The sequence below is a fragment of the Phytophthora ramorum genome, assembly GCF_020800215.1.
Source record: "Phytophthora ramorum isolate Pr-102 chromosome Unknown Phyram_PR-102_s0015, whole genome shotgun sequence".
Classification (NCBI taxonomy): Eukaryota; Oomycota; class Peronosporomycetes; order Peronosporales; family Peronosporaceae; genus Phytophthora; species Phytophthora ramorum.
Genome location: NW_027150661.1, coordinates 1,378,391 through 1,449,567, shown reverse-complemented (window position 1 = coordinate 1,449,567; position 71,177 = coordinate 1,378,391). Strand labels below are relative to the sequence as shown.

The following is a 71,177-nucleotide window of genomic DNA, read 5'->3' as shown; positions in this document are numbered from 1 at the left end:
GCCTGCGATGTCGGGCCTTGGCGTCGGTCCACAGCACCCGGGAGACCGATCGCGGCAGCGATCGCGGCCAACGCTGGCGCGACAGCTGCGAGTTGAGCCGCCACTGCTGGGTCGATGACCGGAAGCTCTGCAGGCGCCGCCTGTGGCGCATTCGCTGGCACGTTGGTGGCAGGTGCCTGCGTCGGGAGGGGGCTCGCTGGGGCCACGGATCAAACGCTGGCCGACGCTGAGCCAGATCTGGCGTTCGATCTGGCACGGGCTCTTCTCGTGGTCACCATCTTCCTTGAGCGGAATGCGGCTGTTAACCTATAGAAATACGAAAGACCCCGATCGACTTGTTAGTTTGGATGCGAATTCCAGAGTAAGTCTCTGGACGGTCAATGTATTCATGGGCTACTGTACCGATCTAAAGCATACGCAAATCAAATCAAAGACCGGAGGATAGACCGCTGACCGGGATCAGCCATCTTAGGAATCCAGTGGCTTCCGGCGGTACTTCTGGAGCCAGCTCCTGGCGTGCTCCAGGTCGGGGGCGTGGAGCCAGCAGAGACTATGGCCATCATTGCGATGCTTGTCCTCGTCTGCCAGTTCCAACAATCCCCGCTGGTGTTGCAATCATTAAGTCTTCATCCCTCGAGGTTCGTGTTTGGGGCGGCGTGTGACCAATACCGTCATGCTTATCCTGACTCGGACACACAGACAGCCCATCGATACCAGTGGCGCTCGAGCGATCATCGCTGGTGTGCTGCTCAGTGCCTACGTCAATAACTTGAGCTGTTTCTGTAAGCTGTTGCGCGGGGCCGACATCAGTGGCGTGGTCACCTACAGGAATCGGTTCACGGCCGACATTAGTCTTTAGCGCTGACCAGAGGCGTTGCTTGTACACGGTGGCGAATGTGCATGCTGCCAACTGGATTATCGTACAGGAGCTTCAATGTGTGAACTTTGTCGAACCGATAGCTGAACCCTTGACGATACCCAAGTCTGTTTAGGGCTTCGTTATGGCTCTTTCAAAGTGTCAGCTGGGAGACGCACTTGCGGCGACGCGAAATGTCCAGTGTTTCGTACACTTTCAGTACTTTGTCAAAGTCGGGTTCGTCGTCACGATTCATCAATTCGAAGCGCCAAAACTTCTCGTACCCCTCCAACCGAAGAATGCACATCTCGAAGGGGACATTCACGTTCGGAGCGGGGCGTTCGTTGGTGATGACTGAGCGAGCGTCGTTCACTGTACGGACTGGTGGCCGAGCTTTTTCGGCCGCTTGTTCTTGGCGTTCTGCTTCCAACAATTCCAGGGTTGTTGGCATCGTGGTAAATTGGCAAATGATTAGCCTGTCGCCGGCAACCCACTTCGTACTGAGCAATCTTGCACGCATCGGGGTATCTTGTGTCACATACAATAACAAAAGGAAACACGGATAATAAATTTTGCCTCGTCACCTTCCACGGATACGACATTCCTTAGTGTTCGACATGCAAACATCCTACCTGGGTAACGCCCCTACTCAATGGAACTACATTGTCTTGGTGTCCGCGATCGACGCATGAAACATGCATATCATGGTGGGGTCACCCCATCAACTGCCCTACATCATGGACGAAGGGTGCTTTGCCAGCATACTGCTGTACAATCGAGCTCCCGCGCGCCATCGACACGAACTCTAACGAAAGCAAACACGGACAATTAGCTTTGCCTTATATTCTTCCACACGTACGACATACGTTAGCGTTCGATATGTCATCCTTTTACGTCAGTAACACCCCGACCTGACGGATCTGCTCTTGGCGTGGTGTCCGCGGTGAATTCACCAAGCACCACTATCTGCATACCCTAGATGTAGACCATCCGTACGTAGGAAGAAGTCCTGCAACATGGCCGCAGGTTGTTGCTGCCAGATTACGCTCATTCACCCGGGCATTCTGTTATCGTCGACCATTAAGAATGCAAACATGAAGCCGTAGTTAACACCGTCAGCTTCCATAGATACGACATCCCTTAGCGCTCGTCACGTCATCCTCCTATCTTGGAAATGCCGAGTCCTCATGGAATCAAACGCACGCACATACCGATGTGTTCGGTCAATACACTATGCACCACGCCTCGCGAGTGGACTTTGAGCAACTTTGCCGTTAAGGTTAGTTTCTTATTTACCCAGCGTTGTTGACCCCACACCGGCAGCAAGCCATTCCTATCGAGAGGTCATGCACGACACGGTTGGTCATGACCATGATACCATTATAATCGCGCGTACGGCTAGCGCAGCTCCGACAACGACTGCAACCACAAGGGCACAACATGAGTGGCTACCGCGCCGTCACAGCTATTACTACCATGAAAACATATCTTCAGCGGCGCCGCTTGCAGAAACCATCTCCGTTGTTGGTGGGGACTACGACTTCGTCGAGACGCAAGAGTGGCCACGCGACATCATCCACATAGCCAATAATGTGTTCAATGTATCACAGCCGTATCCTGTTTCGAAGCGATACTCGAGCTACCACGATGACTGCGAATGCGAAGGAGAGCGCTGCATGCCCGACAACGGAACGCGGCACAACAGTTCGTGCATCAATGTCAACCAGGACATCGCCAGTGGTGATTCAATCTGCTTTGTTGGGTCCACGTGCGGAAATCGTCTCAAATAACGCTACGCCATTGTCTTGATATCTACACGTGTCGAACTCGGCGTCATCTGCAGGGCCACAATTCCATTTTTTTGGTTCATTGTCGAGTACGTGGGCGAAGTGCTGTTCGAACCTGATGCCATCCAGCGCGCCGATAAGCGCTACCAGGTCGAGATGAAGACGAAAGGTAGCTGGGAAGGACCAACAGATGTGTTTATCGATACTGCGAGGTGCGCTAATGAGAGTCGCTTCATTAACCATTCATACAGTCCCAACTGCGGCCTCTTCGAGCTCGAGTGAACGAACACGTCGCGCTTGGGCACCTTTGCCAAAGACGACATTCCTCCGCTACGGGAACTGACACTTCGGTATCGCGCGTCCAACACTGTTCACGTGTCAGTGCGGATGTACAAACTGCATCTCACACCATACGTAGTGTCTTAGCTGAGTGTGTCATGACTTGATACTAGACGTGTTACCATTGAATTCCAGGACTTCCGTTGCGTTTGTGTAATCATTGATTCCATAGTTCGTTCCGAATTCACCACCACCGCGAGTTCAAATTCAATATAGTATCATACACCATGCACGGGGTGTACTTTCCGCTGCTACACCACAGGTTTTTATTTGCACAATGGCTGCACTAAATGCCGACTCCACAGTGACTATCCACGAGCTGTAACTTCACGACTGTCGCTATCGTGACATACCTCGGCAGCGCGCAACCTGGTGTCACAACGTCCAGCACCACGGCAGCGTCGACGCCAACATAGCACGCACGTTGTTGGTGCGGTCGTGCGATTTTCCTCGTGGCAGCAACATTGGCGGGCACTAACTCTCCAATATACGTACAACAAACAGTGCTACCATGAGCAGCCTCATCTAGAAGTCATTCCGCGACTGGATGGCGGTCGTCACTGGACCCTTCCAACGAATAAGGCCCAGTAAACAGCCTTGCCGGTCATCTCGACCCGTACGTAGCCTCGTGGTCATCACCCTCCACCCTGTAGAACTCCCAGCACGCATGGATCGCACAAAGTCAGCTTCTGTGATGACAACTCGCTGTCTGGCTTTGTCATATGCGGCTGTGGCGTTATGTAGCCCTCCGAGATCACAACAGCTCCACCGGATGATGCGTAGCGCCATGGCGCGCGTACGAGGGCGCCCTGTGTGTCGCAAGGGCGCTCTCGTTAAAGCCTTCCGTCTGGCTTCCTTGTAGCAGTGAAAACAAGCAATGTGGTGGGTGCATGGCGTTAGAAAAGAAATTGTGTAGACAATGTTAGCAATGTACCAGTTGAAGGTGGTGATGTGTGGTGTGTGTGGGGGGGGGGGGGGGGGGGGGGATACTGAAAGCAAGTGGGGTACCAGAACCATATTTAGTGTTTTGCTGTCATTGGCTGAAAATAGGGGCCTCCGTCAACTATAACAGGTGGGTACATGGATACCTAAGCGAGTGTTGGCGATCCATGTGTAATCGTCACGGTTCACTTAAGTTAATTTCTATGCTGAACATCCGTACACAACACGTGTAGCCACCGCCGGTTTCGCAAAATGGCTTTAAATCACCCAGAAAGTCTACAAGTTGAATTACGGTGCTTTAGAAACGGCCGGACCACCGGTAGCCTTCAGCTTCTAGCTGAAAGAATTGTGGCGTTGGGTTTTGGTGCCGAACTGTCACGGTTTGGCCGACGTTGCACCTTTCAGTGAACGGCGACAGAGTGTCTTGATTGGCGGGTCTCATTTCCCGCGCTATAGTGACCTAGGAACAATAGTGACCGAGGTCTCGGCTGGGTCTAATAAAACCCCGGCCGGGGTTAAAAACCTCGTTTGTACCCATTTCGTGTCGTACCCTCGGCTGTGTAGAGCCGGTTATACGATTCCCACAGAGATCTGTTTACACTTGATATTTGTATAGATATATAGGACTAGCCAAATGATGACCTACAGAGGCTCCCAGAGCTGTAGGGTAAGAAAAATAAATCAGCAGTCTTCCCCACAAGCCACCAAGGGTCAAGTCCGTCTTCGGTAAGTCTAACTAGCTTGTCTTAGGGTCTGGATACGCTCGGCTGCGTGGGATGCCTGTCAGCGAGCTTGAGGTACATTGAACCGAGAGTTTGTTGCTGGTCAGTCCAAGAGATAGGAGTGGCCGAGAGTTAGGGGCGACAAGGAGTGTCGGTCCCTATATATTGGTGGAACCCGAGTGTTCCCAAGTGTATTTCACTACCCGCCGAGGTTACCCTCGGCAAACCCGTATTAGGCGTGACTGCCGGTACCCTAACTTCTGAGGGACTGCGGGGGTTCGCGCGAAAGCGCAATATTGCATTCTAGCCCTCGCTCGTGGCTAGTAGTGCAGGTTTTTAGGTTGACCGAACTCAACCTTGGTATACAGAGGTGCTTGCAACCAACCCGGTGTAAGGGATCGTTCCTGGTCTTCAGGTGTTGATCCAACGTTCGCTGACCTTTCGCGAGGGAAGCGTGTGTTGTTGGTGGGACTCATACCGTTCGGTAGTGAGATTTTCTGCGTGTTCCTACACGACATTCCACAGTTTGATAGAAAATAATCCCATCCTGTAAAGAGTATTTAGGCAATTCATCCCCCTGCTTGAGCTTCTTGATGATCCACTGTAGATCCTTATTCCATGAATACATCGACTTCGCCATTTGGGCCACTGTCACCTTGTTTGGTACAATCGTTGCCACAATTTCACGATTCTTGGCTGCTTCCAGTAGCTCTTGTAAGCTTACTTGAGCAGCTTTCTGTTCAAACTCTGGATTTCGTGACAATGCATCAGCCACGGTATTCGTTTCTCCGGGAATCCACTTGAACAAAGGCTGGAATTCAGCAAGCTCATTGAACCATCGTGCAACGTGTCGGTTTGTAGTCTTCTGAGTCAGAATCATCTCAATACTTTTGTGATCCGTTTCGACCGAAACGGTCTGTCAAGAAGATACACACGCCATACTCGAAGAGCATGCATGATCGCGAGCAACTCCTGTTCTCGAACAGGGTAGTTTAGTTCCGCTGGCTTCATCTTCCGACTAGTATACGCGATTGGATGCTCTAGCTCTTCCTCCTTTTGAAACAAGACTCCCCCGATTGCACAATTCGAGGCGTCCATGCGAATACCAAAAGGTTTTGCAAAGTCAGGAAGGTCGAGAACTAGTGGTGAAGCTAACTGGCGTTTAAGCTCTTCGAAGCACTTGAGTTGATCGTCCGAGAGTTCAATAGTCTCTCGTGGACGCTTTCCCTTGATGCTGTCGTGAAGTGGTCCTGCAAATTGTGCAAAGTCCTTACAGAACCTGGACACATAGACTGTAGTTCTAAAGAAGCTCTCCATTTGCTTCTTGGTCTTGGGAACAGGTCATTCTGCGATGATGCGAACCTTGTCTGGATCCATTCGGACTCCTTTTCGTCCGACGAAATCTCCTAGGCATGGAATATCGTCCACACAGAACTGACACTTGGGTAATTTGATGTAAAGTTGCTGTTCTTCACATCGCTTGAGCACACGATCTAAAGCTTCAAGGTGCTCTGCGACATCTTCACTCGGGGTGAATACGTAGATGTCGTCAAAATAGATCCTCGTCACGTCTCTTAAGTCCCTAAATACTTTCTGTAAAAGACGGTTAAATGTCCCGGGACTACCACTGAGTCCCATTGGAGTAACGAGGTATTCAAATAGACCATCAGGGGTCGAAAAAACATGTAGCTTAACTTGGTAGTAACCCCACAGTAGATCCATGCACGAAAACCAATGTCTGCCCGAGATGGCATCAAAGGTATCCTCCTAGCGCGGCATCGGTATAGCCGGCAAAATTGTTGCTAGATTTAGCTGACGATAGTCGTGCACAATGCGCCATCCAACAGGCTTCTTGACACAGAACGTCGGCGCGGAAAATGTAGACGTGCTTGGTCGAATAATGACCGCTTGAACCATCTCTTTGGTCCAATCTTGTATTGTGATGCGCTGATCAGGGCTCTGGCGCCATTGTTTCACCGAAATAGGTGTAGTACCAGGCTGAAGAAGGATTTCGTGTTCGATTCCTTCTCGTACAGGAGGCGTCTCGTTTGGAAGTTCCGTGCGAAAAACAATATCCTCATACTTGCGTAGTGTTGCATACGCTGGCTTATCCTTAAGTGCCTCCCATCCTTGACTCTTAAAGCGTTCTGCCTTCTCAGAGTCATGCAGATTGATGACAAAGACTGCTTCAATGTCCTTGTCATGACGCAACATTCGTAGAAATTGTTGAGCTGAAATAAGTCGTGTCTTGCCATATTGGCCTTGGTGGCCATGCTGCCGATAGTGGTTGAAAATCTCGCGACTTTGGTCGTTACGAGATCTGCGTTGCCCAGCGACTCTTCTAGCTGGGCGTTGCTTAGGCAGTCTTAGTTGAGCATCTTGGTCATCCTCCATCTTGATGCGTGGTGTAACCTGTCCTGTACTCCAGTCGATATCCATATTTTGCTCTCGCAGCCACATCATGCCCAGAATAACATCTTTGTTTTCTGGAACGGGCATGACTTGGAAGTTTCCCGACGTCAATGGGAAACCTGGTAGCTGCATATTCATCTCTACGGTTCGACGCGGACGGTGTACCACTTGGTCATAACCAAGGTCGACCTGCATCAACTCGCCTTCGGTTACCTCCAATCCAAGCGTATTCACCAATTCCTCAGATACGCCATTTAAGCTGCATCCATTATCAATGAAAAAGGTGACGGGTCTCTCTTGACCCGTTTCTTTGTACGCATGAGCCTCGGCTTCCAAGATAGGATACAGTGCGCCGCTGATATACTTATTTGCTTCCTTACGTTTCGGAGCGGTACATTGCGGGAAAATGTGACCAACTTTGCCACAGTTATTGTATGTAGCTGTTTTCGTCCAATCATCACTCTTATTCTTGTTCTTCTCGAATCGCTTTGGTTTCTGCGATGTCGGCTTGGTTGAACGTTTACCGGATTCGGCCGGTGCCTGCGATGACTTGGTTCCGACACCGAAGCGTCTATGGTACAACGACCAAGACGCGGGGTGTAGCTTGCTGCTCTACCTGAAATGCTCTTGGTGATGCGCAGGTTGCTAATGGCAGCCATCGTATCACTACGACGAAGCACGATGGTTAGTGCTTTGGTCAACGAATGACCAGAGCGCGTGTACGGCGCCGATGCTCCACGCGCTCAGCCATGACTAGCATGACCCATGCGGGTCCGCTATCATGGCAGGAGGTGAGCTGAGAGCTCCCTCCACTCTTGGGCTATGTGATGCCCGGGATGGTGTCGACCCACACGGGAGACACAAGACACACGAAGTGTCAGGGAGGGCCGACGGTTCCTCCCAAGTGAACTGCCGGTGGTCAAGGAGAACCACCGGAAGTTTGGATGCAGTAGCATCCCGTGCCGAAGCACTGTGCGCTTGCTAGCACCGCAACGCGAGTTGCTAAGGACGGCGGCTTCGCGGCCGACATCGTCCTTTGTGCAAAGAAGCACCTCGCAGTGTCCGCCACGGACACAAGTCACTGCGTGACTGTCGAGAGGGCACGCCAGCCGTGCTGTGGCTGCGCCCGGGAATTTCCAATTTGGGAGTTCCAATTCTCTCCCTTCTGATTGGAGAATAAGGTGTGATTCTCAGATAAGTGGGGGGGGGGATGTAACGGGGTACACCGACGTGTACCCATGTTACATAAAGAGTGACGGGATGCCCCTCTTTAGTGCCCATGGTCCGTGGTACCAGTTGGCGGTGAGCCAACCAATGGGCACTTGTTTAGCTTTTACTATAGTTGACTTAGAGTTTGTAAGGATCAAGCTTGGCTCACCTATAAAATATATTCAGTCTTTAAACCTGCCGTCTAAGTCGTAGTCGGTTCCCTTAGACCGGGAACCGTGAACTTGTTGTTCACCGAGAGCTTACGCTCTCTAGCACTTCCTCTGTACAACGTGCTATGTACCCCGTCACAGTCATTGTTTACAAACTCCAAATGAAGAGAAAGCGCCTGCTGGCCTGCACATGCGTGCACTTCGAATTGGTACAACAGAAATTAATAGGGACAATAGGTACTGCCCTCGAAGGGATTGTGGCTGTCATTTCCGAATTTGCGCTGGAGGAGACAACCCCATGCCCAGAAAGCGCGCTGGTGAAGAGAGTGTCCGCTGTGGCAGTGATGGCTCTAGTAATGGCGAAAACTCCACCGCTGTGGCTATGGTGACGGTTGGCAAGAGAGCTTGAAGTGCGCCCGACGATGACGATCTGTTGCGACATCTTCACGACGCTTTCGAACTGTAGAATTCTAACTATGGTGGCGATACTTGCGGGTTTGGTGATTTGCGTCGTACGTGTCTCGTCGGTTCTCGCAGTGGTGGTGGAGGCGAATGTGGTGTACTGTTTGTGGGCCAACTCCGGTCATGATTTTCGTGGCGCTGGAGGCGTTCGTGGCTTTGCTGGTTCTGTCGAAGGTGGCATATTGGGTGTGGTGAGCGGTGGTGTAGGAATTCACCGCAGTGTGGGTCCTGCCGTTGGAAGCTGACGCTGCTGTGAAGAATCCCTTGGGTAACCATATCAAACGGATAAAGGGTTTCTCCGCCTGGTGATTGGTCATGGCGAGGGATGGTGATCAGCGAGACAGACAGGAGCAGTCGCCGGGCAGAGATGCATCAACGTTGGAACAACTGGCGGAGGCGAATAGATGATTATATCCGAGCTATTGGCGGTGGTGCTTCCAACAGTACTCGTCGAAGACGACGGAATCGAATTTGGTCCAGCTGTAGCACCACTCGATGAGCTCAGAGAGTGTGGGGGCGGAAAAAGCTTCGCTCGGTGATTCTAACAGCTGCGTAGACACAGAAACCGAACTCGACGAAGGGATGGGGCTGTCGAGAGAAGTAACCTGAGCCTGAGTAACACGACTGACGAACTGGCCATTTCTGGATCAGCGGTACTCAGCGAATCTGGTGAAGACTTGCCAGGGTCAGTATTTGTCGGCGAGACAGGACTATGCGAAGTGTAAGGCTCTGCTTAGACCCACTACTTTAGCTTACACGTGTGCGCACGTGTATGAGGAAGCGTAGGAGTATTTAACTTAGATTCAGTATGCTTGCAAACGAAACGATCGGAATCGTGGTTTTGGTACCAGACCCGCAGTATGCGCACGTGGCACCGTAGTCCGGGCGTCAGGCTCTGAGGAAGCGACCAGGTTCTCGCCAGTCGTGTACGGCGAGTAGCACTCGAGCAGTGTGTACACCACAAGCACGGCGATAGCGCCCACCTTTTCAACCATCGGTACATTGTCCTAGGTTTTGATCAGGTGGAAAGCCACCGACATCAAGTAGCAGCTCGTCACCAAGCACGAAAGCCCCACAAAAGAACCGAGAAGTGGTCTCCAAAACAAAAAGGGACACCACAACCTGGATCGTAGTAATTGTGAATGCGGATGTAGCTTGGAAGTCGAGATTAGGAGTAGGAAAGAAATTCGAATGTGAGTTCCATTGAGTTAATTTTGATTGTCTTCTTCTCTTTCCTCCTAAAGCACTGCTCCAAATACCACCTACTCATCATAAGATGTAGCGGGATGGCTAAATGTTACGGGAAAGGTTCATGTAACGGGATGCAAATCCCACCTTCGACCAATCGTGTTGCAGGATTCCAAAAGCTAAGCCAACCAGATCGCAGTATTTGTGTAGCTTCAAATGCAGTCCCCATAACCCACGCGACCAGCACGCATAGGACGTGTGACTCGTGGTAGGGATCCAGTAAGCCAGTCAGACGACGAAGGGCAATCACTAAAACGGTAGCGCTGACGTGCAGCACAGTGTAGGCTAACGGTATTGGGACCACGGTACTCAGTAGCCATGTCACCGTGAAGTGATACTTGTGAGCGGCAGCAGCAGGCGTAGCATCGATGACAACACCACAAGGACTCGATGTACTGCAGTCGATGCTCAATGTCGTCTGAATTTGCCAAAACTTTTTTTCGCTGGTACAGGGCTGATACCTATCCAGGCAACATCTTTCCATTCGCAAGTCCATAGGTAACATTTCCCATCCATCAGTAGCTGTCATCACTTTTGATGCACCGGTAATGGAACGGGGTTACATGAAGAGTGCCTGTCACTCTTCCGAGTTGGGTACATCGTGTATCCAACACCACTGACACGTGGATGGTGTCCCACAACGACACATACATAATATATATAGGAGAAACTATAGTTGGCTTAGGAATTGCATTGCATTGCAATACAATTCGCAGGCCTTGGACAATACAGTTTGGTATTGTACGGAAAGACCGAGACATCAGTAGTAATTACAGCAGTATGAAGAGGAGCAATAATAATAGCAGGAGCAATATCAGTATATTGAAGTTGCATCACGTGCTTGGTTGGTATTACCTACTCGGAGTCAACAAGCAACGAGGCGTTCCACAAGTCCCGATTCGCGCGCAAGAACGCCAGCATTTCGAAGTTAGCAGGTAGCATACACGTCCGTTGAGGGGTCAAAAGTAACTTGCACTGTGAGAACAAACGTTCAACCGTGTTCGACGTCGGGGGGACCACTTTGGTCAGAGGGTCATAGCTGATTGATGTCGCACAAGCGTTGCGAGGCTGCTTTCTTCCTTGGAGGATATCGCTGGCGTAGTTGTCATCCGAACGCTCCTTCCTTTTTCCGGCGCTGGCCTCCGGCTCCACCACGAAACGCTGCACAGAACGTGCTTCGGAGGCATTCAACTTGCGACCGTTACCGATCTTGACCAAGGCAGCTTCATTAACAGGCGTGTGCACAATTTTTGCGCCCAGGCCCAAGTGGTTGACCATGACGGGGTAGTCATCGGCCACCTTGTCAAACAAAAGGCGTCAATCGGTCATGCTTGTGCTCTCGTCTTGAAGTGTCTCGCAGACACTATCCAGCTCCTTGAGGTGCTCGAGAAGGCTCATCAGTTTTTTGTGAGTTGTTCCGGTAGGGACATACTCTTCAACAGCACCAACCTGTCGAATAACATCTCTAATGCGCTTATAGCGCAGCACCATCTCAAATGTCGAGGACCAGCGAGTCATATTCCGTTTGATAGGAACCAGGTCCGTGAAGTTCGCGAGCTCCGCCGAATGGTTGCAATGTCGCAGTTGCACCATGAGGTGGTTCAGGGCAGCAAGCTCGGTCTCATACGCAGTCAGATACCGGTTTACCGCCAAGTTGTAGCGGTGACTCGCGCAACCGACCAGGGGCAGCTCCAGTAGCGTAGCAATTCTCTGGTTGGTACTACAGTTATCACCAATCAGAAAGGCGACCATCGAGATATTCTTGTTGTACAGATCCAACACACGTATGAACATATCAATATGTACTTCAGCTTCTTGACTACTCTCTTCGATGGGCGACAGCGCCAGTAGTCGCTCGCGGCGCTTGCCGTTCATGTGGTACACACAATAGATCGCCACGTAGTGCACTGAAGAGTGGGACCAACCATCCTACATGACGCCGAACATCCTGCCCATCTCCTTCTCAATCAGCGCGCCGACCTTCTTGGAGCACCGCTGCATGGCGGACTTTAACGTCTTGGTCGAGATGGGCTCCAGGCAAGACATCAACCGCGTAAGCGGGTTGTCCACTTCCGAAATCGGTTGGTTTCTCTCGACAACCCATTGAAGCCTGCTGTGTTGCCTCGGAGACGAAGCCGAAGCTGATGATGGGAACATCTGACGCCCTCGAGTCATTGTAGGTCGTGTAACGGGTCTGCTTAGACCCACTACTTAAGCTTACACGTGTGCGCACGTGTAGGAGGAAGCGTAGGAGTAATTTACTTAAGTTCAGTATACTTGTATCCACAAGTATACTTAAACCTAGATAAATGAACCAAACGGAAGCTTTGGTGGTAAATGAGAACTGTATTGATTGTAAATGGGGTTTCCTCCTAAAACTGATATTTCTAATGAGAGGTTCTGCCATTGGATGGCTGGCAGAACCCCTATCTATTGAATGACTCTCATTGGTAGAAAGGTGTTACTTTCTACCAGTCATATGCCTTTTGCTATGAATGTGGACCACCCTGTGGTGGTCACCTGAATGTATGCCTTAGTGCATGTTGCACTAAGGTAGGAGGTGAACCGACTGTGTAGCCCCGCTACACCATCCCCCCGTTAGGATTTGACGTGCCGGTCTCGACACGTCAATCCGTATTTTCTTCGGGAGAACACGTGCTCATTCCCAATGAGCACGCCAACGACGTCTTCGTCCAAGACGCCGGCCGCTTCGGCAACAGCAAGTGCTGTCGTCGCCTCCAAGGCGACGACGGCCGCTGCCTCAGCCACGACCGCTACTGGCATCGCCTCGACGGCGATGCCGACAAGCGCGGCAACAGAGAGTCGCCTCTCTGTTGCTGGATACCACTCGAGATGGCATGAGAAACATGCCATCCGAAACAAGACAGGCAAGATCATTGCTGTCGAAACCGGAGTGGGCATATACTCTCCGGGTGGAGAGGGAGTTCCCCTCGACTACGGAAGCGAAGTCGAGGAGGGGGAACTCGAAGGAGACAAGGACATCTTGTCTCCGGGCCACACTGACCCCAATGTGGGTCTGCGTCGTCCACGCGAGGACGACCCGAACGCTTCGAGCTCGAAGCGTTCGCGCAGCGGCAGTGGAACACCGCTCGCTGCCGCTGGAGCCTTGACGACTCCGCGGGATGGAGATGACTCTGCTCCATCCGCTGTTGTTGCGGCCTCGCACACTGAGCCAGTGCGCGAGCCGTGGATGCCGTCTCAGTCTGAGATCGGCAGCCGATTCGGTGCGACCGCGCCACCGAATCTGTACGCGCTGTACTCGTGCAACGCCATCGTTGACGATGACGTCGCGAAGCGAGTACACTTTGATCCGTTAACGAATCAAAGGCGCGACTACTACATCGGGCTCTTCCATGAGCTCCGATGGTTTGCGAGCAAGAAGACTTCTCGCAGAAGCAAAGTGCCCGAGTGGCAGGCACTTTGTCAAAGTTGGAGTGCCTTTGTTGAAAACTTCAACAAGAACCCCGCTGGCTATCGCGACCGGATTAGCCAGGCGCGGGAGCGCTACGAGAAGTTCTCGAAGCGTGGTAAACTTGAACGACTGCACCATGGTGCAGTCGGTATTGGACTTCCTTGCGCAGTGCCTTATGACACTGCTTGTGAGTACTGCTACCCTGGAGCAGTACGCATCACCGAGCGGGACGTCAACGGGTACACGTCCATGTGTGTACCTGACGACCTCAAGACCCTGCGCGCCAGTTTTCAGGCGCAGGCGTCTTCTAGTGCTGCGGATAATCGCAGCACTTATCCGAGTGCTGTAGGCGACTACAGCGCTCGCCCAAGTTTTACGCCCTTCGGCGGAGGTGGCGGTGGCGGCCTTCGTACGCCGTCACCATTTCCGGAATGTCCTCCATCAGGACATTCCGTGATTCCCACGTATCGTGTTGGGGAGGAAATCCTCTCCAACGAATACGAAAATGAACCGGACCTCGGGTCTGGTTCCGATGACCAACAATTCGCTGGACGATCCAGCGAGTTGCCCCGCGTGCGTCTCGCAACGGGGGTGGGGGGGGGCGGGAAGACGCCCCGGGTTTGGTCAACCAAACTTTGAGTCTCGCTTGGAGGCTGTTGAGCGTCTCCAAGCGTCGCAGTTCGCTGCTCTGCGTCAGGAGCTGAGCTTGTTAAAGGCTCAGCTCGCGGAGGTTGCGCAGACGACCTCGAACGTAAAGGTCGAGGTCGGGACGAGGCTCTCTGGCGTCTCGAAGCGCGTCGCCGCGCTCGAGAGCGCTTTGGCGAGTCACCAGACGTAGGTGACTCGTGCTGCACGTACGGCTTCAGTCGCCCAACGTAAAACGTTGGGTGCAAGCGCATGCTGGACGGTATGTCCAGTGTGTACGCGTTGCCATGTTTCGCCAACACGGTGAATGGCCCAATGAAGCGCGGAGCAAGCTTGCTTGCTCCGAAATCGGAAACTGCATGTTTAGCTAGGTTCTGCGTAGCTAACAGAACTAATGAACCAATTTTAAATTCATTTGTGTTTCCCCTGCCGGAGTTATCGGCATTCAGCTTCTGTCGATCGACAGAAGCTGCTATTGCGTCTTGGACAAACCGAATTACGGCTTGTCGGCGCTGGACAAAGTCCATTGCATCCGAGCTGAACCCCTGGTTCAGTTCGTGCTCCTTGTTCGCAGCAGGCCCGGCCTGCGCGTGTTGTTCGTTGTCGTTTGAAGTGTCTACGCCCGTCGTAGACACTGTGTTGTCGTCGCCATGACTGCGCGCAGTACGTGCGCGAGTCGTCACAGCTGATACATTACTTGCATCAGCGTGCTTATCCGGTTGTTTTGAATTAACCGGATATCCTCCCCCACTTAAGGAAGGAGCTACCGCACCGAGTACGCTCGGTACGCGTGGGTGCCTCATGGCATTCACGTAGAACGGTGTGTGTCCTGTCGAGACATGCACCGAGTTGTTGATGGCGAACTCCGCCATCGGCAAGCAGTCGCTCCATTGATGGAACGAGTGCGCGTAGCTCTTCATGGTGTCAACCAACACGCGGTTGACACGCTCTGTTTGTCCGTCGGTCTGCGGGTGATCCGCAGTCGACATGGACAACTGCGTCCCAAGAAGTGTAAACACTTCTTGCCAGAATCGCGCTGTAAAGCGCGGATCCCGATCCGACACGATGTCGAGTGGCATACCATGGTGTCTAAACACCATGTCGACAAACAGACATGCCGTCTGTTTGGCTGTCACCTCGGCTGGTACTGCAGCAAGATGCACCATCTTGCTGAAGCGGTCAACAAAGACCACAATACCAGTCCTCCGCTTGTTGTCTTGCGGAAGACCAAAAACAAAGTCCATTGAAATGGACTGCCAGCACTCCGACGGAGTCGGTAGTGATTGAAGCGGAGCCTGCGAGTTGGGCGCAGGCTTCACGCGCTGGCATACCTCGCAAGCACGAACGTACTTGCGTACCCACTTGTACTGGTGACTCCAATAGAAGTCACGCGTGAGAAGCAAATATGTCTTCTCACGGCCAGGATGTCCCGATGTCGGGGCATCGTGGTACTCATACGTGATCTTGAGCTTCAGCTCATGATCATCCGGCACGACAATGCGATCTGCGTTGTCGTCGACTGCGCTGTAAAGCAGTAGACCATTGTGTACACGATAACGGTGTACACGAGCACGAATGTGTTTGGCCAGCTTCTGACGAGACTTGTCAGAAGGTGTGGAGAAGTACTCCAACAATTGCTTCGCATCCGCATCATGTGCGTATGCGGCCTTCACGTCATCCAACAAGGACGACGAGGGTGTAGTCGTCCTGACGACGCCAACTGCGTTGGCGTCGGCCTCTTGCACCGCATAATCTGGTCGACGCGAAAGCGCGTCGGCCACGACATTCAACCTTCCAGGTTTGTACTCAACCTGGAAGTTGTATTCAGCAAAGAATGACAGCCACCGTGCCATTCTTTGTGATATGTGCGGCGACTTGATCGCCGTACGCAACGATGCGTGGTCGGTGTAGACCACGAATGGTCTACTCCCAAGTAGATACACTCGAAACTTTGCGAGTGCATACTTCATGGCAAGGAGTTCCTTGTCATGTACCGGGTAATTGCGCGCAGCTGGCTTCAGCTGACGCGATTGGTAGTAAACCACACGATCACGACCTTCGTGATCGAGTTGCATCAGTGCGCATCCGATCGCGAAATCGGATGCATCGCACACAACGTGGAATGGGCGATCGTGGTCGGCCACCGCCAAGATCGGCGCCTCAGTCAAGCCCTGCTTGACTGCTTCGAAGGCCTGCTGACAATCAGCAGTCCATTCCCATGCAGCCTCTTTCTTTAAGAGCTGCGACAGCGGGCGAATCTTGCCCGCGTAGTTGCTCACGTACTTGCACAAGTACGTGGCGAGTCCAAGGAACTGCCGCAGTTCCTTTACGTTTCAAGGCGTAGGCCATTCATTGATCACTCTGACCTTTCCTGGGTCAGGGCGTACGCCGTTCTTCCCCACGAGACACCCAAGTACGGGTATCTCGGTCGCCCCGAAGATACACTTCTTCAGGTTCGCGTAGAGCTTGTGCTTTCGCATGAGCTCAAGCAACTTGCGGAGATGCTCTGTATGCATCTCCACATCCGATTTCCCATTCACAGCCCGGCTGTGAATGAACACGTCGTCGAAATAGCTCGGTGCGAAGTCGCGCACCGAGCGCAACAAGTGCGTGACGCACCTGTTGAACGTCGCTGGGGCGTTCTTCAGCCCCTGCGGCATTACGAGCCACTCCCAGAGCATGCCGCTCGGAGTGCTTACCGCCGTGAGAGGGATATCACTCTCACGCATGAGGATCTGATAGAACCCGTCTCTCAGATCCAGAGTACTGAAGATAGTACTCGAGGTCATCGAATCGATGATCACATCGTTTCGAGGTATCGGCGTCTGCGCCGGTACCGCCGCATCGTTCAGCTTGTAATAAGCATGAACGATGCGCCACCCGCCCTGTGGTTTCTTCACACAGAACGTAGGCGCGCTGTGCGGGGACTTCGATTCCCGCACTTGTCCTGCCTTGCGACGACTTTCAAAGAAGTCGTCGATTGCCTTGACTTGCTCACGCGGCAGTGGCCACTGTCGCGTGACGCAGTACTTCGTTCCCGGCACGAGATCAATCTCGTGTTGAACACCCTTATCCTGCGGTAACTCCGCAGGAATGTCGTCCGAGAGTACATCCTTGTACTCACGCAAGACCTTGTAAAAGGGGCTCGCCTTGAGCGAGTCCCAGCCTTGCTCGTCGAAGCGTTCCTTCTTCGACTTCGCGCTGAGGGCGTCCGCGCCCTCAGAGATGAGCTGGTCCAGCTCTTCTGCTTCACACGTCACCCTCTCGACGTGCGAGTGGATGCAGATCTGCTCGATGCGTCCGTCGTGCAGGTCGCGAGCGAAACGCTTCCAGCTTGTGACTGGGAGCGACATCAACTCCGACGCTAACGTCGGAGGATTATTCAGCCTCATCTTATTGTATTGGAGACCAATACTCGTACGCGTCAAGACATTCAATGTCTCGACGGTCGTCTCCAACTCCTGTGTCTGCCCGGCAGACACTGCTTGTAGCGTCTCGGTCCCTGACCGAGACTTGCGCAGCTTTGATCGCTTGCGCCGTTCACTTCTCGTGCGGAGCTCGGCTCCGCGAGTTTCTTCTTGTCCAGGCCCGGCCGTGGACAGTTGTTCCTTGTATTCGCCGGCGGGTTTTACCCGCGGGCGCACGCGTTCAAGCCCGGCTTGATCGCGCACCGCTTCGTCGTGCAGCCCGGCTGCACGCGAGCTCGCAAGCATTTCCGGTGCGGGACGTTTGCAACCGTCCGCACTACTTGCAGCGTCGGCTCCCAGAGCCGACGCGTCTTCTTTACCTCTACGCCTAACGGCGGAGTGTCTTTCGACCAATTGTGTGTCGACATTACCTGTCGACACTACCGCGTCGCCCCGGACGCTTCGAGTCCCTCTCGAATCGGATTGAACCAGGCCCTGCTGATTCGGTTCACATCTTCTCCCAACGACTCTCGCAGTCGTTGGCGTTCGCTTGGGGTGACCGGAGACAGCCGCATTCCGCGCTGTCTCTAGTGGAGGGCCGCATGCACCACGCGGTGCATGTGCTGCGCCGACAGGGCCATCGCTCTCTGTCGCGCTGCTGCTGCTCCCGAAGCGCACGATCGTGCGCTTCGTCCAGTCGATCACCGGATCATGCCGTGCAAGCCACGGCATGCCCAACACCATATCGAACTTATCGTCCAGTTCCAGGACGATAAGCTCGTCGACGAACTCCTTCTCTTGGTAAGAGAAGCGTACGCGTACGATACGCTTCTCGGTTCTAACAACGACACCCGTTGCTAGCCTCACTTCCAATAGACTTCGAGGTGTTTTCACCTCCTCGAAGTCAAGCCTTGGAAGGCTCTGCAGTCGAACAAAGTTGTTCGACGCTCCACAGTCCACTAGAGCACGAAGAGACTTCTCTCTCTTCGAGCTTACCTTCAGGATGACAAGGTTCGGCTTGTCATCTTGCTTCTTGCAGTGAGATTGACTCTCACTGGGGGCAGCGATCTTCATTGCAGCGTGTCCGATGTCGACACGCTCGATCGCATCACCAGCAGGGCGCCCCGCGCCTGCTGGTCCCTTTAGTTTTTTTATTGCCCGTGACGATACCCAGTATCGCCACGACGGCTCCTCGCCGCGTGCACAGGTGCTGTGCACTCGCGGGCATAGTGACCGATGTTTCCGCAGCGGAAACAACGCACATTCGTTGATCCACGACGCTGCTGGGAACCAGCAGCTGTCGCACTCGAGAGGTCCATTGGTTCGGGACCTCCCGACGGCCTTGCCACCGGTCGTGGCATTAGCCGTGGGGCGTTCACATGCAGTTTAGCCTGCCGCAGGCTAAACTCTTCTTGCATTGCAAGCGCAATTGCAGCCTCGAGAGTATTTGGATACTCTCGGAAGAGATAGGTCTTCACAGGCCCATCTCTAAGGCCCTTCATGAACGTGACGACCTTTGTCGCCTCGTCAATCGGGTTGGTCACGATGTTCGAGACCAAGTACCGTGCTCTTTGGGCGTAAGCATGCACGTCATGCTTGCCCTGTTGCAGATCGAGGAACTCCGCCCTCGATCGGAACTCGTTCTGCGGGGGCTCAAACGCTTGTTTGAGCTCCTCCTTGAAATCCTCGTACGTGCTAAAGCACGTAGGGTCTGTGAGTCGGCGTCCGTACGCCCAACTCCTTGCTCGTCCGCCAAGACATGACATGGCGAACGCAACCTTCGACAACGGGTCGACGATACGTCGAGCCGTAATGGCAGTGTCGACCTCGACAAGCCAACGGAGGAGAGGCTCGCCCTCTCTTCCAACGTAGCTGCTTACGTGGAGTTTCAATGACTCCACGCGCGGTGTGGCCGATGGCGACACCGAAGTTCGAGCAGCGGTTTCACGCTGTTCCTTCACGATGAAACCCAGAGCAACACCGTGTTGCTCCGTCGGTGATAGCGTTCGCAACATCGTTGCTACCGCCGCTTCCCCAATGACTGTTGACAGTCGTTGGAGGGCCTCCCACTCTGGTTCCGACAGGTGGGGGCAGTCTGCACGCGCAACATGCGTTGCAGACGTGTTTGGGCTACCCACGGACATGTTACTGTCCGAGGGCAGGTTCTCAGCCCCGCGTTCGTATTCCATACGAACGTGTTAGTCGGTCGTTGGACGGACTACAAAGTGCTACCAGGTGTAACGGGTCTGCTTAGACCCACTACTTAAGCTTACACGTGTGCGCACGTGTAGGAGGAAGCGTAGGAGTAATTTACTTAAGTTCAGTATACTTGTATCCACAAGTATACTTAAACCTAGATAAATGAACCAAACGGAAGCTTTGGTGGTAAATGAGAACTGTATTGATTGTAAATGGGGTTTCCTCCTAAAACTGATATTTCTAATGAGAGGTTCTGCCATTGGATGGCTGGCAGAACCCCTATCTATTGAATGACTCTCATTGGTAGAAAGGTGTTACTTTCTACCAGTCATATGCCTTTTGCTATGAATGTGGACCACCCTGTGGTGGTCACCTGAATGTATGCCTTAGTGCATGTTGCACTAAGGTAGGAGGTGAACCGACTGTGTAGCCCCGCTACAGGTCGTCTCGAAGTCGGGGTGGGTGGAGATGAGATGCGACATCAAGTTGCTGTAGCCAGATCCAGATTGCTGCTTACGAGGGGCTCCACAGAGCTGGCACCGAAAGCCACCTTGCCCGTTGTCTTCAAAGAAGAATGCGCAGATCTCTCGGTTGGGGGCCATCTTGTCGAAATGGGAATTGAATGAAGTACGGACTTGGAGTGCTGCGCGGTGACGTGCTATCTGCAATTGCTGTCTCCGCCTGCCCGTCAGTCGTTGTGGTATCTAGCCCAAAATGCTACAGAACCGGTATTGTATTGGTATTATTGGGACAATATCATATTTTATTGACTTTGTGTACAGCCAATAAGCAATTATTGTAGTGGGACAATACAGTAATTACGGTTTTGATATTATTTTTTCCGAGGCCTGTATTGCAGGACGATTTTTAGGTAGCTAACTATAAATATATCAGTCTACGTTGTTCAAGTCAACCGTTCCCCAAGACCGGGAACTAGTGTATTGCCGTTCACTTGGAGTTTGTATACTCCTAGCACTTCATCAAGCGCAAGGTGCTGTGTGCCTTCTGTGACACCTAAACACGGATATATCGGTAAGGATCTGGGCATCCGTCTACCCCGACAAATAGTCATGTTTGCGCTGTGCTATCAGCACTGCGTTGCTTCCTCTCCCAGTAAAATCGATTTTTGTTTTTTAGTAAAACATAATACCCTACTGTATTACTGGCGACGCGAATAATAAGTAGTACAATCATATTTGTAGGCTTTGAATGGCGTTCTGGGTAAGGAAGTTCCCACTGAGAATGACCCTTCTACTTCATTTCGCACGGACAATCTGCGCGAAGTGGACATTGTATTTGTTAATTACGAAAATGAATGAGTTGGCATGACTGTGGGAAGAGATGGTAGCCTACACAGGAGTCTGAAATTCGATCTGGGCTCGAAGGAACCCATTTTCTGTAGTAAAAAGCCAGTATACTTATTACGGAGTTAATTTCATGTTTTACGGGAACCTTGCTTTACCAATAACCAGTAATTCCTTCAATATAATACTATAATTATTTTATTACAGGTGGTAGCGGCAATAAGGCAGTTATACCTCTGAATTCGATTATAGAGGACACCAATATAAGTGCTGAGCTTTCCCGAACGAAGTGACGTCAGCAGGGATTGATAATAGTGGAGATTTTGCCCCGTGAGTACTAAGACTAACTATGCGTGTCGCATCTTTCTGGTGGTAGTTTAGCACTACTATTATAATTGCGCGGCGATGGTTTAGTACTAAGACTACATATCGCGACTATTTGTACTAAACTCAGTGCTAACATCGACTCACCACAAACCTCGTTTGCTCGACTCCATCCGCTCAATCTCAACAAGATTATGGCGCAGCACGAGCTGCCGTTGTGCGCGCTCTAGTAAGCTCACAACGAACGACCCAGTTGAATACAACAGGTTCTTAAAATGTTGTACATGTACAAGAGCTCAACCAAACCCTCGTGATCTGCCTGGATACCGTGCGTATTCATCAAAAGAACCCGACGATCCGACTCTTTGGCGGTAGATTGGCGGTAGGATCACCGAGGGAGATGTCTGGCTAGGCATGTAACGAAGCAAGATAAATAAACAGTTTGGATTTTGTTCAGTAGCGACAAGGTCTTCGTGGAGCAGAAACACCTCGCAAGTTTCGCGATCGACAAACGTCAATGTGCTGGAAGAGTTTCTCTACGTTCCAAACGCTCTTCTTTTCTCGGTTGCGCATTGTTAACTTGGACAAGGCTTCTTTGCGTTTGAGTTCATCTGTGACCTGGAGCTTAGCGACGTCTGCCCACTCGATGCCGTAGTTCAGCCAAGTTTTGTTTTTCTTCCAACGTACCGTTTTGATAGATCTGCTTTACTGCAGATGTCATTGCTATATAGGTGATGCACCTGCCGCCCGCAAATGATAGCAGGGATACGTCTCGTATAAGTCTTCAAAGCTGAAATCGATCTTGGCGCACTTCATCGTAGTGAGGGGTAGGGATGATCTGGATTGGACATACATAAATGTATTTTGTGAGCTGATTATCCCAAGCTCCCACGAACTGACAGTACCCCACCCCCACCCCACCCCTCCTCGGGAAGCAGAGCGAACATGAGCAGCAAACGCGCTCGTTGAGTTGTCGGTTGCTCCTCAGGCTTATCGGATTGAAGAAGGGAGCTCGAGTCGTGTGCTCGTCGCTCAGCCCTATAATTGGATAAAAACTGCCACGCCTCGTACGGTAGACACGTCCGTGAACGACTCGTCCTGAAGATGGTCATGTTTGTTTTCTCAGTACATGCACGGTATAGTGGAGCTTGCAACAGGGCCTATGGATGTTTGCACCGCTTGTAATGTCGGCTCGAAAATCCAGATTATTGACCAATCCAGCGTCATCATAACGTTGAGTAGTTGCTATCGTACTTAATTGAGGGTATGTAGATATGGTGCTTGTGATATGAGGCGAGCAGCCAAATGTTACCCTCAGCTCGTGGGAAGCTTGGATTATCCCCATTGCAAGGTTCCAATGCTTACTGTATGATGATGATATGTTGCCTATCCAATAGCACATAGACAGTAACTGCATGATTACTGACGAAAGGAACCCCACAGCGAACGCAAACGATATTCGCCCAGCGTGTGTCATCGACAAGTTGGGATAGTGCCAATTGGGGACACTGCTCTGTGGGGCGGCCAACTCCAGTTGTTCATGCTGATGAGCTTATTCTCCTCCTTCTAGCATTTCAACACCTGACAACGATCTACTACCGTATTCACACAATTCAGCTCACGCGTATTCCACAACTGGATGGTGTAACTGATGGCATGGATCACCATCCGTATTGCTAAGAGTACTGGCGTGGTTATCTAATACAATGCTTCCCCTCGTTATGCACAGGACGTGATTTCAGAGGAATTAACGATTGAACGGTTTCAATGACACAGATACAAGTCCCGGCTGATCGAATATATCGGGAAATCATAATATAAAGGTGCCCATGGGAACGGGTACTACTGCTGTACTTGACCGATTAACTCGACAGTTAGACTCTCCCTGTCGAAGAGGTTTTGTATAAGACGAGTCGGGTTGTACTGGCCTAAAGACTGGGTGTCGGCTTACTGAAGGTCTGCATGCATCAATGCGCTACTGCACATAAGCTGAGTAGTACCATGAGCCGTGTCCAAGATCAATCTTGGGATTGAACACACAGAAAACGGCATTCTCCCATCCTAGGTTGACCAAAGGCTTTTCCAGCTCTTCATGGATTCTCTCATTTCGCATTTCGCCCGGTTTTCCGCCTCAAGTACGGCTACCAACACTACGATATGCGTTTCCATTTCACAGTGCTTCTTCTCGTTGGTGCGTTCTTCGCAAATGTTGGTGCTGATTCAGCGGTGATAAACGCGAAGGCAACGATTACCGACGGGGTGCCTCGTTCGCTCACTGTGAACCAGTACAAAAGACTGCTTAGAGCCGACAAAACAGTGCATGAAGACGTGGAGGAGAGAGGAATCACAAGTGCTCTGAAGTCGCTTCCTGGAGTGGACAAGGCTAAGAAATTGCTACTCAAGCAACAACTCGCTGCGTATCTGAAGAAAGAAAAGAGCACCGATGACGTTTTCACAAAGCTGAACCTCGCCAAGACAGGAGACAAACTCTTCGAGAGCCCGAAATTCCTCGCTTGGGTCAAGTACGTGGACGATTTCAACATGAAGCAGAAGGACCCGGACAAGGCGATGTCGATGATTCCGACTTTGACGAAACAGTTCGGCGATGCTAGTCTAGCAAAAATGCTTGAAGTCGCGGCACGATCTCCGAGCACCAAGCGACTCGCAGAGAGTTTGCAAGCTCAGCAGCTGAAGAGTTGGAAAGAGGCCGGACTATCTGTCGACGATGTTTTCAGGAGGTTGAACCTCAACACCGGACTAGATGACATCCTGACGAACCCGCTATTTCTCACGTTCAATAAGTATCTGGTCGATTTCAACACGTGGAACCCCGGAAAGTCGACGACTATGGTCGAGACGTTGGCCAGAAGTTATGGCGATATACCAGTGGCGAGGATGCTTGAAGCAGCCACGAAAGTTGACGACACCAAGGCTATGGCGACGCGACTGCAGGGTCAACAGAGGGACGTCTGGAAGGATATGGGCCTGAACGTCGACGACGTATACAGCCAGGTTCTGCGCCTTGACGACACGACTGGCAACCTCTTCGAGAACCCGAATTTCGCCGTGTGGACCAAGTTTGTCGATGATTTCAGCGGTGGACAGACGAGTTCATTTGAGGCGTTGTGGAAGATTCTTGGTGAGAAAGCGTTGGTGCAGAAGCTCGTTGCGTCGAGACAAACGAGAAGAAACAGCACTGTTCGAGAGTTACAGGATGATCTCATCCTGAAATGGCTGTCCTTGAAGACACCCCCAGCACAGGTTTCCAAACTTCTGGGGACTTCGTTTGAGGGAATAACTTTGGCAAGTCGTTATAAATGGAGCTTCTTGAATCAATAGATGAATGATGGCGGTCAGTACAGTACGTCTGTAGCTGATGGTGTTTCCTCGCGTGGTCGGGATCAAAGTGCATGGTAGGGGAATCTGGTTTTGAGGGCATCATCTTTTCTGCTTGTACTACATGTACAGTAGATGGCAATAAACTTCATCCAGAACAGTTTGAAATTTTCGACGTTGCACCCCTCCTGAATGGACGAACGTCGAAGTGAACAGGACTGAATACGCCACGGAGGGATTCAGGATCTTGATGTTGATGATATTGATGATATTGATGTACAGAATCCAAGTATCAAAAGCGCTTGTTTCATCCAGCTTTGGCAGCGTGAAACATCGCCATTAACACTTCGGATCCGCATCCAAGACGACCTGTTGGAAACTAGCAGCAACAATGAGCCACAGAAAGGATTGCAAAGCCTCCAGCGATACCAGGACTCTATAGTTTCTTAGCTAAACACAAATAGAGGACCTCTTAACCCCTCCCCCGAGTTAGTTGTAGCACCGTTAAGGCATATCGGGAGGCGATCCTGTCGAAGGCCAGTGCATATTTTCCGTGCTTAACCAGTTTCCGGAACCGACCCCCGAGGGTGTCCTTGAGTTCATTAAATGTGAAATTCTCACCATGTTCTTGAATACTGTTTAGAGTGCAATGGGTACATATTTTCGGCCCCTTACTGCCCGACTACTCGTTTTGCTACCTAGTAGTATAAATTTGCCCCTACATTATGGTAGAACTCACGCGATAACTACACAAACTACATGTACCGCTGCAGTTGCATTTCCAGCTTGTAGTGGCAAGCTCAAACAAAATCGTACATGTATTGGGTAAGACGCATATGACCTAGTTTACAGAACGTGTACGAGTGGCCACGTTAATGCTGTTTTCGATATGTCATGGACGTGTAGTCTGAGGCTAACCATGTTGTCATATACCAGTATATATTAACGGAGAGCTCATAGTTTTTCAAGAAGAGACAGCGAAAAATAAGCGCTTTACATTTGACTCCATCTACTGCTTGGTGGGGTCTTCCGCAACTCTGTGGGCGGCTTAGGTCGTGATCCCTCCCAGGTGGTACTTGTTGTAGTCCTGCATGTACTTCTTCCAAAGTTTCCAGTTCGCATCCGTCTTTTCGTTCACGTGTAGGAGCTTGGCAACATTGATCGGCTGCTTTTCTGCGAATATGAACTGCTTTAGCACCTCAGTCTCGAACTTGTTTGCAAAATCCTTCGTATTCGGGTTCATCTGTGCCATTTCAACCACCTTTACCAGCTCTTCGTCCTTGTACGTAGTCGCCAATACGGTCCGAGGGATATTCTTTCCAGGGAAAGACTTGTGGAAATCATCCATGAACTTCATCCAATACGCGAACATTGGGCTTTCGAAGAGCATTGAGGGTTCTACTTGATCTAGTTTGAGCGACTTGAAGGCGTCATCCGGAGACTGCATCCAGTCTTTGAACAGTACACCCTCCATACGTTTTCCAGCACTTTGCGCACTTGGCAGCTTCTCCGCTGCAAGGATCATTTTAGCGACATCAAAGTCCGTATAGTGGGCCCTCACGATCCAATTCGTAGTCATCTTGATGCCAAGGTTCTTGGCGTGATAGGCGTCCGTGAACTTGGTAAACGTGGTAAAGAGCGGACTCGACAGAAGGTTATCCCCAGCCTTCTCCAGACCTAACATCATGAAGATGTCGTCTGGGTTTTTCCGTTGGCTCATCCAGAGTTTGTACTGCGCAGCATCCAAGCTTGTGGCGAGGTTCGACGTACTCGCGACATTTCTTCCCGCCGCGAGTAGCTTGGATAGACCAACATTTCCGTAATGAGTCGTTAGCGTCCCTATCAAAGTGATTTCCTGGTCGGGGTTCCGCTTGTTGTAAATGTTCATATACTTGGTGAAAGTGTTCAAAAGAGGGCTCCCGAGAAGCTTGTCTCCAGCTTTGTCGAGTGCCAAAAACGTGAAAACACCATCTGTAGTTTTTCCGCCGGCCATCCAGCGCTCGAACTGCTCGGCTTGCACTGTTTTCGCGATGGCGGAGGAACTCTTGACCTTCAATGCAGCTTCAACTACCCGCGACACACCCACCTCGCCGTATTGCGACGTCAGTTTCGCGAAGGCACTTGTCTTTTGATCAGGATGGGCCGTGTTGAAAGTCTTCAGGTACGTATTCCAAGATGCGAAGGCCGGGTTGCTGAGGATGTCGTCCCCCGCCTTGTTCAGTTTCAAGAGTGTGAAAACATCGTCAGCGCTGTTTCCAGCCGCCAGCCAGGTCTGCATTTGCGCAGCCTCCAACTTGGTGGCCACTCCACTCGTCTCCACGACCTTCTTCGCAGCGTCGAGAATCTTTATGACCGCTTCGTCACCGTAGTAAGTCGTAAGTTTAGCGATCGCCGACGTTGTCTTGCCAGGATTCTTGGCGGTGAAATCGTCCACGTACGTGAGCCACGTCGTGAACTGCGGGTTGTCTAGTAGTTTATCTCCAGCCTTGGTAAGTTTCAGGCGAATAAAGACGTCGTCGACAGACTTCCCGTTTTTCAGCCAGGTCTGGAGTTTCTTCGTGGTGGCTGTCGAAACCAACGCTTTGGCCTTTTCAATAACGGAGCTTGGAAGGTTCACTCTCTCTTCACCGTCGTCGTATTCGTAGGAGCGCAGGGATCCAATGGCGGTGAGTTGGTCGTGGTTCTCGATGAGTGAACGTGCCAGAGTCTGGGAGTCTGGGTGAATAATCTCCGAGCTCTGTTGCGCTGAGGCCGTATCGGTACTGGCCAGGAGTGCGACAGCAAACAACCCAACGTAACCCAGACGCATTCTGCACCAGACAGAATTTTGATAAGTGAGATAGCTTCCCACGGCCGTCAAAATTGCTCTGGGTGAAGTGCAATCGCACAGTAAGCCTACATGTAGTATTATAGTACTGCAGGCACTACGATGTTGCGTTGTTTTCTATCCTGAAAGTGCATCTCCATCTGTCTTCCAGGAGGGTCCGTCTGTCGGGATTGTGCTGTGGCTTTGCCTCTTGTGAGATGACCGACGCTGTTGTCATGGTAGGTCTGGGTCGGGCTGGGAGTGCTGTCGCTTGGAAAATGGTATACTGTTGAGGTCTTCGACTTGGCCAGGAGTTTCGCTGCTGCGATAGATGACCGTATTGGCTTGACCCAAAGAATTTGTCAAGAGCGTTGTCCGTGCACTGGTTGAATTGCGGATTCTAACGGGGGCTGCATGTATTTTATCGGTAATAACTTAACCTGTGCCTGCTTTGCCGTTTGCAGAGCAAGTGGAAGTCTTCGGGTGATACTTAAGTAAACTATTAGTACTATACTCGTTATGCGCAGGGGGTTACAGAAAGCGACCTGAGAGGGTAAACATCTTCTATAGAAAAACGCGTAAACATCAAACAGAAGGGCACTTACCGCCAAAAAAGGATGGAACAAACATAGTTCTTGGGCTATACAGTTCGCGATACCAACATGTGATGGGCTCGCTGGAGCAATCAACGAATGCGTGAGCTCCATCATGTATCGCGTGGCTCTAACTACATATAGTGGTTAAGTGGCCTTCTATTTGATGTTTATGTGTTTTCTATAGTGCTCTAGCTACATATGCGTGAGCGCCGCCACGTATTGCGTGACACCGACCGTGTTTCAGGTCCAAGCACAACTGCAGCCCACTCAGTTTCATAAAACGGTTAGTCTAACCTTACTCTGTGCATTCACTGATTGCCAGTGCCCGCTGGATAGGCGGGGATGTTTAAGCACGCACTACTGCCAGCTTTCCGCATGAAACCAGTACTGGATGGTAAGATTACCACCCATGCTCGCGAATAATCCACCGTTCGGTTCTTGACCCTTGCAACTTAGCTGACTCTTTCATTTGCAAACTTGACCTCCACTCCTCCAGTCGAAGGATGCTCCTCTACTTGCTGATGTCGTTGGTTATATCCTCCGTGCTTCCAAGTCTCAATGTCAGTGCAACGCCTTATGCTGAACCAAGCCTTGGTGATTTTTCCAGTTCGCATAAATTCTCATTTCGAGGTAAGGGCGATGAAGTCGAAGAGAGAACGGGACTCTCCGTTTCCGCTATCGAGAAAGCCAAAACGTTATTCTCCTCGTCTACAATCACTACCGAAAAGCTCTAGAAATGGCTCAGTAACGGCAAAAATGCGGATACCGTTTTCTCGCGCATGTAGCTTAGCACCAAGTCCGGGGGTCTGCTGTTTTATGACCCGCAGTTCGCCGTGTGGATCAAGTACGTGGATGATTTGAATGCCAAGTACCCAGCCAAAGCGACGTCGGCGATCTCACGCTGACAACTCAATACGGCGACGAAGCACTGTATAAGTTGCTTGAATCTGCGAAGTGGGTCTCAAGACAAGAAACTCTCGCGACCCGGCTGCAAGCCGAGCAGATCCAGCACTGGGCTACCGTCGGAAAGTCCCCGGCGACGTCTTTCGTCTGTTCAATCTCCAAAGGGCAGGAAAATTCATTCTCACAAATCCGAAGTTTACCTCATGGACCACGTACGTGGACGACCTCAACGCACTGAGTCCGGAGAAGGTAACATCGACGATCCGATAAACTTTTTTGCGGGTCGTCTGCGGGTATGATCTCATTTGGGTCTGGCTGGCTCAACCAATACAACGCCCCTTCAAGCGTAATCAGAATCGGTCTTTTGACAAATGTTGATAAGCGTGACCAGCCGCGCTTCGCTCGGGATATATAGATAGAACCTCCTGGCGAGTCAAATGCTCGTCTCGCTGAGGAGCTCGGCGCTGGGCCCGCCTCCGCAAATACCGCGCGACCCTGCTTCGCGGGCACCCCGCGCGGGTTTACTGCGTCTTCGCGCGCTCGCACCCGCTCAACTCCGTTGGAAGGGCGCTATCGCGCCTGTAGGCATGCGTTGTCTGACAGCACCAACCATTTGGTAAAGAGCCAGCCAGACCCAAGTGAGCAGACGACCCGCAAAAAATTCTACCGACGATCCCAACATTGACGACTTACTACCGTGATGATATACTGTTCAAGATGCTTGATGCCGCCAAGAAGCCGGACGAAACAAAGAGCATCGCCACCAAGTTGGAGGCTCAGCAGCTTCAGGGATGGCTGAAGAGTGGGAAATCGCCGGACAGTGCTTTCGTTCAGATGGGACTTGGCAACGTAGAGGATAATCTGATGGCGAGTCCGCTTTTCAGCACGTGGGCCAAGTACCTGGATGTTTTCAATCCACAATACTCAGCGAAGGAAACAACTCTGTTTCATGTTTTAACGAACAGGTTCGAGGATGACCTTTGGCAAAGATTATTGCTTTCGGAAAGACACTTGACAGTACGAAGGCAGTGGCGACAAAGTTGGAGAACCAACAGAAGCAAGTCTGGCTAGCCAGTGGTAAATCATCGGACGACGTCTTCACGCTGCTGAAACTTGACAAAGCACCAGATAACTTCTTCGGCAATCCGCTGTATAAGACGTGGAGCTCGTACCTGAACGCCTTCAACAATAAAAATCCGGGGAAGGAAGCAAACTTGTTCAAGACTTTGACGACCCACAACAACGCCAAACCATTGATCAAAATCCTCGAGGAGGCGAAGAAATCCCCGCATCTTAAAAGCACTGCCAGCAAATTGCAGACGGAGAAAGTCCAGAGTTATCTCACGATCAAGAAATCTCCCGATGAAGTCTTCAATCTGCTTGGACTCGGCGACGGAGGGATAATGTTCTCGGCAATCCGCTGTTCAAGATTTGGCTCGACTACGTGAAGAAGTTCGACCGAGAGAACCCAGCGAAGAAAACGGATTGGTACTTTGCACTGCGTAAGGCCTATACGGAGTTTGGTGTTGAAGCGATGATTAACAAGGGGCTGCGAAATCCAAACACTGTGAAAGTCGCTGAAATGGTGCAGGCGAAACAATTGAAGCGTTGGCTCGTCAATGAGCACCAGCCGGCATATCTTACTTTCAAATGGATTCTACATTTTTCCAAGGCAGATGGAAACGTTGTTGCTGATCCTCGTTTTGAAACTTGGACCAAGTATCTGGGTGACTTTAACCAGCGGTATCACGGCAAGAAAACGACTATGTTCGATAGTTTGAGCGTCACCTGCAACTATCGATCCCTGTTGGAGATGTTCGATGCGGCGAAGAAAGCTTCGAGTACAGAAAAGCTGGCCACAGACTTGCAGAACGCACTGCTGAACAAGTGGCTGCGTGCGAAGGAAGTCCAGCAAAACTTTCCAATTTGCTCAGTGGTGTTGTTGCCGCTGATGAAATGATCCAGCGATACATTAAGAAAGCCAACGCAGTGTAGGGGAACATTGATTAAACCGTTAAGCATGCGTTAGATGGTGGTGCCTGTGAAACAGCAGTACTATTCGACTCCAATATGATACTACTACTACTACTAGTATTCTAGCAACTGCATTGGATTTCATTTTTAAAAGCTCCGCATAAGGAATGTGAATACCTGAAGAAAGTGATTCCGTTGAGCAGGGTCGTTGGTTTTTGTAGTACCACTGCGACGGACAAGAGTTCGGCTACGAACTGGTCTTTGCTTTGACAGATTGACTTTATTCTGGTTGTCAATGGTCAGCAACCGCTCCTGTAAGCAAATGAATTGCTGTCTAAAGGATGGGAAACCTCCAAACGACGTATTTACGCTGCTGAAGTTCACAAGGCGTGGGCTGTTTTGCAGTTTGTAGTTCACGTGTCAATAGCTGGACAAAATATATGAAAATATATAAAAGGGGAATCCGAATTCGCGCAATTTTGCGTGAAATGAAAGACCCACATGTTGTTGCCTGGATACGCACAGTCAACAGCTAGCGCTAACTGGGTCAGTCTACTGGCTTGTTCGCATCAGTAAATGTCGACGAAGCTTGCTCAAACAAGACTGAGAACAGAGAATTTGGCTGCTAAACCTCAAAAGTGGGAGACATTATGTGGAGGAGTTGCAGCCGGGGGCACGACCCAGAAAACGCATACCTACACGTACGACACCCCATCGACGAAGGTAGGTTTCTCGTCGAACCTAATCAATGTCGGCAAAATCGACCAGGCGAACCGAATCTACCAAGCAACCTTTCGCGCCAGACGAACAACTGTACCAGATCCGTCAAACGGAGGAGGACTTCTCCCTCTGCTGCTGACGAACATCAGCCTCCATGACTAAGCGGTGCAACCGCGATTTATTCCTGCATCGCAGGCGCGTAAATCGAAGAATGCCAAGGGATAGTGATGCGCGACACAGTCGACGCAATAATGGGGAGACATCCAGAACAAGACTCGGCTTTAAACTATCTTTTCCAAGACGTTGATAGTAACACTTCGGACAGTGAACGAACATTGTGGGCCCCACACATTTTAAACTGGAAGCTCATTCAAATGACCGATGAGTCTGATGTGCACGCGCATCATACTAAACTAGCTATTGCACTCGGAAAATTCAATAACGAACAACATGAAGAAGCAGCTTCTTCATTCTAAGGGTTAAACGAGAACAGCTTGCCAGGGTACGCCTTGTCATATGCGATGTAGTACGAGCGCCAAATGTTCGTGTTCGGACTGCTGGCCATGGTCGCTGGATCCAGCTTCATCACGTTCTTGAAGAGATAGTCCGGGGTTATCCCTTCCACCATCCACTTGTTGAACAGTGCAGACTTCGCTTTCTCCAAGTTGGTGGCGAGCTGCTCTGTGGCCGGGACCTTCTTCGCCGCATTGAGCATTTTGGTCAGTGTTTCGTCATTGTAGCTCTTCATGAACGTCTCGATCATCGTTGTCTTCTTCGTAGGGAGCTTCTCGTTGAATTGGTTCATGTACTTGACCCAGGTGCTCAAGATAGGGCTGCTGAGGAGATCATCTCCTGCCTTGTCCAAGTTCAGCGACTTGAAGAGACTGTAAGGCGACTTGGTGAAGTCCAGCCAGCCAGCCAGTATGTCATCCATCATTTTCGTCGCCTCCTCACTCTTGGCATTTTGTGCCGAAACGAGTAACTTCATCAGAGCTTCATCTCCATAGCTATTCTTTAAGACTTCGAACAGAGTTGTTTGCTCGTTGCGCGGTTTCTTGTTGAAAGCGTCAAGATACTTGGTAAAGGTAGCAAGCTCCGGACTTTCAAAAATATCGCTCCTCGCTATATTGAGCTTCAGCGTCTTGAAAATATCATCTGGGGTGCCGGATAAGCTCACCCACCACTTGACTTGCGCACTCTCCAACCTCGTAGCAATGTCCTTCGTGCTCGGGTTCTTCGCCGCTTCTGCCAGCACCTTCGACAACATGTCTGGTTTGAGTTGAAACACCATTGACGTCACCATTGCTTCATCTGCATTGCTTTTGTCGAGCATTGCCACGTACGTAGACCACGCTTTCCACTCTTTGCTTTGCAATAGGTTGTCTGTCACCTTGTCGACATTTAGTAATTTATAGGCATCGTTAGAGTTTGTCCTTGCGCTCAGCATAGAGTCGAGCTGGTGGCTCTGCGCAATATCATCCCAAAGTGTGCCAGCGTTGTGAATGATGTTGTCAAGGAAGGCGATACCGGTACTGAATCCCCTCTCTTCGTCTTCAGCGCTTTCGTCCGTCTTCACCGCTTCGTGTTTCCTCAGAAATCGCTGGACTGGGGTGTCCCTCGGGTCGGTTGAGAGAGAACGACCGCTAGTCGTGGAGACGCTCGTCGCCGTAACAGCTTCGGCACTTGCGAGGAGGGCAGCAGACAATAGCACGGCGTAGTGGACACGCATGGTGAAGCTCTACACACGTTGGTACCCGAGTGCTGAAGAACGGATTTCAAAGTGAGAGCAAGTAACAGCGGCCTCCTGTGTCAGTCACCAAACAATGGAGTAAACCTTTGAAGGGATCACGACCAAACCGAGAAGTTTTACCGATGCCGGACGGAGCAGCAAGAACCCTGCGAAACGAAACAAATCGCTGGCCGATGCTACGTAGCGATGGGACACCAAACATGTGTTGCATGGGCAGCGCATGACAATGAATAACTTGCACGGTGAGCCGCTCGCTGCACGTTGAATATATCAAATAATTACCTTATCCTAGTGGATAAGTACCCGGGTGTATTAATATCCAATCGATGCACAAAACCAACCCACTCCCTTTTCATGAAAGCCTAACTATATATGCAAGCTTAGTTGGCCTTTGGGCGAGGGAGAGCCTCACTCTGCGCATTCACTGATTGTCAACACCACCGATTAGGCTGGGATGTCTAAGCAAGTGAACATGGCGGAGTTCTTTCTTTTCTCTGACACCGCCCCCGGGCCGAGTCGAGGACTTAGAGGCCGGTGTGGAGCAGACCGCACAGCTGCTCCTCCCAGAGCGCAGCGAGAGAGGGACGGGCCCACAGCTGTAAGTCCGCAGGCAAGAGCCAACGCGCGAGTGTCCGCCCGCCTAAGATCATAATAATACCTAGTCAGCATCTACACAGTACTCGTGCACTCAGATAAGGTAATTGCTTGGATTCGTCGAGCTGACAGCAGATTGTACCAGTATACGTACCCAGGTACAAACAGCTCACAAGATATGACCCTAGTGCTTACCTATGCCATATGCTCCGCTAACAACCTGATTTTTGTACCAGCAGACGCTGCTTGTGATAAGCGTTCATGAACAGTATTAACACATGTACAATCGGTTTTTATTCGTGTGGCTAACCCTTTTCTCTACCAGAGTTGTCTCGTTCCTCAAACACAGCCTTTGTCCTGATGGTTGTGACCGCCACGGTGGCGTGCCGTCGTCTACATTTTATGCAGAGTTCCCCAGCAAAGGGAGAACTGCGTGCAGCGATTTACCTCGCACAGATAGTACGGATCTGCAGAAGATTTGCTCTAGCTGCCGCGATGCTGTACTGATCGAAGTTACATTTAGCGGTCTTGCAGGATGCATGCAGGTTGCATGAATGGCTCAGAATCAACATTATTTATTGCAGTGGCGAACTGCATACACGGCTCCATCTTCCATTCTTCAAAAGCCACCATGCGTTCGCAACCCAAGCACAGATGTCCCCGCCAAATCTGCAAAGGTCGGACCAATAAAGACTGCGAGGTTGCAAGATTCGCACAGGTGCCATATAGATGCAAAAGTACTAAGTTACTCTGAATTTATTGTTTCCATGCGCTAGAAGCTTCCCGCATCGCGACATTTTCCCTCCACGTTGCATCTACCTCAGTACGTCCCATCCCGACCAGTTTCAAAATTCATGCACATCTGTACTACCTGTGCGAGGTAAATTGCTGCTTGCAGTTGCACATTTGCCGGGGCATCTGTGCCGCAGCCAATCCACGAAGCAAACCTGCGGCACACGATCGGCCAGAAAGTGATGTTGTGCAGGATGGCCGAGCAAGCCACGTGATCTGCTATTATTCGTGTAGCTCGGAATAATTCAGTACATTTGGCTCGTGGTGAAACTCTGTGCTACCTGTAATCTTGTAACCTAGCAGTCTTTATTGGCTCCACCTTGCTCCTTTTGCCGGGGAGCTCGGTAGTAACTGTCAGATTGAATACCAGTATCAAACAGGAATTGAACGCAGCATTGTCGGAATTTGTGCCCCCACAGACAGATTTGGTGCGCCTTGATATCATTCACTTCGTTTTGGAGGACGCATCAAAAACGAATGTGCTCCACTGCTTAAACAGGTTGCAACGTTGTGGGGTGGGGTGGAATACGAAGTGTACTTCGTCCAGATTGAGTTGAGAGATTCTACGTGACCTGGTATAATACATGTAGACTTTGGAGGTACGGAACGGTCAAGGATCTGCATGCATGTCATCATGTGTTCACGACGGATGCGAACGAATTGCGACCTTTTGTTCTGTAGACGGAAATTCACTTTGAAGCCGATCAATTCCATTCTACGAGTCGGCCGAAGCATATCTAGCATATTCTGCACCCTGAAAGGTGACTTTCAGCGACAAATGTGTTGAACCCCAGCTGCCAAACTCTTGTAGTAAGGCCCATACCTGCTGAATTGCACTGGGCGCCAGGCCTTACGTTTAAAGCGAACCCAGCACCGGAAAGTTGACGGCTAAACTACGTCAATGGCTCGCTGTGGAGCTACGGACCCGCATTGCTCTTCCCATTCACGTGCCGGCGGATTTCTGTTGTGCCCGCGTTCTAGTGAAACAATGCAACACCATCGTGGCTGATTCGCGATGGAAGGTCAGAGATCCATGTGTATTATTAAATAGCTGGTCCGCTTTCTTTTGACTGTTAAACGGCCGTCTACATGTATTTGATTCTTATGTTTTCTATACCGCCTTTCAGGCAGCTCTAAAAGATCTGCCTGTCTTCCTCGAAGATTTTTTTCACTTCGGTCTTTTCCTTCGGTCTTGCATGTGGTGGGTGTACCATATCCGTTACCTCTGTGCCTAACGGCGCGAATTGCGAACTGCTGGCCCGCTTTCTTGGAAGCATACACTGGATCATGTAGTACCGGCCAAAAACCCTACTGCGACTCTATCAGCATTCACAGAGTGATCTCATAGCATTCACCGATATCCGGCACAGCCGTACGCAAACCGTCACCGATTCGAACAATGTCACCTCGAGCGCTATTACACTACTCGAAGCGTCCAGTCTCTCCAACGTTATGCCCAACAACGACATAGCTCACGACTCGTCACCCGCCATCGCGACCAACACGCACCATTGACTTCAAAATATCACCCACCGCCAGCGGAACCTTTTCGTTGCTTGCGTATCGACGAATGGATGGACACCGCACGCGCTTCCGCCACCGGGTGCTACCCGGTATTACTATAGTAGATATTGTTGATAGTGTCTCCAGCTTTTCAAGCGGATACGGGTGTCGGGGACCGCTGCACTCAACTGTGAAAGTTAGTGCGCGGCATCTCTCACTGAGAATTTCAGGTTCTAAGTACATGTACTATGCTCACTCGGATGATGTTTGTTTCCCTCAGTGACTGAACCAGTAATCTTGGGCTGCTCGGTTCCCGGGTCACAAATCCGGTCGCCGAGCAACGCCTTCCCTCGACAAAGAGTCGCACCCTTGCTCCTGTGGCCATAGCATGGCAGCGGTACTGAACACGAGGTTTGGTTGCCCCCGCGTCTGGTTGATCGTCCAGCGCCAAGATCACGGCCAACAATACAACACATTGTACAAAATGTTTGTTATCGTTGGTGAAGCTCTCACTGGTTGTTTATCCTCGTGACTTGCGCTTGTTGCTTTCTCGTCGAGCAGTCATTGCAATTACCCTGTGTTTTCTCTAGTTTCATGTATAGACGTCCCCGCCAAATCTGCAAAGGTCGGACCAATAAAGACTGCGAGGTTGCAAGATTCGCACAGGTGTCATATAGACGCAAAAGTACTAAGTTACTCTGAATTTATTGTTTCCATGTGCTAGAAGCTCCCCGCATCGCGATATTTGCCCTCCACGTTGCACCTACCTCAGTACATCCCATCCCGACCAGTTTCAAATCCCATGCACATCTGTACTACCTGTGCGAGGTAAATTACTGCTTGCAGTTGCACATTTGCCGGGGACATCTGTATGTCGATGTACCGTCCTCGCTGATTGGCCGGGCCGTAGGCCTTGAAGAGTTCTCGTCAAAGTCCCCACATTTTGCCATACAGGTTGCATGGACATCGAAGTTGATTTGCGTCGCCGGTCAGCAACGCCCAGCCGAATTATCAGCGGCGACCGCTCTTCCAAGCCAATACCAATCGATACTGTATAACTACGTTATATATTGCTTTGCGGCGTGGTTTGTTGAATGCTCTTTAGCTCTAAAGCTTACATGTACCTGAAAGGCATGTACTAAACAACCAGACTGTACCGCATGTTTGTCAATTGAGGGTACCACATACTCCATTCGGAGCCATCGTTTGACGTCCAGTAGGAAATCCACCGTCAAATAGACCATTTGCCGTGGATATCTGTACACTTCCCTGTTGGACAGGTACACTTTCTTGTCCAAATTGCCACTTTCAAAATGAACCCACGCATGGCTGGCAATGTTGCTGCGACAATCCTTAGCGCCCGCTTAAGTGCGCTTCCCTTCTTACATTCTCCGAGTCTAAGATGCCGATTACGCCAGCATCGTCTGCACCCTTAATAACGCGTTCAACCGTCATGAAAATCAACTCACTATCGAAAAAGTCCAGCTGGCCACCAATGGTCAAATTCTGCTCGGAGTGTGGCGCCCAGAACCCCGGCGGCAAGTTCTGCTCCGAGTGCGGCTCGCGTCTCGACGCCTCCTCCTCTGCAGTCCCTGCCATACCCGTGGCCGCGTACCAAGGAGCCGTCGCCTCCGCCTTCCGCAGCGACAGCTCTCCATACGGCGGCTCCTCGTACACGCACGACCCTCGCTCTCAGCCTCCCCCTCCTCCCCCTCCCTACGTCCGGAAGTCGGTGGCCAGCGCATTCCGCAGCAGTTTCAACAGCGGGAGCTCTACACCCCCCACGGCGGTGCCCGTGGCCCATGATGTCGTCCCTCCTGCTGCCACGGGGGCCGAAGCTCAACAATATTACGAGAAGTGTGTGAGCACTATTAGAGCTTCTAGAGGCGGCAACAATGAGCGAGCAGTCAAGGACTTTAAGCAGAACTGCCGACGCTTCGGGCTGAAGGAGATGGACGTGCAGCCCTTCTACGCGTCGTTGGTGGCTGAGTTGGGCGCGGAAGGCGCGAGCAGCTTCGTGCCGACGCTCGCGAGACTTGTACCCGACGACGACCGACGCAAGGAACTCGTGGAGTTCAATGCGCAGCAGAGAACAGCGTTCAGCTCGGGGAACAGCGGAAGTAGCAGCGGCAGTGAGGGACGACAATCAGCGTTCGCCAACAGGTGAGATATTTGGTGCAGAGGGGATTTTAGGGACTGGAGCTGATGGTTATTTGTTGTAGGAACTCGAGTATGGCGGACTCGTTCCGCAGTGACTCAGTGGCGAGCAACAATGGGACGCAGAGTAAGGGTATTTTGAACAATCGCTATGCGGACCACCCGAACTGCGACGTGTGCAATGTGCGCTTCGACGTGACTAAGCGACGACACCAGTGGTGAGGATTTTTTTTGGATATATTGCGTGTGGATATTTTGTGTTCTAACGAGGTGTTTTTTTAGTCGGATGTGCGGACTTTTCGTTTGCAGCTCGTGCTCGCCTGTTCGGCTGCTGGTGCCCCCGGGGAAACAGATTGATGGAGCAAAGAATTACGACCCGTCGTTGCCGCAGCGTGTGTGCATCCAGTGCGCCCCGCAGCTGCACCCGCTGCAGGATGAATTGGTGGCCACGTACGCGCAGTCTCAGACCGACAACATCCACGAGGCGCGTGGCCGCCTGCACATCCCGTTCTCGAGCTCGCTGAACAAAGAATGCTGCAACGCTGCTGATATTATCGGCAACTTTTTCCGGAACGACTGGGGGGCGTCGGCCGACCGCTCCATTCCCGTGGCGTTCCTGCAGAAGGCCCATGGTCTCGCTATTATGACGGTGCTCAAGGCTGGATTCCTCGTGTCTGGTAAAATTGGCACGGGTTTGGTGGTCGCCAAGCTGCCTGATGGATCGTGGTCCGCTCCGTCCGCTATTGGAACCTTTGGGCTCAGCGGCGGATTTGAACTTGGTGGCGAACTGGTGGAGGTGATGATCATTCTCGGATCGGAAGGAGCAGTTAAGGTGTTCCACAAGCCTCAGGTAAACCTCGGCGCCGGACTGGATGTGGCTGTGGGTCCGTATGGTCGGTCGGCACAAGCGGCAGCTGCAGCCAGCACTAGCGGTCTGAACGCCAACTACAGCTACTCGCAGAGCAAAGGACTATTTGCTGGCATTTCGTTGCAGGGAGCTATCCTGGCCGCACGCTCGGACCTGAACCGCAAGTTCTACGGTCGTGACTTGCAGGCTAGCGATTTGTTGAGCGGATTTATTGAGCAGCCCGCCGCAGCGCGCCCGCTCTACGAGGCCATCGACAATGCGATGCGCGGAATTGAGGATCACAAGGAGGAGCAGCAGCGCCGCTCCTCGGTACTGGGAGCTTGTCGACTCTGCAACTGCCCCATGTTCCAAGCTCACACGACTCAGATATGGAACAAGAAGTGCAAGACGTGCAACCACGCTCATTAAGAAAGCACAGGGACACCACTAGCGGATGCGAATAACCACAGCACTCTAGGTAGTATCCCTCAATTTAATTCATGTTATGAAGAGCAAACCGATTGCTGTGCGTAGAGCAAGGGAATGCTGCATCGACCCAGGGGACTAAACTTGGGTGGAAATTGTCCTGGTAACAACCGGCGTCGCACGTAAGCGGCGTTGAGATTCAACTTACGAAACAAAATCGTGTTTACTTGTTACTTGCTCCGCCTGCAAAGCATCTGCACAGTCTTGGCAGTACATAAAGATAGGAGAGAGCACCCCTTGCCTACTCAACCGAGATCAACAGCGGCTTCGCACTCCTCGCATTCTTGACAAGTTCTTCTTCGTACTTGGGGTTCATATCGACGTGTAGAGCTTGGCCCGGCGCAACAGCGCCTTCGAGGAGCTTGATAGCCATCGGATTCAGCACGTGCTGCTGGATTAAACGCTTGAGTGGACGAGCACCGTAGAGCGGACTATAGCCGACGTCGGCCAGCCAGTCTTCTGCCTCTGGCGACACCTTCATAGCCAGCTCCTTCTCCTCCAGCAGTCCGTCCACTTGACGAAGCTGCAAGTCCACGATCGAGTGGATATCCTCACGTTTCAGACGGTTAAACAGCACGAGCTCGTCGATACGGTTGAGAAACTCGGGGGCGTAGTGGGAACGCACGATGTTCATGACATCGCCCTCCGCCATTGAACTGGGAGCGCCCTCAGGCAGACCAGCGAGGATCTCCGAGCCCAGGTTGCTTGTGAGGATGATGACTGTGTTCCGGAAGTCAACAACACGTCCGTGTGAGTCCGTCAAGCGACCTTCATCAAGCACTTGCAGTAGAATATTGCTCACATCGCGGTGAGCCTTCTCGAATTCATCAAACAAGACAACCTGGTACGGGCGACGACGCACAGCTTCCGTCAGAGTACCGCCTGACTCATACCCTACGTAGCCGGGTGGGGCGCCAACAAGACGACTGACGTTGAATTTCTCCATGTACTCGGACATGTCGATGCGCGTCAGTGCCTGCGGGGTCTGGAATAAAAATTCCGACAGAGACTTGGTCAGTTCCGTCTTTCCAACGCCAGTAGGGCCCAGGAACATGAATACGCCCAGAGGACGGTTGTGAGCGTGAAGACCAGCGCGGGCAAGACGCACGCAGTTGCTCACAGCCTTGACCGCCTCCTCCTGGCCGATCACGTGCTGGTTGATGTGATCCTCCATCTTTAGCAGTCGCTGCTTCTCGCCTTCCATCAGAGTCGACGCGGGAATTCCTGTAGTCTGCGCTACCACCTCCGCCACGTGATCAGCCGTCACAGCGTCTCCAAGCGAAGTCCTGCTCTTCGTCGATGATTTCTTTGCTTGTTCCTCTTCCTGCTCCTCGTGCGCCACCTCAATTTCCAGCTTCGGGATGACCGAGTGCATCAACTCTCCCGCACGCGCGTAGTTACCGACATTCTGCGCCGCCACCAGGTCCCGACGTGCCTCTTCCAGTTGACGTTTGGCCTGCTGCATTTCCTCCAGCTTGTGTTTCTCCTCATTCCATTCGTCCATGAGCTCCCGCAGCTCCTCGGACGCCTTCTTCACCTCTTCCTCAAGCGCAGCCATGCGCTTCTTCGACGCAGAGTCCGTCTCCTTGCGCAGCGCCTCAATCTCGATACGACGCAGGATGATCTCCCTGTCCAGCTTCTCAATTGGCTCGGGCTTGCTCTCCTGCTGCAGACGCAGCCGCGACGCCGCCTCATCCATCAAGTCAATGGCCTTATCAGGCATCTTGCGTTCCGTTAGGTACCTGTCGGCGAGCGTCGCGGCCGCCACCAACGCACTGTCAGCGATGCGCACACCATGATGCACCTCGTACTTCTCCTTCAACCCGCGCAAGATCGTCACCGTGTCCTCCACACTCGGCTCCGATATCAGCACCGGCTGGAAACGTCTCGCCAGCGCTGCGTCCTTCTCGATGTACTTCCTGTACTCGTCCAACGTCGTGGCGCCCATACAGTGCAGCGCACCGCGGGCCAGCGCCGGCTTGAGCATATTGGCTGCATCTGTGGACCCTTCATTGCCGCCGGCCCCCACCAGCGTGTGCAGCTCGTCAATGAAGAGGATGACCTTGCCCTGACTCTCGTCCACGTCCTTGAGCACGGCCTTGAGTCTCTCCTCGAACTCTCCTCGGAACTTGGCACCGGCCACGAGCGCCGCCAGATCCAGCGCCACCACCTTCTTGTCCTTAAGACTGGCGGGCACTTCTCCCAGCGCGATCCGCTGCGCCAATCCCTCCGCTACCGCCGTCTTACCCACGCCGGGCTCTCCAATCAGGATCGGGTTGTTCTTGGTGCGGCGTGACAGGATCTGCGTAGCGCGGCGGATGGCGTCCTCGCGGCCAATCACGGGGTCCAAATCGCCCGCCGCGGCAATCTCCGTCAGGTCGCGCCCGAACTTGCGCAGACTCTCGCCTGGCGGCACGTTCTCCGGGTTGATCCAGGCCTGGCCCTGGCCCATGGATGCCAGCCCGCGACGCGCCACGTACGACGAGCGCAGCAGCACGCGACTAGTGGAGCGGAGTCCGAGCATGTTCTGGCAAGAGTGATGGTCCTGAACTTGAACTTTTTTATTAGGCAAATTGCACACTGACAAGCAAAGTGAGGCCTTGAAGCGGAGGATCCAGAATTTTCCATTTATCGGCAATTTTCCACTTATGACCAGTGGCGGGACGAGAATGTTCGAGATTCAATTCACGTCTTGCATATTATAAGGCTTCTATAGGAAAAAACACATAAACATCAAATAGAAGGCCACCTTACCACCAATGTTCGAGATTCAATTATTAGGCCGTGGATGAAATTGCAGTCTCCACTGCACCAAGCTTTAGGAGGCAACTTCCTTTAACCTTTGCTGCCATTGTGCCCCTTGTCATCATGGCCACTAACTGCACTCCTTCTTGAATCATCACGCTCAGCAAAGAAAAAAATAATTGCTGGGCCTGTTCATGGCAAGATTACCGGGGCTGGTACACGATACACTATACGACTCTGCGGGTTTCTCGTTGGGGTGTATGGTCAAACAAGTTTACTGTGTGATACTGGACCGATTCCCGCAGTATTTCATATTTCCTATCTAATCCGGGTCGCAGGCTTTTGATGGCTCAATGCTAAATGATTGGTGCTGGTCGACATTCCTTCAAGTGCATGAGCTCTTTCAACAAGAGGGAACCTTACAGGAGAACCGCTACGCTGATAAACAATAATTGGTTTGCGGGGTGTTGGCCCGCCGGATTCGCAATACTTCGATGTATAATTTTGGATTGCTTGAGCGTCTGGACAGAGGTTCTCAAGTGATGTGACAAAAAAGCCAACTCCTCTGGCCGGGTTCGTTTAATTAAATGGCACCTCATCCAATGCAACGGAAACTTTACACACATAACGATTAAGCCACAACAGAACAGATACTCACGTTTGGATAGACAAGCTGCAGTAGTTTGCACACGCTTCGACCTGTTGTTGATGAATGTCGCCGGATTACGGCCTTCGTTCAAGCTACGATGGCGCCGGAGCATAATCGAACAGTGCTTGGTTGATGACAGAGTTGGTAAGGCGCATGCCACGGGCCTATCAAGGTCGCGTGGTGACGGCAGAGACGATGAGGCGTGTCGTGTACGGTACTATTGGCCTCAATGCACGTGGCACGATGCGTCAGTGGGCGGAGGCACGCGCTCAACTGCATGAAGGCGAGCAGGCCGCAGGTAGGCGAGCAGCTCGCAGATTTTACATGATAGCTCTTCCCATTAATAAACTTTCCTCTTTGGAAAACAACCCCGGGTATTCGCGACAAAGCTAGCTTTGCGCTCTTCGAAGCGTGAGTTTGTTGATCTCTTCGGTGCGCGTGGCGACTGAAGGAATCCAGTTCGGCGTTGGACTCCAGAACCAAATCACGTCGATAAGTACGGACTTTGAAAAGTTAGGTACTCCCTAAGTGCGGTTCTATTAAGTTCGTCTTAGGTTCGGTTGGAGTGAACTTCAATAATGCCGGGTTTCACGGTGGACTCCGACGGTGATGTGGAAATGGCGATCCCTCAGCCAATTTTCGAAGTGATTTGTGCTCCAGAGCTGACCAGCTGGGAACATGCCGCTCTGGTCGAGTGGCATCGTGAATGGGAACGCTACGCGGAGAAAATACGTCATCGCTGCACGATGACTGGCGAGACGTATGACACCGTCGTAGCTACTGTGAAGGGTTTGGTGAGGCGCCAGACGCTCAAGAATCTGGCGAAGTATGTGTTGAAGAAACCAATGGCATCTGTCACTGATGCCGACATCATGGGTGTCGTGGTGTCTAGGTGTCAAACGCTCAAGAACGAGTTTGTGCCTGATGTCTCTTCTTTGGTCCGTGCGAAGTTAAAGATGGGCCTATCGATTGATCACTGTGACGCACGCCTCTTCCGGTACTACGAAGACTTCAATGGAATCGTGGAAGATAATGGCCTCCAAGGCCAGATTGGTGCTGAAAACGAGGAGGACTCTGGATACATGAGCAGAATGAAAGCTCGTTGTCGCCTCCTGCTCGAGAACTTACAGCCTCCTGTGCTCAAGGCACAAATTGGTCGCCTTATCGAATTAGAGAGGCGTGACTGCAAAAATGATGATGTCGCCCTCTTTGATTTGATATTGGAACATGCAAAAGTCCAGCAGCGATTTCATCGCATGTTGCAAGACTATGCTGGTAAGACTGACGCCAAGGCGGCGAAGGTGGACCAGAAACAGCAGCGTGCTGCAGGCCCCAAGCCGGCTACTCTGCGACCACCAACTTCGTCGTCATGCACGGCGACACAGGCGCCATCGGCCCCAAAACCAGTGCGCGCCGACCCCCACGATGGTTGCTTAGTGTGTAAGGGGTCACACTGGCTAAATGACTGCCCCACAGCTACTGAGACACAACGAGCTGAGGCACTGAAAAAGTACCGTGAGGCCAAGGAACAGCGCTCCGGTACTCTATGGTCCAAGACTACTCGCTACGTCACGCCTCCTGGAACAGTTCGCATCAACGGGCTACTTGAGGTCCTGTACGTTCCGGACACTGGTGCTGATAAGAACATCATCCCGCAGGGTATTGTCGACTCGCTTCGTCCGGTACAACCGTTAATTTCTCCAGTCACACTAAGTACGAGTGTTGTGGCTGAGATGGCGGATGGCCGACGAGTTGAATGCAGGCAGGAAATTATGGTGGATTTGGAGCTGTCCACAACCGCTGGGCCGGAATCGATGGGATCGGTATCATGCATTATCCTGGTAGGAGAAGGCGACGTATTTTTCTCGGCCGTGACGCTCTGAAGGAGCTAGGTATTGATGTCGAAGGTCAACTTGCCCAACTCGCCAGCCCGTCCCTCCTTGATGGGGACATTGATGAATTTCCTGTTGGTGATGGCCTTCCAGATGAACACGAGGAGCTTCCCCCTATCGTGACGCTTGACGATCTCATGGGCCGTGCGATCTCCAATGAGTTACCCGAAGAACATGTGTGACGAAGTCGATGAAACTTTCTCGCCCAAGTGTATAGCGGTAGCCTAGACTTAGTCCTGAAACTTAAGCCTGGGGGGTGTAAACCCTGAACGCGGTTCCTTGAAACCGTGATTCAGAGTGGCGTGGCACCTTGTGTAATCCCTATCGGCGTCGATTGCTTCGGGGGAAGCCCGGATATATCACCACAATGAGTTGTCAAATACAAATAGGCCTTGAAAATGCTGAGCGTAACGTCCACTTCCTGAACGCACTTCTCCAATGTCTGGAACCGGTATCGAGAACTCGGAACAAACACCACTTTCAGATACCCAATACAAATACAGAGTTATATACAACACGCAGCCGTTACTTATTCTTATAGACCCTTGAACGGTGGGTCTGAACACCAGTCAACTAAGGCTGAATCCAGGATACTGGTCAATCCTGAAGCCTTTTCTTCACACGCGCACCACCCTCAGATGAGGGAAATAATACACACCAATACAATCCTATCTCAAACGCAGTCTATCAAATATTCCTGGGGATGACTGCTACTATCACCCAAGAAGGCCTTGTTAATATGAAATGAAAACCCCGCCCTTACCGTACGCGCAGCGGGTCCAACTAATAAAGGGAATGCAAGGATCACGTCAATTACTTACGTGAATGATCCCCTCGCAACTGGGCTTGAATCTTGTAGAGAGCCCCGCACCGAACTGCCCTTAACTGAACGGCGGACCCGTGTCCTGCTTGTCAGAAGCTCACTTACTTTGAGCGACTTGCGTAGTAGGGGGTTAAACGAACTCTGATTGTTTTCTTTGCTTGCCGATCGCTAGCTTCTTCGTAAAGGGTATCTGTCTGTCTTCGTTCTTCTGTGTTCTTCTGTGTTCTTCCGTGTTCTTCCGTGTTCTTCTGTGTTCTTCTGTGTTCTTCCTGGCGACCTTCTGACTTTGACTTGACTTGAGTATACTGGCTGTCACTTCGTGGGTTCCCTTTCCATCTTCAAGGAGTCAAATCCTCGCATTGGGTTCTGGGTTGTCTGAACGTGGGTTCTTCAAACCTACTTTCAAGTTACTTGACCTTGAACATCATTTTCAGGTTCCAATTTCTTGAACGTAGATACTTCAAACTCACGCTCAGGGTTCTTCAACTTGGACATTTAGCTGAAACCAGTGTGTACGACCTCACAGTACGGGATAGTCTTGAGCACGTATAATACATGCGTTCAGACATCCGCGTTCAGACATCTGCGTTCAGACATCTGCGTTCAGACATCTAATGTGATCAAGGTCTCATGACCAAAAGCATACTTCATTGTGAGTGTCCACACGGCATTTCTTCAACGGGCTTTTTGTTTGTCTGGCGTCTGGTGACTTACGGTGCACTCCGGGTACACGGACATTCACACGCTCAGGCTTTAGGCAAGGCGGAACACCATATGTGATACATTCACATAGGCGTTTTCAACTCCATTGGGTTAACCCGCTTAAGGACGGGGTTGATTCAGACATAGACCCAGTTTCAGGCTGTTTGGAGCCTAATCTGACCTTCCAAATCTGGGGGGCCCATCTTAAAGCCTGAGCGCATCCGCTCCGCGGAACACAGCCGAATTCCACATTCAACATGCGCAATGCGCATAACCAGTACTCAAAAATTTCAGTAGCCAATCAAATATCAGCACATATCCACGTCACTAGTCACCCATTGATTCCAACCGAGAAATTGCACTCAGTCTCGTGTCACATGCACCTGCAGTTCGTGACATGCTGTCAATGTTTCCTGATATTTGGCGAGAGACTGTCAGCCGTGACCCACCTGCGCGTGTGGAACCTCTCCGTGTTACTATCCAGGACGGATCAGTGCCTTATCGCAGCCCAGTACGCAAATATGCGCCACTTCAAGCGCAATTCATCAGGGAATACGTGAAACCCCTTGTTGCTAATGATCTCGTGGAGAAGAATAATGCCTCACGGTGGGCGTGTGCTGTTGTCCCGGTCCGCAAGCCAGGATCTCGTGACCAGTTCCGCATGACAATTGATTACCGGCCGGTCAACCGTGTGACGGTGCCCATTGCCGGCTCAATGCCAGCTAACGCTACCACCACAGATGCCTTCAGCGGCAAGAAATTCTTTGGCTCCTTTGATTTTACGCAGGGGTTTTTGGCAATTACCCCTGCATGAAGATAGCCAAGAAGTTTTTCATTCATCACGGAAGATGGAGTATTCACACCAAAGCGAGTTCCACAAGGAGCCAAGGACTCGGCTCTCCATTTTCAGGGGGAGATACAACGCGTGCTGTCGCCAATGATCCCCCATTCGGCCCTGGTATGGGTCGACGACGTCATTCTGTTTACGGATACAGTTGACGAGTTCCTAAAAGTGTTGAACCAGTTTTTCTCGTTGGTAGCCGCTGCTCGACTGAAGCTGAACATGTCGAAGTGCTCGCTGTTTGAGGTTGAAGTACTCTGGTGTGGACGTCTCATCTCGGGCGCTGGGCTTCGTCATGACCCGACTCATGTGGAGTCTCTGTCCTCGCTCCAATTACCTGAGACGATCGCCGATCTATAGTGTTTTGTCTTTGCCACGAATTGGCTGCAAGATTCTCTACCAGATTATGCGCGGATGGTAGCCCCACTTCAGGAGAAATTGGTTGCCGAAAAGAAACGTGTCGGCAGTCGTAACCGTAACGCGCTCAATGTGGCTACATCCTGGACGCAGATCGAGAAACTTGCCTATGAGGCCATGCTCGCGCTTGTTCGGGACTCTGCGCTCATGGCATCTCCAGACCCAGACGCCGAACTGCTAGTTTTCACGGACGCAAGCTTGACTGGATACTCCATTGTGGTTACTCAAGTTGTTGATTGGGACCCCGCTCTGCCTGTCACCAAGCAGAACCATCAGATGATTATCTGCAAGGGCGGAACTTTCAAGCACAACGAGTTCAATTGGACTATCATCGAAAAAGAAGCTTATCCCATCGTGAAAGCTTGCCAAGATCTGGAGTATTTGTTGCTGAGGTCGACGCCTTTATTGCGATCACTCAAACCTCGTCTACATTTTCGCGCCCCACGACACACTCAAGAAACACGTCCGGGATCGGCTCTAACGATGGGCGATGAGGCTGTGTGGACTTCACTACACCATCGATCATATTTCCGGCAGCGACAATGTCTGGGCCGACATTGTGTCACGTTGGCGTACTCGTGCAGTGGTCCATGTGGCAGCGGTGCGAACGCGGGGAAGTAATGTGGTTCCTGTTGTCGACCTATCATCTCTTCGCCCGCTTGCGGATCCAGATTTTGTTTTTCCCACCGTGGCCGACATTATTTCGGCACAGACTGCGGCTGGCCGCGAGCAGTCTCGATTGCAAGCAGTTCTTTCGGAAGAGAATGGTGTGCTAGTCGCTTATGGGCGTCCGTGGGTCCCTTCAGGAGCTAAAGATCTGCTTGCCCGCATTTTCGTTGTCGCACATTGCGGATCGCAAGGCCATCGCGGTCAGAAAGCCATCACACTCGTTCTAAAAGAACGGTTTCATGTCGTGAAGTTGGAGGATAAGGTGGCGAAGTTTATTCGCCAGTGTCTGCTTTGCAAACATTTCAAGGGTCCTCGCCTCATTCCCCGACCGTATGGCCCGCTACTCACTCCGGCAGAGCGGGATGAAGTCGTCCACTGGGACTTCTTGTACCTCGGCGATGGCTATGGAAACACAGCGTATCTCCTTGTGGTCAAGGATGGACTTTCACATTTCTGTGAACTATTTCCGTGTGCTACCCCAACGGCATACGTGGCGGCCGAGGCGCTGTTAATGTGGCATGAACGATATGGTATGCCAAAAACACTGCTGTCAGATGAGGGGACTCACTTCCGCAACGAGACGGTAAAGCACTTGGTGACCCGACTGAAGATCGAGCAGAATGTTACACCAGTGTACTCTCCGTGGCTAAACGGCACTGTCGAGAGGCTGAATAAGGACGTTCTTCAAGTTCTACGGGCACTCCTATTGAAGTACTCGCTGGATAGCCATGAATGGCCGTACTTGTTGCCTGCGATTCAAACCAACTTGAACCATACGCCAGTGCGATCACTGACAGGTCACTCTCCAGTCGAGGTCGTTACTGGGTTACCCGCTTCGTCAGCGTTGGATGTGCTGGTTGCTCCTGCGAACGAGTCCGCTGAGGAGCGAGTCATTGATCTTGGATATATTGGCAGCCAACTCGACCGATTGCGCGCCTCTCTACAAGGAATTCATCTCGAAGTCACTGACAGCAAGGAACGGAAACGGCTGCAAGATATGAGAGCTCACAAAGGTACGTCCGTGAACTTCGACGTAGGCGATTTTGTTTTGTGGTCAAGGATTGATCAACGACTACCGAGTCATAAACTATTGGGACAATGGCTCGGTCCTTTCAAGGTCATTGGAGCGCTACCTCACTCGCTCAAGATCAAGCATCTGGTGACTGGACGCGTATATGATGTACACGCCTCCAGGCTGAAGTTCTACGCTGACACGGAACTGAACACGACCGAGGAATTGTTGGAGCTTGTTGCGAGTCAAGGTATGGTACTTGGCGTCGAGAGTTTTCGACAACACCGTTTCAACGATCAGTTTGGGCGGTGGGAGCTCCTGGTCTTCTGGGTTGGACTTCAGGCGATTGAAGATTCGTGGGAACCACTGAACACCCTGATGCAAGATGTTCCGGCTAAAGTCCGCGGCTATGTGGCCGGTCTCAGTGATGAGGATGATCTTCGTCTACAAATCGACTAACGGAGATGCTCGGCACAATCGAGAGAGAGATTCAGACTTGTCTATTACGCCATTATCAGTGGTTGCAGGATGTCTGGTATGTCTTGAGCCTGGTTAGCAACGCCGGTTCCTCGTGTGAGTCCGGTGGTTGTACGGGGCGTGCCGCCTTTCGCGGCTTCTCTCTTGGTGTCCTAGCTAGATGCTGCTGCATCAATAGCAACCGTGTTCCTTGGATCTTCGTATCTGCTCTTCGACGTTCCCGTTTTGCGATCGCTCGAATTTGCCTCATGCTGGATTCCCAAAATGTCCTCACACTACCATCGATGGTTACCTCCTCACTCTTGAATACGACTTGGTTGCGTTGGATCCATAGCGTTTTAATGCATACGCTGCACAACACTCGCCATAGTCGGTTCCAGACCCCCTGCTGCATCCGGGTTGATCTTCTGGATCGCTGTTCGGATCACCGTTGGTACGGGGGGTGCTTTCCTACTGGCACAGCTTGCTTGGAAGCTGTTTAAGCTGGTGTTTGTCCACTGTTCCGCAGTCCAATGGCTTATAAGCTTCTGCCAGCAAGCTTGAGCGCATGGACACTTCCAGAAGATATGCTCCATGGTTTCCTTGGAGTTCCGGCAGCACGGCAGCTTCCTGCAACTGTTGTCGTGTTCTCGTCCTTCATAGTACAAATTGAGTTGTCTCAACGCCACTCTGTACGTCGTCCATACCTGATACTCAGTTAGCTCTTGACGGTGAGCCCATAATTGTTTGGGAAGTTGCGTCAATGCTGCTGCTTGCCATGCGCTGGCCCCAGCTGTCTCCTGTAGTTGAGAAATAGCTCTGTCTAGGCCCTTTTCGGCGTTCCGATATCTCCTATACGGTTGTTTCAGGAGTGCCTTCAGTACATGCTGATTTGCGATGGAGTCCGGCACTTCCCATGGGAATCTGTGCAGAGCCGGATGGGCGAAGAAGACTATGCCCCCCTTCTCCTGTCGCATCCGCAATAGTTGACAGTCCTCGCTGGTTGCGTCGGTGTCTGCGTTGTCGCTGGCGATACTCCAGTGAATACCGTCGCTTTGCTGGGTCAATGCAATCACCTCTTCCTTCCTGGTGTCTGCCCTGCTCTGATGCCCCTCGATCCTGCCGGCTTTCGCGCTTGTCCATATGTAAGCTTCTCTTAACTTCGGCAGATGCCGAAAGCGCTGCTCCGTTCCTACTTTCAATTCTTCCCCGATCTCCATTCTCGGTGAACTCATCAGGATTGCTATGCCCCACTGCCGGAGCTTGGGCTGCGAGTGGTGCTTCGGCCCCTTGGGTGGGATCTCCATGACATACGTCCTTTCGCCTATGCTTTGGATATGCAGGTCTCCTAGCGTACATGGCCGGATTCTGTTGAACTTCTGCGGGTTGAGTGTTTTGCCTTGTTGGTCCCTGATCCACGGGTTATCAGCCCATTGGTAGACCGGCCAGAAGGCAGTCTCAACCTTTGTCTGTTGCATGACTCGTTGCGTAAGCCTTCTTGGTAATTCCAGTGTCCATTCGTCGGCCCGCATCCAACTTATGGCTCCTGTCATTAGAATGTCGAATTCCTGATCCTGCTGGTGAGCTGCCTCGGTGTTCGGCATTTCGTTGGGCCCAATCCACGAGCCGATGAGCTGCTGTAGCGTGTTTCCTGGTGTTCGGAGTCCGCGCGCCGGACGCCTTACACTGATCGGGTGCGGTGAGATGCCCTGCTCCCAGTCCTGCGCTGCTTCTCTGAATGCCCAGGCCCGCCATGCCGACGAGTACCTGTCCCCTCTTTGGGTTAGCCATTGCAGAGCGTGTTTGGCCCTCTGGACCTTGCACGCTATTGCTATCGATGCAAGCCCCAGGCCACCAGCTTGCTTGGGTAAATATACGATCGCCGGATTGAGCTTGTGACGTGCTGATTCCGCTGACGTTGCATGGTGCCACAGGAATTGCTTCTGCAGGTTCTGGAGTTGCTTTTCCGCCCAGTCCGGAGGTTCGAAGGCTGCTGCTGTGAATAGCACGGCTGGAAGCATGATTACATTTAGGATCAGGACCCTGAGTTCGACGCTGGTGGCCAGATTTGTTGCCGTGGCCAATCGCCGCTGCACATTCCTGATTCGAATAGCCCAATTTGGATCCGTTAGCTCACCCGTCCCGACCGCGAACCCTAAATACCGAACTGTTTCTCCATGCTGAAGCACCGGGATCTCCTGGTACTTTTTCAGTTTCACTGTTGTGTTCAAGAAGATGAGCTTGCTCTTGGTTGGCTGATTCCGGAGGCCTGAGAGTCGGCCAAAGACGTCGACTATTTCCATGACCCTCGTTAGCATACTGGCCTTTTCCAGGAAAACTGTTGAGTCATCTACAAACGCCGAGAACGTGTGCTCGGCTGCCGGTGTTCCTGGAACTCGGAGGCCTTTGATTTGCCTGTCCTGTTGGATTGCTAACGCTAATATTTCTGCCGCGAGCAGAAACAGAAGTGGTGCGAGTGGACACCCTTGCCTGATACCGGATACGATGTCGAGTGGCTCGGACAGGCTGCCGTTAATCAAAAATCGTGCTGTCGTTCCTTGATGTAACTTCCTGATCATTACTCCGAACGCGTTCGAGAATCCGAACTTTTCCAGTACTTGGAAGAGGAATGCTCTGGCCACTGTATCGTAGGCCTTCTTAAAATCGAGCATCAGGATCACTCTGCTCTCCAGTGCTGCTAGGTCGGGTTCTTGTTTTGCGGTTGTTAGCATTGCGAGCATCATCATGACCGTTTTCATCATTTGTCTGCCATGCACGAAGCCTTGCTGTGACTCTCCAATTGTACGTCCCATCACCTTTTGAACCCGGGATGCTATGATCTTCGTGTAAACCTTATACCCGGTTTGGAGGAGAGAAATTGGTCTGTAATCCATCGCGTTGTCCGAGTCTCCTTTCTTCCTCAAGGGAATGATGAGCCCTTCGAGGAAGGATTTTGGTGGTTCTCCTCCTTTTAGGAGCTCATTGCCGATAGCCACCATAGCTGGCACGAGAAGCGCCTGGGCGTCTTTGAACAGATCGTTGTTGAGGCCATCCGGGCCCGCTGCTTTATACCTGTTCAACGCGTCAAATGCTTCAATGACTTCATCCGTCGTGATCGGCCTCATGAGAAGCTGGTTTCCTTGCTCAGTGACCTTTCGCTCTGCCGGTATAGTGACAAACGCATCAAATTCTGCCTCCATCGCTTCCGACTTGATTTCATTGTGCTCCTTTCCTAATATGGGTTTCCATTCCGATCCGAAGCGGTCAGCGATTGTCATCTCTCGTGTGAACTCCTTTCCATTGAGTCTACTGATCGTTGAGATGGTCTGATCTCGCTCCCAGTTTGAGACTCGTTTGTAGTTCCAGCGAATTTGTTCCATTGAGCGCTCTAACCACTGCGCTGTTCGCACCAGGTGCTCCTCCCGCGCTTCCTCCTCCGTGACCGCGATGAGTTGTGATCTGGCCATTGGCTGTCCTCTATTTTGAGCGGCTATCTTGTGCACCAGTGTGTTGCGCCGTTGATAGTCTCTGCGCTTCACGTGTTTGATGCATTGTACGCAGGTTCTTGCTTGATCATCCCAGTTGGCCACCGTGGTGTTCCTTCCGACGCCCGCCTCCGTTAATTCAGTGAGCAGCTCCTGTTGGACTCGTTCTGGTTGGGCCGTCCTGATCGGGTAGGTTACCTTTTGCCCTTGCCTCCTCCGTTTGCTGCCTACCGGTGCTGCGCTCCAGTGCAAGCTGACTCGTTGATGGTCGGTTGGCAGCGCTGGTTCCTCGACTGATACCCATTGTACGTCGCTGACCCAAGATTGAGGGACGTAGAAGCGGTCTATTCGGCTGGCCGTTTCTGGGCCCCAGAAGGTGTAGAATTCGGTTGGCTCCGGGTCTTCATCCGTGTCTTCCACTGGATCCACCATTATTCGGGCATCCTCTAGGTGTCTACCTGTCACGAAGTCCCGTAGCGCTGCTGATTCCGGTCTCCCCGACCTCTGGCCCCCTAGTCGATCTAGTGTTGGACTCTGGACGCTGTTGAAGTCCCCTGCAAGTACTACGTCGTTATCCGGCCAAGCCCAGTCATTCAGGCTTCTGAAGAATTCCTCGCGGTCTGCGTTCCCATTTGGCGCGTATACGTTTACCACGAGGGCTTCGTCAATGCGCACCACGATCACCCGACTTGACCAGTGTTGCTGGAGCGCTGGCCGCGCGGTTTTCGCCGTGGCTGGTGTTAGCAATACCGCTACTCCTCCTGATCTGCTGTCATTTGTGCTCCAATACGACATCCTGGGGCAGTCTCTCGAGTTTTGTTGCCCCCATAGTCTCCTCCAGTCCTCCTCCAGTTTGGCCGCTTCGTCCAGTGATCCCACATGCGTCTCTTGTACTAGCCACGCCAGTGGTCTCTCCCTTACTGGGGTCCTCCTCCACGCCGCCATCCACCTTCTTCTACTTTCCTCTTTGAAACCCCGGAGATTTTGGCTGTCTAGTCGTCGCTGCCCGACTTCTGGCTGCCATTGTCTCCTCTGCGGTTCCGTCCTCCGCATTCCCCTTAAAAATCGTAAACGTCCGTAAACGTCTACTGCCTCGCCCCCTACTATGCCGTCCGGAGGCGAGACTTTGGCCTGCTCCGCGCAGCCCTTAGTACTGGTGATTTTGAGCTTCCTCTCCTCGTTCTATAGTCGAAGAGAAGAATCGCGCCACTGCAAACCAATCTAGGGAGTGTTTAGTCGTTGCATAAGCCGCCTTGTAGCCTTCATGGGTTCGTAGCGCTTCGAGGTGTCTCGTCAATCTCGCGAGCGCCCCATTATCGTCCTCGTCCTCCGAGCCCGTTAGGATTCTGATTTCCTGGTCATAGATCACGGCACATAGGAGGTGCTGCGCGAGGCGTAGTTTGTTGCCGATGTCGCATAGTTTGAGAACTTCATCGTTACCGTATCCACACGCCCGCATCCTGACCCAGTCGTCTCGGTTGTGTATCAGCGGCGGTAGCCGAGATTCCCGCAATGGGAATTTACTTCTCCACGCATCGATCCACCGATGCACCTCCGGGTCGTTCGTACGGTCTCTTAAGGCGCCTAATTGTGCATATAGACACCCCCGTCGCCATCCTGCTGTCCATTCCTCTAGAACTTTCTCGCTGAGGGAGGTTAGGAGCTCCTCTGGATATGGAAAGCGCTGCACCATGTAGAGCAGCTTGGACGGCTCCTTTTGTGCGGCTTGGATCCATTCCTGCGTCGGGCTTCGATCGAGTGGTAGTGACACTTGCGCTGTTTCCGGCCATTGTTGGCCTAACTTCTGCCATAAATCTGGCCATGCATCTCGGGTCATAAGCGTCTCCGTTGCTGGCTGCTCGGCGATGTCCTGCATAGAGACTGCGCTGGCAGTGTGCCGCTTCGTTTCCTCCTGGGTCCGCATGATTTGCCGAATTTGTTCTCCTTCAATCGGAGTGGTTGAGTGATTACGCTTCTGCGTCCTGGCCTCCTTGGTTGCCCTTGTCGCGGGGACTGCGACCTGCTCGGCACAATCGAGCTTTGGAGGCAGTGTCGCCGGATTACGGCCTTCGTTCAAGCTACGATGGCGCCGGAGCATAATCGAACAGTGCTTGGTTGATGACAGAGTTGGTAAGGCGCATGCCACGGGCCTATCAAGGTCGCGTGGTGACGGCAGAGACGATGAGGCGTGTCGTGTACGGTACTATTGGCCTCAATGCACGTGACACGATGCGTCAGTGGGCGGAGGCACGCGCTCAACTGCATGAAGGCGAGCAGGCCGCAGGTAGGCGAGCAGCTCGCAGATTTTACATGATAGCTTTTCCCATTAATAAACTTTCCTCTTTGGAAAACAACCCCGGGTATTCGCGACAATGAACCACTGCTCATGACAAGCTAAAAGGCAGGTATTGTCTTCAATATAAACGCTAAATCGCTATTGTTTTAACCCTTTCGCGGTACAAGGGTGCATTTTTCGCCCTTTAAGGCTATTGACAAAATACGGTGAGAATGTGCCTCCTTAAAGGGCGCATTTTGCGCCCTTTAAGGTCCCTCTTCGAATTCGGCTATCGTGTATTGTTACTACCAATCAGAGCGCTTGGTACAAAAATAATACGGGTAAATTTGGGCATTAGCGGTTATATTTCCAGTTGTGTCTGGTAAGTACGAAGTATATTGTGCCACGTCGCCGTCACTTGAACATAAAAACGATAAAATGGACGTCTTCGTGCAACGTCGCCATGAACATGTCGCCAAATAGTGGACATAAAATGAAATCAGTGCATATCGCCCCCCCCTTCCGCCCATCTTCCCTCCCTCCCTCTTCCAGTCGATTTCTACTATACTAAAAACAAGTTTCATACACCCTTCTTCTATCTTTGGCCATGCGCACGCTATTCGAGGACTGGGAGGATAAAGCCCTCGTCCAGATTGCATTTCAGTTTGAGCGCGAAGGAATCCGGATCACATGGGACTACGTGGCACGCCGGTTCAAGAAGAAGCGGACTGCGCAACAGCTACGCTTGAGGCTAGCTAGCCTCAAGCGCACGTATGGGAGGAGAATCGTAGACTTCCCACCGTGCTTCTTTTCCAGTGTCGCTCGGGGACGACTTTTGCGAGCAGTACCAGAAGTTCGACCTCAACTACCAGTCTGTCGAACACGAGCAGCAGGGTCATCGCCCGCTTATCCGATGACTGCGAGTCCAGATCAAGCAGCGATTTCCCGTTCTTCATATCTGCACTCCATGCTGACGCCGACTGAAGCGTCTCAGGTAATGGCTTCCCTTTTTGGGAGCATCAGCGCCGGAGATATACGGCAGCCAGCAGGTCGTGTGCACGACAATGCTGGAGAGATCCTCCCTCCAGGTGTCTCCACCATCGTTGGCGCTGTAGGTCCCGTTGGTGTCCGTGACGTCTTCCTCGATGTTGGGTCAGGAATAGGCAATGTTGTCGCCCAAGTCGCGCTCATGACAAGTGCCCGCGTCTGTGTTGGAGTTGAGCTTCGTGCCGAGTTGTGCTCACTTGGTCAAGCGTGTATTGAGCGCTATGCAGCCTCTCTACCTCAGCTTCGCAAGGTGTATTTGAAGGCCTCAGACGTGAGAGATGCTGCTCTGTCATCACAGGCTCCCACGTGCGAAGCAACCATCATCTTTGCGAATATCTTCCTCTTTGAGGAAGATGCTAAGTTAGTCGTCGCGCGTGAGCTCGCTGTGATGCCAAATGCACGAGTAATAGCAGCAACTTCTCGCTTTTGCCCCAGACACCGTGCTTCCTGCTCGGAGATCTTTTGCACTCACTGGTCGTTAGTGCGTGAAGTAATGGCGTCATGTAGTTGGAAGTCGTCTCTTCACCCAATTTATATTTACAATAAAGCCTAAGTTTCAAACTACATACACTTTCTTTAGACAGCGTGGTCGGCAAGGCTCCTAAGTCGATCTTCATCAGCAGGTCCGCGCCAACGCCGACGCAATCTTCACGAACAGGGCGGCACTGACGCCGTCACGAACTTCATCAGCAGGTCAGCAGGACGGCGCTTCCCCGACATCAATTCCAGGAGCTGCACGGCGCCGAAGCCGGCGCGATCTTCATGAGCAGAACAACGCTGATGCCGCCGCCATCTTCACGAGCACGATGGTGTCGACCCTTCCGTCAAGTTCAGCAGCTGCACGGCACAGACGCCGCCTCGATCTTCATCAGCAGAAGGCGACCACACCGACGCCAAGTCCACGAGCTGTGCGGTGACCACGCCAACGTCAAGTACACGAGCAATTACACTTACAGATGGATTTGACGAGTTGCACCTGGCTTCGCTGTTGGTGAGGTCTCAATTTGGGAGGCATCTTGTCGAAGTTTGGTAAGCTGAGAGTGTCGCCGGATATTGCCCTTGTCTGTAAACAAGCTTTGAGGCTCGTAGAACTGGTGAAATTTTTCCCAGCACGTCAATTCAATCTGCGGGCACATCCACGGCTTCGCGGCTTGAACGTGCACCACTCGACATAGGCACACACTGTGTGTCACGCAGTAGTTAGTTACCTCGGTCGGGTACCGGCCCTCCCATCGACAAACAATGCAGCTTCGGCGTTTCCTGTTCCTCTCCGCGTATATTTGTTTGGAGGCCACGGAGGCGCACCCACTCACTGCCAGCCTATTGCCTGACTCAGTTTGCATGACTGGGCATGCGTGGGCTGATGCATCTTCCTCTTCTTCAGCATTACGACTTGTGTACAGCATACGACCTTCGCTAGGCGCTTCAGCCCACTGACCGTTGATGAGCTCGGCCACCAATTCAGTGACGAACGCTCGATGGGGATCTCGTGCAGTAGAATCGGGCTTTGCCAGCCGTCGTGTCAAGTAAGCATTCGATCTTGCAACATCTATGAGCGCTAAGGCAAGTTTCTTATGCCAGCGCTTGTAGGAGTGCCCGTCCGCAATAGAGAATCGTCCTCGAATTTGATCGAGTCTATCCACCCCTTGCATATTCCTGTTGTATCGAGCAACGCAAACAGGAGCCGAGAAAGCTCGCCTCTCATTTCCTATCATACGGTTTACGGTAGTGGTAGTTGACGCGTCAGCATTCGACACCATATTCACCACATTTCCGTCACACCACGAGGCTGCAAGCATGCTATGATCAGAGGAGACAGCCTGCCGGTGATCACCGCGCACGCAATCGTCTTTGTGGAGGATAGTGTGGCTGGGGAAGTGTTTGCTGTTTGCTCGTATCGTTCCTCTGGCGTAAAGACCCTTTAGGCGAAGCTCTTGGAGCAGCTGAACACTGGTGTAGTAGTTGTCCATATTAAGAACCCTGTTGGACCCAAAAAATGGTCGTGCCACCTCCAGAACGTGTTGTCGAATCTTCGACACTTTCTCTAGCTCCTCACGTAGATCCTGTGCCTCCACTTGGCCTATAACACCATGCAAGCGATCGGAGATGTCGCTCTGGTTGCAATGAAGTCTGTAGTTCAATGAAATCCAGGTGCTCGAACAGCAGATCATGTACAGTCGGAAATGGTACTTCCCTGTTGGCTTTAAGGGATTGTACACGATGAGGTGGCGTCCTTGACGAGAGCGACAAGCTACGCTTGCCTCATCCAGGGCGACATCCCTACCGACGTTGACGTATTGCCCACCGGTTATTTTCAGCAGGTTGAGCAGGGGCCGGATACGTGCAGCAGCATCCTTCTCGAGTGTCGTCGGAGTTGCATTGAAGCTCAGGCATCTTCTAAGCAACTTGAAGCGGTTTAGAGTCATCACAATGTCTAGTGAAGTTGTAGCCCCACCAAAAATAAGGTCTTCCGGCTGGGGACCCCAGTAGTTGGCGTACTCCCCTTTTTCATTGACTGCCATGAAGAACATAATCCCGAGGAACGCCATCAGCTCCGACAGTGTGAACGGCGTAGACGTTTTCACTTCTTTTAGAGCGGCGTAACGGTTCGTCTCGTGGAGGACTTGGCGCCAAAAATACAGCGGAAGGTACGCGAAGAAACTGGAGCTCGCAGAGTGATCGAAGAGGTGCTTGTATTCCGGACGCAAGTAGGTCTTCGTAGTCCCATCGGCATGCTCATATAAATATGAAGGTGCCTCAACGTGCGCTGACGGCTCAAACCGCATGCTCCGAATTGCCTCAACCTCGTCCAGGCTGGTTGGAAGAAGCTCCGATGCATCAAAAGCCTCGTAGAGATCATCTGCTGCTACGAGGTCAGACTCGGCATCACCGACTTCAATAGCTTCGGAAGAATCAGGCTCCGTCAACACATGCCAGTCGGGATTCTTGATTCGCGTGAGGGCAACGTAGTTCTTGATGCCCAGTTGGACAGCACCCACACTGAGATGCTCCACGGCGCTCTGGAATTGGCTGTCCAGCCAACGTACTTGAAACAATGAAGCAAATTTGCCTTTCTTGACTTGACGACACACCCTTCCAACGATGTACGCAGTGCCAATAGGTCTGTAGACCTTAGCCTTCATCCACACCGACTTTTCAGGTGAAAAGGCCACCAGTCTATCGACGTAAACATCTTGCAGCAAGACAGGTGGTGTCCGGGCTGGAGTCACATCACTCGGAGACACGACATTTCGTTGTGGAACGCGAGTCGGTGTCGTGCTTACGGTAGCTTCGAGTTGACCATCGCCGCGACCCCCACCATTCGCTTGGGCGTCATCGTCGCCAGCCGCACTTCTACCTCGGTTATCACGCCCACCACGACATGGTTGGACGTCACTTCCGCCAGCCGCGCGTCCACCTCGGCTACCACGCCCACCACGACGTGCTTGGACGTCACTTCCACCGGCCGCGCGCCCACCTCGCCTACCACGCCCACCACCACGTGCTTGAACGTCACGACCGCCAGCCGCGCGTACACCACGACTGTCACAATCACCACCACCACGTGCTTGAACGTCACTGTCACCAGCCGCGCGTCCGCCTCCACCGACCGCTCGAGCACCTCCGTTTCCACTCGCAGCACCATCTGCACAACGTAAGCAGTCTCAACATTAGCAATATTAGCAGCAATATCACCTCACCGTTTCAACTTACCACTCGTGATCACTGTGACGTCTGTAGGTCCGGTATGTGCGGGTAGCTCCATTGGCAGGACGCCGGTTGCAGCGCTGACGAACTGGAGTACGGCAAATTCGCCAAGGAGAAAGTCGACACCTTCCTGTCCTTTTGGGTCCCCGCCTGGCCGAACATACCGGTACCGGGAATCTAGGCTTTTGCTGGACGGCGGCTTTGCAGACCAACCCTTCTTGCGTAGCTGCACCCACGCGTCCTTAAACACAGCGACGCCACCAAGACTAGTCGCTGTGTCAGCAGCAACGGACCCACCTTGTGACGACCCCGTGAGCCGTTGACGCTTGCGCGCTCCTAGCTTCTGAACCTCATTTCGCCTTCTGCCAACCATTTGCTCATTCCGAAAGTGAGGGCGAAATAGAAGGCTGCTGTACGTCGTAACATCGTAAACTTATAAAGGTTTTCAAGTAATTAAAATATATTGAGTTTTGATTTGATAAGTACCATCATACACCGGGTATAATATTTTACAAGGATTTTTCGCGCCGAATTTTTCGCGCGCGGCCAGATGCCGACATGCTGATTTACATATATCAATACAAATTGCAAGATAAATGCAGGTCGAAGCTCAGATAATACAAACTACAAGGTAGATACACATCTCGACCGAATCATACAAACTACAAGGTATATACATATCTTGGCCGCATGCTGGTTGCCAATCAGTCGTGCAGCGCGTATTGAAGGCTCTGAATGATTGATATGGCAGCCCCACACGAACCAAATCCTCAAGAGCAATCGGAGGCGGGCTTTGAGGTCGCTCCGACACCAACACTTTCCTCCGCAGAACGGCGGTGCTCGATCAGTACTGCCATATCAAAGCGACCATTTCAGCATACTGCTGGCCGTGCTCGCGCGTCCTCCTGATTCGGAGGCGCGTCATCGTTCATAGACGAGGATTCCATATAATAAATGACGGGTAAATTACTGGATAGGTACAATGTACCGATTATTATTGCCCAATCAGCGGTGTATAGGCTACCCGCAACCGAAAAGCTCCTATATTGGCCAATCAGAGGCATTGCTAAAAGGGCGCATTTTGCGCCCTTTTAGGACAGTATTGGCTGCCTCAGATTGCATCCCCTGTGATTTGTTTGCACGTCCTGTCTATATTAGGAACTAAAAGGGCGCATTTTGCGCCCTTTTAGTTTGGAGTTACTTAACTTTCTATACTATAGTTTATCCCTGCGACTCGCGAAAGGGTTAATTACTAAAATATAATCAAAAGAACACAAACTCCATATCCTCCATCATCAAGGTGGAGTTTGTATTCTATGATGATTGTAGTTGACGGGAAATCAAAAGTTGCCATCGCCAACAAACCATAGCAAGTTTACCTGATGGTCTCACGAGTAACTTCATGAAATGCGTTCTTGACGTTAAATCCATTTACCAATGAGTCGACTGCGTGAGCCGAGCCTCCCGTTCCTGCACTAACCGAAGAGCGCCGCCTGCTAATTGGAGATTGACATGTGACCAAAAGTTAAGCTTGTATCTCTCGCTCGCATAAATTAATGAATGTTGCCGGATGACAAACTGCCTTCGAGCCGCAAATGGCAGTTCGTACGAATTGCGAATTTCGACATTGACAAAATATGTGTACTACGAGATGTAGATGCGGAGAAGATGCGTGATGCTGCGGAGAGAGTAAGGAAAATTGCCAAGCAGATTCAGTTTTGGCACGAGAGTGGAGAAAACCCTGGCGACTTCTGTATGCTGCAATTCTAGGTAGCTATCTTCGTCCATCGCCGCGCCCGCATTTCCGCTATGAAGCAAAAATGCGTAGGTTGAACTACGTTTGTTTTTGAATGGTGCTTTGAACCAGTTGTGAAGACTGTAATATCGCGCCGATTCTCCTCGTCTGAATTTCGTCACTGTTGACAACTCTCCATCGGCGACATTACTTTCGTTGAGTTGAGTTGAATTAGAATCAGTCCCATCGGTCTATCAACTTCGGAGTTTGTTTTTTGATAAACAAAAACTTTCAGTTTAGATTTACGATTGGATAGCTAACTCTCGAGTTGCAGTATTTTTGTAGTGCATGGGCATTCCGTGAGATTTTTTTGCGTCGGCGATTAGTTGAGATTGACCTCGTCGCTATCAATATCTAAATCGACGAGACTGTCATTTCAAGCATCTTAGAGCTCAAATCTTGAGCCAAGTGATTAACTGCAGGTTGCATGTTTCCTGCATTATTAAAGCTGTGGCCTCACGAACAGCAGATTTTCTTCCGTTAAGCCAGTGCTGAAGATTTTTGTATTTTCCTCTCTCCTTCCAGGGCGTAGTCAACGTTCTACGATCCCGCAGCCGAACACCTGGACAAATTTGTGAGCCTATAAGAAGCCTCATGATGAGACATATTCCGGTTACTATCATTTAAACACAAATAGAGGACCTCTTAACCCCCCTCCCTCCGGTTACTATCATCTATAACTGAGATGCTTCAAGAAGCGAAGAGAGCAGGTCGCCACCAATCTACAAACGGAACAGCTTCCGTATTGCTGGGCATACAGATACCTCGCCCACGGACTTTCAGCGATTCAGGTTTCACAAAACTGGAAATCGTCTTTCTATCCTGCAGAGCACGAGCGATTTCCGCGTGAAATTGACTGTCAAACAATACTACGAAAAACCTGATTGCAGTGTTTCCCGGGTAGAAGTACCAACTTGTAAACACACGGCGATGCGGGAGCCACTCCGCACGGAACTAAGCCGAGTGTATTGATGGGTTGATAGCTAGATGGAAAGTTGAGAAGTGAGGTCCGGGTCTGATGGTAACCAGCACGTCACGCACGCTCTGCTTCTGGCCCACAGGCATCCCCAAGGCTGACGAAGAGAGAGATGGAATGTAGTGGACAGAATCCGAAAGGCAACATGCACATCGACATGCTAAGCTCCTGATGTAGGCCAGGCCAGGCACTGGCAGCCAGACCGGTAGATAATATGGCGCCCCACCGCCTGAGGCTGGCGACTGTCTGATGCATCTGGGTTATCTGTGATCACGTCTACGCTGGGGTAGCTCCGTCCGTAGGCATGGTGATACCAAGATGAAATATCTGGCATCTACTACACCGATACTGATAGTGCTTTATCAAGGATAGATGGCCAGAGAAATAGCCCCTAACGTTAGTACGGAAATGTCCGCTAAACGCTGTTTATTAAAGGTTGGATGGTCCACCTATCTCCGGAGTTCGTCTCCAGAGACCTACAACTAGACCTATAAACGGCAATTAGGGGCGGGACAGCACGTATGACAACAGCGTAGGAAATATGATAATCAATTTTTCGCTGATGCTAAATGAGAGATGATCAAGCCTATTCTTTAGCTCCTGAGTCAGGCGCATTAACCTATTCAATGAGCGTCTCCCCACGAAGATAGCAATGATTGAGACGTTCTCGAAGAGCAACGGTAATGTTGCTGGAGGCGGCGAAGGAGGTCCCGCCTACAGAGCATGCACTTTGTTGGAAGGGGGTTACTTTTTCAAGAACATGTTGAATCTGGATCCGGCGACAGGACGCGAGAATTCGTACCCAATTAAATTGTTCTCTTTTAAAAGCCTGAATAGTTTACCGATGGTTTCGTACCTGATAGCTCACTCAATGAAAACGAATTTTCAATATCAAGGTTGTGGCCTTGAAGATAGTTGAGCGCGGATATACGAACTCTGATATCATTTCGTCGAAGCACGCGCATGTTGACTCCTACAGGCCTTCAGTTTCTCTTACTGGTTTAGAGCAGAATGTTCCGGGGAGGCTTGTCAGGTTTGATATTCTTCAAGCGCAATGAAAGGTTGACAAGAGCTCCCGCCATTTGAAAAAGTATCAATCTGAATCTACGTCACAATTTGTCAAAGTGGTTTACTCGTCTCGCGAACGTACGATGCGGCCAAAAGTTTACAGATTTCCGGCCAAAAGTTTACAGATTTTCGAGTTCGATTTTCTAGGTTGTTGTATCACCTTATGCTGAAGAAATGACAAATGTAGTTGCGGGAGGGCGATGACAATTGAAGAACAGTATTGAAATGAAGTTCCGTAGGATATTTAGGGAGTATGATAGCTGAATAGACCTCAGCAGATAAGGTAAGAAATTACCTCCCACACGTCGAAATCGCTTGAATAGACGCAACTTGTCTAGTGGTAATCATAATCTAAGATGTGGCCGGCAGCATCAAAGCTGCAGTTGCCTCTGGTTAAACTAAGGGCCCCACTCTCCGACCCAACTGGCACGCACGTGTTCTCAACGTGAAGTTCACATACAGTACGGAATTATTTTGCGCCACGCAATCACCGTGGGGAAATGACGACCGTCCTTTGATGAAATCAGGACTCCCGATTATGGCATGGTCTTTTACATAATTTCTTATGAAATCATAAATATATTTATTTTCTGGCAGACTTGAAGACCATAACATTATTTATTGTGGAGGCACCGATGCATAATTTATAAAGCTCGGCCTTCATTCTAATGAAGTCGTTCAAGCCGTCAAATCATGGTGTCATTAGAACTTCTAAGCAAAGTAGGTTTTTATTCTCGCACAGACCTCTCCAAAGTAAGAATTTCATGTTTTTGAGGGTGCAATGCACACTCCACTAACGTGCCATTATTTGCTGTTCGCAGCAGCAAGATGACATAACTTATGTCTCGACTCTCATAAATAAAAATTCCATCATCGGGAGCCCTGATTGAAAGCTTCAGCAAAACGCGATCGCAGGGTCCCACAAGTTTTGTCGAGCTGCAGCCAGATCCAATACAGTAGCCCCCACGAACTGAATGACATGCGTGGCTTGAACACATTGACGGTCACAAATGCATTGCGCCAAAACTTGAAATTCCCAATCGATGTTGGACGGAATTTGAGGGACGATGAGGGATTTGTGTTATTTAACCTCGGTGAGTTGTGATAACATAATAGACGACACGACTGTGAACGACGAGCACGATGGGGACGGCGGAGCTCGTTCATATAACTGAGTCGACTCGCACGTCGTACTCGGGCTGCTCGATTAGACGTGCTCAACGCGATGGCATCTTAAATCGCGTCGAATTCCGCGCAGGCGCCCTTAATGCATACACGCCAAAGCAGCAACCTATTTACCATATACCACGTAGAGCTACACGTACAGTAGTAGCAAAATCCCACGCCGTATTCGGGCAGTTCGTGGCAGATGCTGGCGAAGACGACGAGGGCGGTCGACAGGTCCCCTGTAACAGTCTTGCGCCGAGGAAGGTCTTGCTTGGCGTGTCCGACGTGCGGTCCTTGGGTAGGCAGGTGACGAGGTTGGTGGAGGGGTTGTTGCTATTGAAAGCAAATTGAGAAGTGATTGAGATTGAGCTGTTTGCTTTTACGGATGTCCTTGAGACCACTAGTGTCCTACCCTAAAGCCTATCCTTCTCTAATCTCAGCTGCTATCTGTTCTACCAATGATCTTGTCTAAAATATCCACGTAGTTGTAGTTTCATCAAAAATCCAGTTCCCATACTGGATATTATCAAATCTTGATGATTTAGACCAATCAAATTAATGATTATCGGACGTATCAGATTCTTGTTCTTATCCTTGAATATCTTGCGCCATTCAGATATTGGTAGACATGCATACGAAAATTTATTGTTCAACCAGATTGGTTGTAGTTGCGGCAATACCTGCCGCTGACGGCAACTGCGTCACATGACCTCCCTTCAAGAAGATGCCTATTTTGAAAATGGCTTCGGTCGCTTCTTGGATTTCCAATAGAGGTCGATGAGCCCAGGAATCTGCTTTAGATTCTCAATGGGCTCCCAGGTTGCATCAGCTCTGAATTCACCTAGCCACCAAATCTTGTACTGCGGTTTTCCCTTGTACATGCGGTGATCAATCACCGCTTCAACGAGTTGTCCTTCGGTTCCATCGGCTAACACGACTTTGTTCACCTGCTGCCTTCGCTTTGGGTCCTTGCGATACGGTTTCAGCAATGATGTGTGGAACACAGGATGCAACTTTAATCCCTTCGATAATCCCAACTCATAGGAATCTTTTGAGATCTTCTTTATCACTGGAAAAGGTCCAATGTATCGTGGAGCGAGTTTCTTCGACTGGGCATACCCCTTGTGACGGATATCCAAATTCTTTCCGTCTAAAAGCACCATGTCGTTGACTTCGAAGTTCTGGACAAGTCTATTCTTGTCGTAATAATACTTCATACGCTCCTGCGCCTCGCTCATACGGTCTTGTGCGACCTTGAGTAGAGTCTCTTGCTGAAGTAAAAACTCTTGCGCTGTTTTCTCCAATTTCTTAAACTCCGGATCTGATGCCACATCGTCTGGCATGTAGGGGACATATCCTAGATCCGCTTCGAACGGCGACATTCGAATCGTGGAGTGTACACGTCGGTTGTAGGCAATTTCTGCCAAATGGAGATATTCATCCCAGTCATTTTGAGCTGGGTTGACGACACCTCGAAGATAATCTCCGATAAATCGATTTGTCCGTTCCGTTTGTCCATCTGTTTGGGGTCGGAAAGCCGATGACAAGTTGTGCTGCGTACCAAGCGCACTCACAATACTCTGCCAAAGTTTGGACGTAAACTTGGTGTCTCGATCGGATATAATGGTTTTGGGTAAACCGTGATCCTTTACATAATTCTTCATGAACACGTTAGCGATATCTGTGGTGTTGTCCGTTGTCTTCGTCGCAACGAACTTCGCTCGCTTTGTCAGCCGGTCAACGATTACCATAATCGCATCGCAACCTTTGGTGCTGACAGGCAGTGACACTACAAAATCCATTGAGATGTCTGTCCACCTACCCGAAGGTATGTCTAGTGGTTGAAGTAGTCCCGGCGGCTTGGTTTGTCTCGCCTTGTTGCGCTGACACATTTCACATGTGTTGACATAGCGCTGGATGTACTTCATCATCTTCGGCCAGTAGTATTTCTCGTGTACTGCCAAATAGGTCTTATAAAACCCTGGGTGTCCTGCTGCTACTGCATCGTGATTCTCGCAAATGACTCGATTCTTCAGATCTTCGTCATCAGGGATGTACAATCGTGGAGTCTGGTCTTCCGCAGTTTGATAGAAAAGAATGCCATCCTGTAAGGAGTATTTAGGCAATTCATCCCCTTGCTTCAGCTTCTTGATGATCCACTGTAGATCCTTGTTCCACGAATACATCGACTTCGCCGTTTGGGCCACTGTCACCTTGTTTGGTACAATCGTTGCCACAATTTCACGATTCTTGGCTGCTTCCAGTAGCTCTTGTAAGCTTACTTGAGCAGCTTTCAGTTCAAACTCTGGATTTCGTGACAATGCATCAGCCACGGTATTCGTTTCTCCGGGAATCCACTTGAACAAAGGCTGGAATTCAGCAAGCTCATTGAACCATCGTGCAACGCGTCGGTTTGTAGTCTTCTGAGTCAGAATCATCTCAATACTTTTGTGATCCGTTTCGACCGTAAACGGTCGGTCAAGAAGATACACACGCCATACTCGAAGAGCATGCATGATCGCGAGCAACTCCTGTTCTCGAACAGGGTAGTTTAGTTCTGCTGGCTTCATCTTCCGGCCAGTATACGCGATTGGATGCTCTAGCCCTCCCTCCTTTTGAAACAAGACTCCCCCGATTGCAAAATTCGAGGCGTCCATGCGAATACCAAAAGGTTTTGTGAAGTCAGGAAGGCCGAGAACTGGTGGTGAGGCTAACCGGCGTTTAAGCTCTTTGAAGCACTTGAGTTGATCGTCCGAGAGTTCAATAGTCTCTCGTGGACGCTTTCCCTTGATGCTGTCATGAAGTGGTCCTGCAAATTGTGCAAAGTCCTTACAGATGTAACATTCACAACATGGATCAAGTACACTGTACATTAAAAAATGTTTGTACGACCGGATGCCTGAAGACCTTCCATTCACTAGCCAACTTTGAATCTGCTCAGGCTGTAACTTGGTTGCAATCTTTTCGGTCGTGGGGGCCCAATCAGCATCTGGGACAGAGCTTCGTCGCCCTAGTTTTAAACCGTCAAGGTCGGGATCACCGAAACACTTTCCGTATCCTTCACATTGAATTCGTCCATGTACTTGACTTACCTCATGAACTCCGGGTTATCCAACAGCTTGTCCTCCGCATTGGTTAGCTTCAACCTCGCAAACGCACTTTTCGGAGGTCTTCCCTTCTTGACTTCTTGACCCAACGTCTTCTCAGTGACTGGCGCTGATGAACAAGGTTTCAGTTTCTCCAAATTTGAGACAGAAATACCTGTCCTCTGTAGTCTATGGCTGGCCATTTCGACACCTTATCCATATACTTCAAGTACCAAGCTTCAATATATTCATATTATAATAGGGTAGGTTCATGAGAGAGAAAGCGCACAGGCTTTACAAGCAACGTACTACGGTCTTTCGCAACTGCGTGGACGAGTTAGATCGTGATCCCTCTCAGATGGTACGCGTTGTAGTCCTCCACGTACTTCTTCCAACGTTTCCAGTTCGCATCCGTCTTTTCTTTCACGTGGAACAGTGTGGCAACAGCGGCCGGGTCCTTTTCTGCGAAGATGAACTACGTGAGCACCTCAGTCTCCAACTTGTTTGCCAGATCCTTCGTTTTCGGGTTCTTTTGTGCCGCTGTAATGGCCTTTACCAAATCTTCGTCCTTGTAGATAGTCGCCAATACGGTCCGAGGAACAATCTGACCAGGGAAAGACTTGTGGAAATCATCCATGAACTTCATCCAATATGCGAACATCGGGCTTTCGAACAGCTTTGAGGGCTTTATCCGATCTAGTTTGAGTAACTTGAAGGCGTCACCCGGTGACTGCGACCTCCAACGTGGTGGCCACTCCCCTCGTCCCCGCGACCTTCTTCGCAGCGTCGAGAATCTTCGCGACCGCTTCGTCACCGTAGTAAGTCGTAAGTTTAGCGATCGCTGACGTTGTCTTGCCAGGATTCTTGGCGGTAAAATCGTCCACGTACGTAAGCCACGTCGTGAACGGCGGGTTGTCTAGTAGTTTATCTCCAGCCCTCGTAAGTTTCAGGCGAATAAAGACGTTGTCGATGGACTTCCCGTTTTTCAGCCAGGTCTGGAGTTTCTTCGTGGTGGCAGTCGAAACCAACGCTTTGGCCTTTTCAATAACGAAGCTTGGGAGGTTCACTCTCTCTTCACCGTCGTCGTCTCCGTGAGCGATGAAACCCAACGGTAGCGAGCTGATCGTGATTCGCGATGTGTAAACGGGCCTGAGTCAGGGAGTCCGGTTGAATAATCTCCGATTTCTTGTGTGCGGTGGCCGTATCGGTACTGGCCAGGAGTGCGACAGCTAGCAGCCCAACGCAGCTCAGACGCATCGTTCTCTTTGAGAGTACCGGTACTCGGGAGAATGTTGAGTAGTAATTAGGAGAGCTGTTCACGGACAACTAATTTGTGGAGCAAGAGCCTCATGCCAAGAGGATGACCACGTAATACTCCAGTACGGGTGTTTACCACACAGCCTACATAACAGAGGGATTTCCGATGTTTTTTACCCAGCCGATCCGAAATGTGTATCTCTGAGGAGAGACTGTCGTCACGACAGTGTGGTCACCAGTCTCTATTGGCATATCTTCAGGTAATGATGTACATGTAGGTATTGTATCGTACCAAGGAGTACATGCACTCATGCAAAGTGCACAGTACATCTTGCTGCAGTTTTGGGTTTGCACTCGGTAAATTGCAACGCAGTTGTATAAATTCGACTCGGACTGCGTTGTACTTACGTTATTTGAGAAACAGAACTTTGGAGCAACTCGCAAACGTCTTACCTGAATTTATCAGGAGTTTGCACCAATGGCCAGGATGGCGCAAGAAACATCACCTTACGCAGTCGTTGTTGCCCAGTAACTTGTTGTTGATACCCTCGAGTCGGCACCAACCTATCGGCGTGGGACTATAGTCATTGGTTTGCCTCCATTGGCGTTAGGTCCGGCCAGGCCCATATCCTCGAGGAACTTGTCCATCCGTGCGGACTCCTTCGCCTAGAATTAATTGCAACACACAATAAGAAAAGACTGAGCAACTCACACCACCAAACCCGTCATTTGGAAACGCTGTACCTTCAGACCCGCGAGCTTCTCTTCCTGCATCTCCTGTTTGCGGCGTCTCGTCGAGTCACGCTGAGCCATCCGGCGCTTGAACTCCTCGTCGCCATCTCCTCGACCTCCGCCCATCAGAAAGTCTTCGCTCACATCGAGGCCATCCCGTGCATCATCCCGATCTCTTGCCGCACCATGGAGCTTTTGGCTCAGTTGTCGTCGCTTCTCAATCTGAGCCTCTCGTCCTGTAGCTTTGGGTGCCAGTTCGTCCATGACCGTATCGCGATATTCTCGTTCTCTTTTCTGGTCCAGCTTGCGACGTCTCCACTGCTCCTCCTTGTCTTCTTCGAGTTCCTTGGCTCTGCGTTTGCTCTTGCTGCTGTCCCTGTTCTCCTCCAACTGTGGGCCCTTCACACTCTCCCGCTTACCCCCCGAACTCAGCAGATTTTCTCTCTTTGTGG

General features: G+C 51.2%; 6 protein-coding genes across 6 annotated transcripts in view; 2 read left to right on the top strand and 4 right to left on the bottom strand.

Annotated features, from left to right (window-relative positions):
- Positions 1-23,616: 23,616 nt before the first annotated feature.
- KRP23_12700 (RxLR effector protein PSR2) lies at positions 23,617-24,798 on the top strand (the record flags this gene model as incomplete). The annotated part of the gene is made up of 1 exon (XM_067895991.1): positions 23,617-24,798. The coding sequence occupies one exon, from the start codon at positions 23,617-23,619 to the stop codon at positions 24,796-24,798; it is 1,182 nt and encodes a 393-aa protein (XP_067739608.1).
- Positions 24,799-25,843: 1,045 nt separating this feature from the next.
- Positions 25,844-27,604, bottom strand: KRP23_12699 (RxLR effector protein PSR2; the record flags this gene model as incomplete). Its single annotated transcript, XM_067895990.1, has 1 exon — positions 25,844-27,604. The coding sequence occupies one exon, from the start codon at positions 27,602-27,604 to the stop codon at positions 25,844-25,846; it is 1,761 nt and encodes a 586-aa protein (XP_067739607.1).
- A 4,662-nt stretch (positions 27,605-32,266) lies between these two features.
- KRP23_12698 (RxLR effector protein PSR2) lies at positions 32,267-33,523 on the bottom strand (the record flags this gene model as incomplete). Its single annotated transcript, XM_067895989.1, has 1 exon — positions 32,267-33,523. The coding sequence occupies one exon, from the start codon at positions 33,521-33,523 to the stop codon at positions 32,267-32,269; it is 1,257 nt and encodes a 418-aa protein (XP_067739606.1).
- Positions 33,524-37,928: 4,405 nt separating this feature from the next.
- KRP23_12697 (SH3 domain-containing protein) lies at positions 37,929-39,866 on the top strand (the record flags this gene model as incomplete). Its single annotated transcript, XM_067883323.1, has 3 exons — positions 37,929-38,596; positions 38,656-38,808; positions 38,873-39,866. 3 exons carry the CDS (start codon positions 37,929-37,931, stop codon positions 39,864-39,866), a joined length of 1,815 nt encoding a protein of 604 aa, XP_067739605.1.
- A 298-nt stretch (positions 39,867-40,164) lies between these two features.
- Positions 40,165-42,447, bottom strand: KRP23_12696 (Chaperone protein ClpB; the record flags this gene model as incomplete). Its single annotated transcript, XM_067883322.1, has 1 exon — positions 40,165-42,447. The coding sequence occupies one exon, from the start codon at positions 42,445-42,447 to the stop codon at positions 40,165-40,167; it is 2,283 nt and encodes a 760-aa protein (XP_067739604.1).
- Positions 42,448-70,557: 28,110 nt separating this feature from the next.
- The window catches only part of KRP23_12695 (Style cell-cycle inhibitor 1), a gene marked incomplete at both ends in the record, with an annotated part of 1,217 nt that continues 597 nt past the window's right edge, over positions 70,558-71,177 (bottom strand). The window contains 2 exons of the mRNA XM_067883321.1: positions 70,558-70,659; positions 70,738-71,177. The exon at positions 70,738-71,177 is cut by the window's right edge and continues 227 nt beyond it. Of these exons, the coding sequence (XP_067739603.1) occupies positions 70,558-70,659; positions 70,738-71,177 (542 nt within the window). The remainder of the gene's footprint in view (positions 70,660-70,737) is intronic.